The 71,316-nt window shown below is 37.3% G+C and overlaps 5 protein-coding genes across 6 annotated transcripts in view; 4 read left to right on the forward strand and 1 right to left on the reverse strand.

The window, feature by feature from the left end:
• The first annotated feature begins 1,918 nt into the window (after positions 1 to 1,918).
• On the forward strand, positions 1,919 to 13,868 carry LOC145775607 (tryptase-2-like). Its single transcript, XM_082586923.1, has 10 exons — positions 1,919 to 2,022; positions 3,536 to 3,634; positions 4,560 to 4,751; positions 6,018 to 6,152; positions 7,575 to 7,720; positions 9,112 to 9,206; positions 11,380 to 11,509; positions 12,268 to 12,370; positions 12,558 to 12,730; positions 13,192 to 13,868. The coding sequence occupies exons 1-10, from the start codon at positions 1,962 to 1,964 to the stop codon at positions 13,384 to 13,386; spliced, it is 1,329 nt and encodes a 442-aa protein (XP_082443049.1). The 5' UTR covers positions 1,919 to 1,961; the 3' UTR covers positions 13,387 to 13,868.
• Positions 13,869 to 20,584: 6,716 nt separating this feature from the next.
• LOC145775643 (tryptase-2-like) lies at positions 20,585 to 32,558 on the forward strand. The gene is made up of 10 exons (XM_082586969.1): positions 20,585 to 20,720; positions 21,154 to 21,285; positions 21,721 to 21,831; positions 23,156 to 23,314; positions 23,548 to 23,705; positions 26,587 to 26,684; positions 27,075 to 27,204; positions 28,231 to 28,336; positions 31,640 to 31,800; positions 32,059 to 32,558. Exons 1-10 carry the CDS (start codon positions 20,651 to 20,653, stop codon positions 32,251 to 32,253), a joined length of 1,320 nt encoding a protein of 439 aa, XP_082443095.1. The 5' UTR covers positions 20,585 to 20,650; the 3' UTR covers positions 32,254 to 32,558.
• A 221-nt stretch (positions 32,559 to 32,779) lies between these two features.
• On the reverse strand, positions 32,780 to 53,559 carry LOC145775644 (acyl-coenzyme A diphosphatase NUDT19-like). 2 transcript variants are annotated; one of them, XM_082586970.1, is made up of 9 exons: positions 53,271 to 53,559; positions 44,744 to 44,850; positions 37,729 to 37,976; positions 37,154 to 37,258; positions 36,457 to 36,622; positions 35,198 to 35,316; positions 34,827 to 34,918; positions 33,319 to 33,548; positions 32,780 to 33,145 (listed from the first exon to the last, which is right to left on the reverse strand). In XM_082586970.1, exons 1-8 carry the CDS (start codon positions 53,383 to 53,385, stop codon positions 33,319 to 33,321), a joined length of 1,182 nt encoding a protein of 393 aa, XP_082443096.1. In that variant the 5' UTR covers positions 53,386 to 53,559; the 3' UTR covers positions 32,780 to 33,145. The 2 variants fall into 2 exon arrangements, with proteins under 2 accessions (XP_082443096.1, XP_082443097.1); XM_082586971.1 differs by lacking the exons at positions 35,198 to 35,316; positions 36,457 to 36,622 and having other exon boundaries at positions 32,780 to 33,548.
• Positions 53,560 to 61,208: 7,649 nt separating this feature from the next.
• On the forward strand, positions 61,209 to 63,223 carry LOC145775923 (interleukin-17C-like). The gene is made up of 3 exons (XM_082587334.1): positions 61,209 to 61,343; positions 61,697 to 61,948; positions 62,204 to 63,223. The coding sequence occupies exons 1-3, from the start codon at positions 61,246 to 61,248 to the stop codon at positions 62,394 to 62,396; spliced, it is 543 nt and encodes a 180-aa protein (XP_082443460.1). The 5' UTR covers positions 61,209 to 61,245; the 3' UTR covers positions 62,397 to 63,223.
• A 5,389-nt stretch (positions 63,224 to 68,612) lies between these two features.
• Positions 68,613 to 71,316, forward strand: part of LOC145775887 (uncharacterized) — a 2,978-nt gene continuing 274 nt past the window's right edge. Inside the window, exons 1-2 of the mRNA XM_082587281.1 lie at positions 68,613 to 68,715; positions 70,603 to 71,316. The exon at positions 70,603 to 71,316 is cut by the window's right edge and continues 274 nt beyond it. Coding sequence (XP_082443407.1) covers positions 68,652 to 68,715; positions 70,603 to 71,102 — 564 coding nt within the window. The 5' untranslated portion in view covers positions 68,613 to 68,651 and the 3' untranslated portion in view covers positions 71,103 to 71,316. The remainder of the gene's footprint in view (positions 68,716 to 70,602) is intronic.

Genomic DNA, 71,316 nt, shown 5'->3' on the forward strand with positions numbered 1-71,316 from the left:
CATTGACCACTCGGCTATCAAGATAGTGGAAAAAAGTTTTGCAAAATAAATACAGTACATTTGGTATTGCTCAATTGATTAAATGTTTATCTTCGGACTTGGAAAGCTTCTTGCAGAGCTTAATCTTGGCAGTTAATGCAGAGGGTTTGAATCACTGACTCAGGTCCGGTTACCAAGATTGACAGAGTGAAGTTTCAATAAATATTATCAATAGGCTACGCTACATAATAAATGCAATAACCGCAGACAGTGCACACCGTTTCGGCCTTCCGCCTCCTCAGTGGTGTAGGTGCACTGGGTATGGCCACGGAGATATATTGTATACCTCCGTGGGATGTTTTCCCATTTGTGGAACTTGTAGGCTACTACCGCCAACCTTGCCAAAGTGCTCAAACTGCAAGCAGTGAGCTTTGCGCAATTCACAGCAAGGTGCCTCCAGTAAAGGGCTCAATCGGCATCAGACAAGAGCAATATATAAATGTTTATAAATTTTTGTACATGATAAAAGATCAAGACATAAATAACGAATTTTCTTGTCAGGGGACAGTTTTCAAACCATATAAACATTTCAAGGTGACTGCACCAACAATAATTTGCATCAAGTGGATTATTTTTACAAACTCGCCATCCAAAAACTTTCTTGGTGATAATTACTTTGTAAAACGTGTAGCAATCACTGTAAATTTTAAGATTCTGCTGAAAATTGAAAGCTTTAACAAGCCAATACAATCTGCAGGCGTTGCTTTGCAATTGCGCAGTCCTTGAATAATAATACAAGATAGCTTACTGAGAACTTATTTAAAATTTGTCGCTATTTTTTAAACAGTCAAAGAAACAGGCTGAAACTTATTTTTTGAAGCATTTAGGATAACTTAAAATTTACCAGCACGATTTTAAATTGCTAAACTAAAATAGACAGCCGGTAGGTCTAATTTCAGTTACGCTGTTCGCTTGTAAAACGTGTTGGCATAATTATGCAAATAAAAAAATGATTATATTCAAGCAACAATATTTTCATTTGACAACTAATAGGTGTTAGTCTTCATAATTACAAAATTACAATTCCAAAAGAATAATCTTTAAAATAACAAAAAAGATATCTTTCAATATTTTAAAAATTTCTACAAGCTTTATGTTAAGGCTGTATGTAATTCAATGGTTTTCTATAAAAAAACAATTTATATAAAAAGCAACTTTTTATATCATGTGCTATGTAGGCTACTGTACTGTACACTTTTTTTGAAATTGCTTTTTTCTAAAACGAAACCGGTTAAAAACGACATGAAAATTTTGAAATTTAATAATATTCATTTTTTCAAACCGTTTCAAGTATTTTGTTCTACCTCCAATACGAAGAGTATGTTTTGAATGGCAATAGCTTAATTGTAAGCAATATACTTACATTATTTTTATAAATTAAATCGGGTAATTACAACTATGCCGTGCCATCGTGAGCTATATTCGTTACTAAACCAGATCCACAACATGCTTCACGCATTTTTTTTTGTTTCCAACGTACAAACGTCAATTTTTTCGATTTATTTTGCTCATAAATTTACTCGCCTGTGGCAAATGGCGACATTACAAAGAGCACTGGAAGCTTGCACAATAGAAAAGTTATAGCTTCTGGGAAAAAAAAAACGATTTATGACTAAAAGACAATCTCATCGAGGCATTTTGCATGTTATTTTTTCAAATCACGTCAGCAATTAAGTCTAACGCAGCATGTAAGTGCTATTAATTAGCTGAAACAAAAAGTTAACGTATTTAAACTGCATGATCACTAAATCTGACTGCAATATCGTTTGAAAGCGATTAAACAAATGACATATAAAAAGGCAGCACCAGCAGGTTGTGACAGTCTTGACATAGTGACAGTTCTATTCAGACAACACGGATAATAAAGGCTTTGTTTTTCAGATTTTATAAATATTATTTGCTTTTGAAGTTTATGCAGAACAATGCGTTGGTTAGCACTAATAGGATTTTTTATCATATGCTTTTCATATACATCTGGTCAAAGTAAGTTTGAAACAGTTTTCTTGCGTAACCTAACTTTATATCATGTAACATAAGTTGTAGATTACTAAATTTTTAAACTTACAATGTAAGTAGGCCTATTCAGAAAAGTACTGTAGCCTATATAGAACTTATCTTGCAAAATGCAATATTGAGTTAGCACTTCTTCCTCTCAGAACATGAGAAATGTTAACTGCTCAAACCAAAAGCAACTTGGCAACCCTGTTGCCCAGAAACCTATTTGCTGTTGTGGTGTTTTCCCAAAATCTTCAAAGTTTGATTGCTTCTGCGCAATAGGCTATAGAATTGGCTCAAAGACGACAGAATGACGACAAAAATGTCAAAACAAAGTAGTTAGCCTGCAGCATTTTACACAAGATCATTCAACAACTATATTGCAAATATCATGAAGCGTTAACTGTCTTTCCAGCGGATATATTCATGCCATTAATTACAAAGTATTCGCAATATGACATATCGTGATGTGTACAAAAAAAATTGTTAGCTGAAAAATGTCATGAATATTTAGTTTGCTTCACTTAATCATTAACGTGTCAATGTATTTATTAAAATTAAGACTTATGCTAGATTTGCGATTGCCTTGGTGTGGTGCTTCGGGTCTTGGTATAATGTAGCAATTGGATTTTCAATAAAAAAATTATCAAACCTTCTTTTTTTCTTCTTCATGTTCTTGTTTTACGTAAAAATTCCTTTAAAATCATTTAGTGTCCAATAAGATGATCGCGTTGCCAATGACGTAACTGAAGGTTCATGCCAATGAAGAAAACATCAATAAAATAAGAAAATTTAGCCAGTTTTTTTGTGTAGGCTAAATGTTGTCTTGCCAAGTATACGCCAAGAGAAGGCTCAGTTTGTATTTTTAGCTTTAGTGTTTCATTATTCGGTCTCTTTATTATTTGCTCTCCTTTTGACGATGAGTTTATCCAAAAATTACAAAAATATTTAAACTGTAGTTGGATGAGTTGGCCAAAAATCACAGTAGGCTACTGATGGCGATTGATTGAGTATAGGCTACTCTATTGATTGGACACCACGAACATAGTACCGGTACGGGAAGTAGTGCAACATTTTGTAACTCCGCATCATCCATTACCAGAAGTTCGATGTTCTAGAAAAGTCGTTATCAAATACTGCAGGCACGCTCTTACGTTATACGCGCAAAAAATATTTTTATTTTGTTACCAGTATCCATTTAGTAGTGGTCTGCTTTCAAAAACTAGCTGTACACGGTACATTTCGCCATCTTAAAAAAGGCTTTTGCTGAAGTTTTCTGTAGCTTATTGAGCTCATAGTTCCTAAATGCCTTTGCATAGTTGCAGATCATTTCAATATGCTCAAACGTTTCGTTTGAAGGTCTTTGTCATATCTTTATCACAATTTTACCATTCCCTGATCTTGTTTACAAATATGCTTTTAACCGTTATGCTTTTTCCAACATTGTCCAACAACATTTTCCAACATTGCTTATTTATCAAACATTGTTTATTTTTATTAGGATGCCAGCGAATTCCAGGATGTTCAAGACTATTTTGCCGATTTTTCCCAAGTGTAAAATTAAAATGTAGGAACTCCTGTATTTCAGCTTGTCGAGGAGGTAACCATTTTTGTTCGGGACTCTAATATTTTGGGAAATTATCCTTTACTGTATATTTTCTATGTAGCCTTAGTTGTGGAAACTTTCTTTTTAACTATTTGTTGCATTTATGATATCTTTAACTGCTGTGAAAGCAGAACTTGAGTTTCAGCAAAATAGGCGCCGATGCAGTAAATTTTTGCATCAATACAGTATAAATTCATACCACGTTATCCCACTCGTTATCCCAAGTTTTTTTGTTTTTTTTCTGATTAGCAAAATAATGCACCTTTTATGAGATATATAGGAAAAGTTAAGTTGGTTTTAAAGTAATTTAAGGTTTTTAGTTGAAAACAAGCCAGTAGCTTGACGTAAAAAATGTCAAATTGGCAATTGAATTTTCTAATGTTGTCAGAATAGCGGAGTTGCGCATGCCGCAATGTACTGTTCCAATCAGGCCTTATGCCGTTTGTTGAGAATTTAGATGAAGTGGACGGGAAAGCAAGAATCCAATATTCGTGCCCACTTTCAGGCATGCCTTTAGGTGTCTTACACAGTCACATGCTGTTGGGCGGTGTCGAACCGGCACCCTTTGGAACGTCTAACCAGGGCTCTTGCCATTCGGCAATGCAGCCGACAACTCGATTGGCTAATGAATCATGTCTACTGATTTTAGAATGTACTGCACATCCTACGATAAGAATCGTTGACATGCATTTGAAAAATCACTGCTCTGAAAAAGAGTGTAGAAATATACATGTAAATGATAAAAAGATACAAACATTAGCATGTAGCATTCAAAAATTAATTATCTGCTTGTTTCAAGTATGCATATACTGAAAATCTTTTGAATAATAGAAAAAATAGCATTAGGTCTTGTGAATAACTACCACATGTCGCTTTAACTTAAGTTGCACAAAATTATTTCACAATTTTATTTTTGTAGGAACAGGAAGCACCCCCCCAGTCACAACGACTCCTACTACAACAACCCCAGCTCCTACACCTGGACCGTGGTCGGCTTGTACCAGAACATGCGGAGGAGGTACAAGAACACGCACCAGAGCATGTCGGTCCCGAAACCCTAACAATTGCGGCCGACAATCGCAACCTTGCAACGCTCAAGCTTGCCCTCCAGGTGAGTACCTTAGACCAAATATTTAAAGTGTATTACATTGGACCTTTTGTAGTTTGATGACTAAACACAAATTCCTCTATTGCATTCTACTATACTGTAAGATGGATACTCAACATTTTATCAGTTATCTCTTGACAGCTTTTAAAGATATCCTTTACCTTTTAATGTGCCGGTGTGGTATCAACTTTCGGCTTCAACTGGTTGTTGAAAAACACTGCTCACCTCTAGCCAGTGTATTATAAATTGGGTGGGCGTAGACGCTGAAAGAAAGGCGGCCGAGATGAGGAAACGGACCTCCCTACTCTCGGTAGTGCCAAAAGCTTAATTACAATGATAACCTTATCTTATCCTCGAATGCTTGGTATTCACCTTTAGTCGACCTGAAGAAAAGAAATTAGTAGAGACTGTTTTGGTTTTCATGACTACGAACAAAGAACTTTGATTGATTTCTAAAATCAAAATACAGTCAAGTGCTATGTTGTTCAGCACATGATCAGATCTTATACGCTGTAGATAACGTACATCAAACCTTGAAAATATCACCATTAGCCTGAACAAGAAATGAAATGACATTGATGATTTTTTAATCAATTGATCTTTAAATCAATTGATATTTTTAAACGAGGAGACTACCAGAAGGATGAATGATATAATCCAAAACGCAATTTTGCCAAAAAAAAAATGCATTTTCAATATTGGAATTGAAGCTACTGTATTTTTCACTCACCAAGCGTTGGTACATCTCTAATTCTGGAACAGGAAAATTTTTATGTTTTCATTCGTTAAATGCCGGAACGTTTGTTGGATTTCGACGTTTAACTCTTTTTCACGGAAAATTTACTTTTGCATTAAACTTTAATATTTTATCACGAGCATCAATAACGGTTACACATTTTCTTGGCATCTGCAACCTTACCGGCATCTGAATGAACACAAACGTCTCATAAATAAGCTATTCTATACCGATAAACTTATCATAACCAATGTTTTTGCTGAGTAAAGATAAGTGTTCGAGAAGGAATGTGTCTAGTCCTGACGTTTTCTTATAAATGTCTTGATTTAGCGACCAAGCATCTCATTGTTATCGGGCCTAAGATACCCTCTCAACGGTCCTGTTGATAACCCTTGCAATATACAAAAATCAGGCTACGCGCTTGGTGACCAGAAGCTGTTTACAGAGATGTTTGATAAAATTTTCCAACATTTTGTATAACAGAATCATTGAAAACAGGGCCATGCATTAAATTTTTTATCAATTCTTTTTAGTTTTCAACACTTGGACAACCTGCTCCAGGTCTTGTGATACAGGAACCAGATTTCGTGTCAGGCGGTGTCCAGGAAATAACATCAATACTTGCCCCAGGCAGTTTCAAGATTGCAACACAGGACCGTGTCCTAATGGTAAGTTCAATGTCTTCCTGTTCTAAATATAAGCACATCAAAAAGGACGCTGCAGCGTTATAAAACTATGAAAAAATTGAAGCAAAAATTGTTTGTTATAAGCAGGTGAAATCTTTTAGGACAAACCCAGCATTGAATATTGACCAAACAAAGGACATTATTGGGTGTGTGATAAAATTTTCTTCTTACATTTTCAGCTTTTTTATCTACACTTGGTGTGACAATAGAAAAAAAGGACAAAACTACTAGATCAGTTATAGCTTTTGCAAAGTATAACTGTTCAAGCGGCCACGTTTAAATTGCTTTATTGAATTTAAAGGATAATACTGCACCAAACTTTGAAAACATCAAGTAGGTGCGTTCAGTTTCACAAAACCACGTAAAGTCACGTTAATCATCTATACTGTATACAGTACAACATGGCCATGAGCACAATCGTATGTCTGCGTAAAATCTGTTTTCCAAGCCAACCGAGGATAAAATAAATTGTTGTTTCTGGCTGTTTCTACGTATATTAATTTTACTCATCCAAGTAATCAAAAAAGGAAATGTAAAATTAGTTGTATCTCCTTTTTCCGTTTGTATTTCTCGAAAAATAACCAAATTTGACCATTGACATTTTTCATTTTCAAACGCCTTGGCTTTTATGATGGTTATAGTATTTTACCATTGTTTTTTTTTAACTTTTAAATCGTTTTTGAAAAATAATTGTCTTAGATTATATTTCAAATTGCTTTATTAAGATCTGTCTAAATCTGTTATGTCATCGCATTTCTGAAAAAAAAGGATGAACTTTAGTCTAAAAAGCTTTTGCAAGTTCTTGATTCTTATGAACCGCTGTATTCAAATTTTTAAATAATATATTAAAGTGATATTTGATTAAAACTATTATTAACAGCTAATAATGTACTATCTTTATGTTCTGCATGTCGAGCAAGACATAGTATCTCGGAAAATGTAAATAAATTAATTATACCATAATTGCCATACAATGAGTTAGACGCGCCCATCCACTGTAAAGCGTAAAGGTTTTTGAGTGCAGAATACTTTGTTTCAAGTTGTTGTTTTTTTCGAAAATTGGTTTCATCGATTTTTTAATCATATTTATTACATAAATTCTTAATTGATCATAGTAACCGCTTTAAAGCATCCTAAATAAAACAAGTTTAGTTGGTTGTTCAATCACCGATTGATTAATTTTCTAGTGGTCAATGAATAGTCTGTTTATTCTTACAAACCGGATCAAAACATATCGAATCAAAGTACTGTAGTTTTATCAAAGAAGTGATTTCACACATTCAGAAAATTAGTGTATTTTCTGCATTTGTTTAATTTGTTTTTGATGAAGCATCAAAGATTTATTTGAAATCGGCTTCTCCATATTCTTTTATCATTGCCTAATTTTCAATCCTTTTGTTCTAGTCCAATGCCGACGACCGGACATGTTTCGCTACAATACCACCTCAGAATGCTGCAGAAGAGACAACCATCCATGTGGCACCAACGCTCGTCTCGCAAGCCGAATCATTGGAGGAACACCAACTACGCTCGATATGTGGCCTTGGATGGTAAAGTTTCAGAATCAGTCTTTTTTCAACAAAGAATTAATTGCAGCCTAAAATCTATGCCAAAGATATTGACATGTGTTTGTAAGTTTTTTTCAAGTAAAGTTTTTGGTGCATCCATGCGCTTCAGAGGGCATTTCAAGAAATAAAATTGCAAGAATTTAATCGTCTTGTTTTTATTGAAATTGTCTTGAACCCATTTCTAAACCATAATTTAAATAAAGAAATCGGTAATTTAAAAGTCTCTTATCTTTCTCCAAACTCGCGATTCACCCATCTTCTCAGATGACGAAATATCATTAGCTTCTTGGAACGACAAAGCGAATGTCGCTCCAAACGAAACAAACTGACGTAATTAAACTCTGACGTAACCATCAAATTCTGATCACTGTCCAAGGAAACTGAATGACTTAACGGATGCCAACTTTTGTAGAGGAAAATGGAACGTCATAGTGCTGATTCGTTCAAAAACTGCATTTGCAAAATAATGCGCTGCTGAGCATGTGCCACTGTTGAGTCATCTAACGTTAGCGTTATGGGTAACTGCTCGATGTATTTTCAAAACGAATTAATTTTTACAGTGGGAATTTTTTCACTCTGATAACTTCTGCTCTAAAGATGACCGAAAGTAATTTTTTAATTCAATGTATCACATTTCTTGCATGTTGTGTCTTTAGAAAAAATTGAAAAGCTCATCATCGTCTTACCTACGCATTTTCCATGCATTGGAAAACTGACTTTTTCGCTTGTAAATATTAAACTTCAATTTATACATATTTGTATTTAACCATAATTAGTTGCTGATGACTGATGATGATTCGCTTCAAAAGTGGTTCGGACATTGCACCTGCGCTTCTTTAAATAGCCTGTAATGTGGCAAAATCGACGTATTTTGAACAGATTTTCACTTTTTTAAACCTTCTCGATTTTCATTAATAACTTATTTGACTTTGACAACGTGATTTTAACGTAATTTTTATTATTATTGTATTAAAGAATTATTATAACTAAAAAAATAACTATAATAAATTGGTTCAAGGTTTAATTTCCTCTTTTACCAAAGTAGCCTGTAATATGGCCCCCTGTATCTTAATATTCACAAAATTTCAAAAAAATATTCACAAAAATTTTTTTCAATCTGATTTTTTACAAAATATGTTTTAAATTACAGTGACCCAGTTTGCAAGTCTTTTTTTTTACATTCGTCTTCAGACGTTGAATCAACGTAAAGAAAGTTAATTTACTGGCTAGGAAAAAATAACTCAAAACAAACTGTTGCATTCAATTTATTCAGGCAAAAAAATTGTTCAAATCCTAATTGTTAGAAATATTTTTCATTGATCTGTTTTCTTTCATGAACCATATAACCTATTATCAATTTTAAATTTCTGCAGGTTCGTTTAGAAATAGTACACGAAGGAGAAGGCAGTGTGTGTAGTGCCGTGCTGATCAATCTGGAATATGCAGTCACAGCTGGCCATTGTATTGAGTGAGTTTGCTTGACTTAACTTGGAGTATTAGACACTGAAGTGTTACGTGTAAGAAAATTGAAACTTATAGAAATACTTCTATAACAGTATAATGAAGGACTTCTTTATTTTATTTATTTATTTGCATCAGACTCAAAATGGTCCATATTACAATCGAACATAAAAAGTAGAAACAAAGCAGATACTCAACTCCAAAGAGCTGAGTCGTAATGTACCAAATACAAAGGTTGATAGTAACAGCCTGTTTATAACAGTGGGTCCAATTTGATTTCAACAACTTGAAAATATTTATTAGCAAACGCGTATTAAAATAAGCGATACTAAACGAAACGAAACTGTCCATCATGTGGACGAAATGTTTCAATACACCGCTTAAACGTGTCCATTTTCCATATTTACCTATAACCTTCTGTTTTTGAATGTTGGTGAACAATCCGACTTCATTTCAATAACATATCATAGCACTAGAAAAATTTAATATTTGCATGATGCAGCATTTGTGCCTGTGAACAACCTTTTCCAACTAAACATCTAAAGTTGTATCTTTAGATTCACTTAATCCCACCACTGTGTTACGGAATTGTGCTTGAATGTATTTTACATTTGGTATCTTGTTCTTTTATTTGGCGTCTTATATTTGTATGCGTTGCTTCCAAACCTCACCAATTTTGATTGTACTTGCTGCACAGTAAATAGAAATAGTCCGCCCCATTACCTCAGTGGTTACGTGCCGGACTCAAGATCACGCGACATTGGTTCGGTTCTCGGGGTGTGCGCTTGAGCAACGCATTTCCGGACTGCACTTCATTCTGCGACTTCTAGTGGATGGAATAATTCCCCGGCAACAACACTTCAACAATCAGAAAACTTCACTCTGTCAATCTCGGTAACCGGCTCTGCATCAAAAACCTCTACAAGTATGCGAAACTACTAGGAATAACCAATCAAGGCTTTGTCAGTCCGAGGATAAAAATTCAAAACTAAACCAACATTCATTCGAAAACCACCTTGAAAGTATTCCGCCCAATAAACTTGTTTTGTCATGAAGAATGCAACCAATTTAACGTTAAAAAAATAACTGATTTTTTGTATCATTGTTTGTAGGGGAAAGGTGTGTATTTTGAACCCCTTAAAGAAAAATAAGCACAACTCAGCCAACTTCCGGTCAATGTGTATTATTTTTCACCCAGATACAGTCTAGGTACTTGCAAACCAGTGTAGAAAATATAAATCACATACAATAAAAAAATACAGAGTAATTAAGCAATAAAAAATGTTCAAAAATGGTCCAAATTACACATATGGTGTGTATTTTGGACCATTGGGGTGTGTATTTTGGACCATTGGAGTATGTAATTTCAACTGAAGTTGCTTGAGGTCTTCGAAATAAAGTTTCTGGATGACGTTTCAAGAATCCCTTACGCCAATCTTTTTCAGCCAGACTCTTTTCACTGTTGAAGCGGGTATTGATATTATTGGCAGACGCAATGTCATATGCAAGCTTTCTTAAATCTATGGCCCCTAAACCATAAAATCTTGACTCCATTTCCAAAACATGTTTGACCAGTTGATCTTCAATATTTTCGGGAAGATCAAGTTGTCGACCAATGGTTTTTGACACTTGTGTAGCATTATTGGTAGCCTGTTATGGACATGTTTTAACACTACAGCTTTGGGAATTTTGAACTGACGCGATGCTGCATAGGTGAGATGACTGGTCCAAATTACACACTGTCATGCACTCTTAAAAATTACCAACTATGACTTCCATAGGTTAAAGATAATACCAACATCATATCAGACTCAAACGTCATGCCAAAAACGTCTCAGCGCTTAGCAATCAACTCCCCAAAATAATATCAGCATACCCAAAACCACAAATTCCAATCTTCCGTCCACGTTTCTAAACCTAATGAGCTGAGTTTTTCACATCCGGGCCATTGTTATTTTTTCTTTCAAGCTGTTCAAAAATAATGACAAATCGAATTTTATTTTTTGAGTTAGGGGACTGGTCCAAATTACACACTGGTCCACGTTACACCACTTTCCCCTATCTACATTTGTGAAATATAACGAAATTGATTAGCAAATATATTATTCTAATTTCTATATATGATGACGTGTTGACATTTAGCTGCAGAAAGACTCATTGTATGTGTTTTGTATTTGAAGGCCATTTGCTTTGTCCGAGATCACAGCTTTTGTAGCGTTTTCAACAACACGGCAGGCGGTAGTTCCGTTGCGTAGCGCTGTGGTCCATCCACAGTATAATTTCCCGGAAAACGACATAGCAGTTATAAGGGTAAGTCGAGTATTGAAGATTTGTCCTCCAAATTTGACGTATTTACTGGTTTGGCAGCTAAGTGTTTCATCAACCACTGATATCACACAAGAGGAGTTCTCAAAGATAGATTTCTGCATAATTTTCATTCCTACATTAAACATCTTATTAAACATTTGGCAAGCCGCACGAGATCGATCGATCAAAACTGGAACGTCGTTGTAGGCTACATTGAGAGTCTTGTTAGCTATGATACTCACAGAGACGAAAGAGGTGTAAACTTGGGCCTCATGCAATCTGGCGGTAGAATGGCGCAGCAGATTAAGCGCACGCTTTCCAATCATACAATCCTGGTTCGACTTTCGGCTCAAGCTGGTTGTTGAAAAATACTGCTCAACTCTACCCAGGGTGTAATAAATTGGGTGGCCGTTATTGCTGATGAAAAGGCGGCCAAAAGAAAAGAACTGACCATCCCACTCTCGTTAGTGCCTATGGCTTAGTACGAGAACTGTATCTATCTTCTCATTGCCCGATTCCCCTGATTTGACCAAGTATGGGACTTACCTTTACCGCTTTTTTTACAACCCAGTTTAATAAAAGCAATGTCTTTTGACCTGTAGGGTACTAAATATTCATCAATAATGGTTATAAAATAAACCGAAATGCTGGAACTTCAGTATTGTCTACATCAAGACTTTATTCTCTTATAGCAATGCTTCGCACCTCTTATCAATTTATTTGAAGTTACTTCAAAAAATAAATTTTATGTTTTATTCCAGTTTCAACGACCAGTCTCATCAGGCCAATTTGTTCGCCCGATTTGTCTGCCAAGAGGAGAAGAAACAGCTGAGGATAAAAAATGTTTCATCGCAGGGTGGGGAAGTAAGTTTCAAAAGCTTCTAGTTATTGATTTAATTTTGTATTTACCATCAACCCTTCCCATAACGACAAAGCAACATCAAAGGCAATATGTGACTGCATGCATACTTTGTATGGCTTATTAAAGCGTGGGTAAATTGCTGTTTAAGAGAAGCAATGTATCAGATAACAATCAAGTAAACACTTTCAGGCATAGATAGAACTTCAGGTGTGACAACACTTACACTGCAAGAAGCTCGTCTGAGAATTCTTCCGTTTCGATCCTGTACGGAGGCATACAGAAATGATCCTTTAGTCCAAAGACTCTCTCCGACAATTCAGCTGTGTGCAGGGACGTTAACCGGGGCAGTGGATAGTTGTAATGTAAGTCTTACAAAACAGTTCCACTCTCAAATGTAACTCTCAAAAGCTTCTAGTTGAACATAACCATCTAAAGACCATGGTTCAATCGCGAATTGTTAAAATGAATAGTTTACAAATAACAAGACTGAATGCCGTCAATTTCATTACCTGTGTTTGCAAAATTGATCGGCGACTGCTTCAAGCAGGTAGAAACTTTTTCAACTCAAAGATAATTTGGCTATTCTGGCTATCATACAATGGTTACGATAATATGAAGCTATAAGTATTTTAGATTAGGCTACCATTACAGATTAGAAAAGCAATTTCAATTATTTTGTTTGCCTGTAAAGGTCGAAAAGTGAATTGTTGTTGGTAGAGCTTGTCATGTCTTTGTTTCAAAAGTTTGCTGTTTGGAAAATAACAATTTTATATAAATATGGCAAGCAAACCAGCAGTAGGTATGAAGTAATTTATATCTTTAGGGAGACAGTGGCGGACCCCTCATGTGCCAAAGATGTAATTCATGCAGTTGGTACATGGCTGGCACTGTATCACTTGGACCTCAAGTTTGCGGAACTCCTAATGAGCCTGGCATATACACAAGGATGACAACATTTGAAGATTGGATCCAAGGGATAGCTGGAACTACCCAGACACAAACTTTTACTTGCAATTAAACTTGATACTATCATCATCCAATCTTAGCTTATATCGTGAACTTATAAATTAAACGTTTGCGCCAGTTGTTCTAAGCAGTGAATTCTTTGTTGTTTGATTACACCATAGATTTTGGAATGTGGCAAAAGTAAACCACTAAATTGTTTGCTTTTTCTTTTAGGTCAAGCTGTGCCAAACCTGTTGAAGTTTTTCAAAATTTTAATTAGGCAACACGTGGAGCCTTTTATACTGTGTGCAAGTGAATGCAATAAAAGGCTTGTGACTTGTAGCCTAAGAAGTAACCCTACTACTGGTGGCATAGTTTTACACAAAAAGTGTACTACAAATAGTGGCTGAACGAACTCATCAGTCTTTATTTTAAACAAATACCATTCGTTTAGATCAAATATATTTTTAAAAAGGGAATAAGCTTATTAGAACTACCTAGTTGAAAGCGTTAGTTTCCGCATTATCCACATTTGGTACCTTACCCATTAAATTACCCGCATTAGCTCACTTGCAGCAAAATACAATTTATTTTGACATGTTTTGCAGTAGGCTGTTACTTATTTTAGGACTCATCATCGTTATCATAAGTTATCTCTGAACGGAAGATTTACTGGCAACTGTTTCCACAGGTACCAATTGGATGCTGGTTTGGTTAGTTGGTTTTGAATCGTTATCCTCGAACTGACTAAGCCTTGATAGGTTATTCCTGATAGTTTCGCATACTTGTAGAGGCTCTTGACGCATGGCCGGTTACCGAGATTGGCAGAGTGACGTTTTCTGATTTTTGAATTGTTGTTGCCGGGGAATTATTCCGTTCACGATGTGCCGCTGAATGAAGAGCAGTCCTGAAATGCGTTGCTCAAGCGCACACCCTGAGAGCCGAACCAGCCGGAAGCGTAACCACTGAGCTAACGGGGCAGACAGTTGATGAGTCAGCTCACTGTTATACATCATCTCCTTAAGTTCTTCTCGTCTCTCCTTCCACCATACACTCAACAACCGATTTTTGTAGCTGGCCCATCGATCCCCTCAAAATATTTCCTGCGGATTTTATCTTTCGTTTTGGTAAATCATTGGCACATATATCATGCACTTCAATTATATTTTTAATTTTTTCGTGCGTAATGTTTTGTTTTTGTCTAACATTTTTAACTTTTTTTAGTGGCAACAGTTGCATTTTTTTTGTAAAAATGTTTGAAAAAAGTACAACTTTTGTTGTCATATGCCATAAATGATTTTACACAGCATGATAGTAACTTCAGCTTTAATTGCATACTTAGATATTTTTAATAACTCTTTATACTTTTAAAATGCAACGTTTAGCCTCATCAATTCTTCTTTTTATAGAATTACCCTACAAAAACTATTCTCATTTTTTTCAGAGATTATAACATTATATAGGATAAAGTATTCCTCAGCTTCAATACAGTGGCAAGGCGGACCTTCAGCCAGAGAAAACAAAAGCTCCAATGCTACAAGCTTCTTGTGTGATTGGCTACTCTGTTTTAAATTTGTAGATTGGGAAGTTTGGTTATTTACTTGTGCAAGTCTTAAAACTACAGTATACTGAAAAGTTTAGTTCAACAACGGCTTTTTCATATTTAAATCTGGAAAATTGTATAAACTTGGCATAAGAACTAGACCTGTAAACGCACCGGACAGTTGACTACTCTACTTGGCACTCTGGAAACAAAATTCTCACCATGTCATGGCATGAAGCCAATGCAATTGGCATCTAATTCTATCTATACGATTTAAAGTCTCTTGTTCCTCATAAATCTAGGGTTGGACGCACTAGGTGCGAAAACTATGTCGCTAAGACGGCAATGTCTTTGGTTTGGCTTGGTTTTGAATCTTTATCGTTGGACTGACTAAGCCTTGATAGGTTATTCCTGGTAGTTTCGCACACTTGTAGAGGCTCTTGACGCAGGGCCGGTTACCGAGATTTGCAGAGTGAAGTTTTTCCGATTGTTGAAGTGTTGTTGCCGGAGAATTATTCCATTCACTAGGTGCCGCTGAATGAAGAGCAGTCCTGAAATGCGTTGCTCAAGCGCACACCCCGAGAGTCTAACCAGCGCCGCGTGATCTTGAGCCGGGCGCGTAACCACTGAGCTGAGCAAATATGTCTGTATAGAAGTAACCTACCATACAGTAGGCCATATTACAAACTACACAGTCGATACCATTTTTACGTTTGAAGCACTAGAGCCCAAGGGTATGACCTGATCTAGAATCAACTCAAACTTATTTGCATAACAGCCAAGGAGAGACAAAACTTTCACATTTTTATATTTAGTTGTAACATAGAAAAAATACGATATTCAGTAACTTTTGATAATAATGATGATGATTTGCGGTATTGAAAGAACGATCAAATTTACCTTCTCTCTGCAAACAGCTGCTCTAGAACAAAAATGTAGCAACCGGGGGGGGGGGGGGGGAGCAATTTCCTTCTCTTACCCAATTTTATCTTTTTTTTCCAAAAAAAGTACATTTTAACACTACTACAACGTTTTAAATATATTGTTTTATATGCTGAATGACGTTTCATAAATCTTTGGCTGCATTCAGTAGCCTAGTTATTCTTTTAAACAAACTCTGTATTTCAAGCTTTAGAACACGCCCCAACCCAACAGTTATTTTTGCCCCTCTAAAATTTCCTTTCTAGCTCGAAAATTTTTTTGGTATGACAGCAACGTCTGCTCAGTTGGTACAAGTCTTTGGTCACGCAAACGAACTGAGGACCAACAGTATATCTCAAAGTATGTCAATTGTGGCGTGAGAAAAACTTTTGCCTTTAGGAATGAATCACATTACTTCGGTAGAAATTAAACTTGATTGAATTAAGTGCAATCCTAATCCACAGTTTTGTCTAATCCACAGTTTTGTCTAATCCACAGTTTATTTAGTTTCCACAAACTCGGTAATTCTAATTGGATTTCAAGGTGGAGTTACACTTATTTTGCTTCTAATCGATTTGAACCTAAAAAGCTCCAGCTGCTGCACAAGTTTGTGACTTTGTGAATTAATCACATGACTTAAGTAGGCCTATAGTTACTAAAATTTAAAATTCTTGTGAAAAAAAAACAACTTTTTGTTGTAACTTTTGTTTAACTAATGTTTATTTGTTTCAATTAATATTTCTCCACCTGGACAAAATTCTGCGTTCTGGGTTGATGTGGTTTCAGGGTTTGTTTGGTGTAAAGTATGATTACAATTTGAATTAAAGTTTTACGACAAAAAATCTAAGTTTGGCCACTAAGAAACAAAAACTTTGCAAAGTATAAAAATCTTACTAAACGTTCATCAAGTTTTGTAGTTCAGTTTTATAGTTTTTTTACGTTTTACATGAGTTTGAAAATACAAAACCACCAAGAAGCGAAGTAGTAGCTGTCTGACACAGCTCATGTTTGTCTGCACGTTTGACAATACTCTTCCTGTTTCCATGAAAATATTCAATGCGTCTTGGCACTATATTACGTAAATCCTATCATTACAACTAGAGAATCCAAAAACTTCGTTGAAGTAATTGAAGAATATTTTACGCGCTGTCTCTGTCGTCGTAATGCGTCATTTGGTTTCACAAACACTGGAATCGATTACAAAATGCTACTTAGCTTAGCTTAGACTGTCTAAGACTCTAAGTGTTTGTGTAACTTTCGTTGTACCCAATATGATCTACATATTTTTAGTCAATTTTATAAATGAATATTTTATCATACAAGTTACAACCAAAACCATCTCTCGAAAACCTTGTGGCCCACACTGCGAAGTCTGTATCCGAATAACTACCACCGAACGTTCGGTAGATTATCATGAACAAATTGGCAAAAGGTAAAGGTTCCAAGTAAACATTGGGGGATGAGAAGAAAAGCTTTTTATTATACTCGGTCTTTGGCACTCAGTGTAGGGTAGTCCCTTTTTCTTCAGAAACTACATCCATTCAATTTATTATACCCTGGGTAGAGGTTAGTGGGGGTTTCCCAACAACCAGCTTAAGCAGGTTATAGTCGAACCAGGATCATATCAATACAAAACAAGCGCCGAATCCGCAACGTCATGTACGCCACCCCACCGGGACACACAATCGTAAGATCACGTGACCACATAGATAGTCAAAACAGACCAATCAAAAAACTAAGTAAATGAAACAACGATAAAATGAAGCGTTCTAGTGGTGTGATACATACAAACCATCACAAGTAGAAATTTGTAATCCGCCTTTTTTCAAACGTTTTGCAAATCGGATAAAATTGACTTCTTTATTCTAGGGGTTAGTTTGAATTAAAATTTAAATCAGATGGTAGCAGTTTCAGTCAATAAATGCTCTTTCGTTACGCTTGTAAATATCAACAGTTTGTGATAAACAGTTTAAGTACAAGAGAAAATTTCACATTCACATTTTGTCACCCTAGATGACCAAGCTTGAGTCAGTGACCCAAAGCTCTTAATATACAATCCTAGGATTAGATTGCGACAAGTGACGTCGAATAAAACTCAAGAAGTCGAATCAGACACCAAATTGCAATGACAAATGGGTGTTTACGTGACTATTTTACTGACAAGTTTTTTATCATCATGTCATTTAACATAGGTGGATTTTTTCTGTAAAAATCCCACATTGCGTTGTGTCTTCGATTCTTTAGTATCAGGACAAGTCCTCTTTCTTCATCTATCAGCAGACGTAAATCAATGTAAAAGAAATCTATCTGATTTTTCGGCTGGAACAACGAAAAAATTGGGGAAAAAGTTTTGTTATCATAGGATCTCACATACCAGATCTACTTATATATCGTTAAAAATGTGACTCCATGCATTATTATTTGCTTTGAGACATAAGCCCTTCGATTGTGAATGCAACGTCAGTGTTGGATTGAATAATTTTAGCTTTTTTCTTTTGATTTTAATGTTTGAAAATTACTGGTGTTGAAAGTGTAAATAATGTTGATGAAAAAGTAATATTTTCCGGAAGAATAAAGTCATTTTCTTTGTACGATGAACAAGCTAAGCTTTTGTTTTGTGGTTGAAATCGCGATATGTGATTGTGACAGCTACTTAAAAACGTTTCATTGCTTTAGGCAAATAAATCTTATCTGACCGCAGCGACCACTAATTGCGCACGTTATGGTAGTTTTTCGGAAATCGGGCTGAGCTTTAAAAAACAAAAGTATTTGATTTCAAAGTAGTAGGCCTACTAACAACAAATTAAAGAGACTTGCTTGATCTCTAAGATTTGTGTCATAGTTTTCGATTGAGAGAAACCTACCAACAGAGACTTTTCAATAACGGAAAAATCACAGAACCAAGTTTTGTATTAACAGAAATTTCACAAACATAATCGAATGTTGCAGGATTTCACTTATAGACGTAGAAATCAGGAATTAGAAATTTTATAATTAGAAAGTTTGGGTTCCAAATGTTGATGGATCCATCAGCTATCAAAAGTGTTCAGGTAGTTCAAAAAATTTGATCCATACACAACTACTGTAGAACTATTATGACATTGTCAAAAAAATATTGCAAATGGAGCAAAAAATGGTTAAAGGCGTTGGCAAGGCAATTTACTTCAAGAAGGAAGTTATTCGTTTTGCAACTCAGCACTAATTGAAATACAGTATCTCCAGTTTTAGAACAAAAAATGTTTTTTTTTAAAGAAGAAGTGAAAGTTTATCTAAACTAGAAGGAAAATTCATGTGTCAAAACGTCCGATAAAAATTTCCAAACAAATTGGCAGGAGACCTGCATTTCAGCGGCCTGAGCTTTTGTTAATAGTACAATCTTAGATCAATCAATCAACGTTTAATATTTGTAAGAATACGCAAATTTTTGTAAGAATAAAACAAACTGTATACACAAAAAGGTGATTTGGTATAGCTACACAACCTTGAATTTAATTTACGTGAGCCTTGAACTTTTACCAATCCTGCAACTTTGTCAAATTTTGGAACAAGCTTACATGGTAGCTATTATTTTCCTTTCTTCAAGCTATAGTTTCCTGTCATGTTGTGATGTGAGTAAGTGCAGAAGGCCAGTTCCTCTACAGGCACGTACCCTTGTTGCAAATAGCAAAAAAGCTTTTACTGCATATCGGTCAGCACATGACCACGCTACAAGTTTCAATAACTGGACACGGCAAATAAAACTCTGTTTATTCTTGATATTTGTCCAACATTGAAGCAGAGTATGCTACTGGTCAGTCAACTGTCGCAATAAACTTTAATAAATTCCTCTTTCAAATTTACAAATACTGTGGTAGCTTTCAAGCAACGCATTAACACTAAGTATTTCCCACGGATTTTGCACCAGTTTTGATTCTTTTGCATTTCAGTAATAATAGCCTCGTGTTAGTGTTTTATCGGCAGCTGATTGTAGTAAGAATTGACAGCGATACCCAGACAACAAAATGACGGATTTGCCGTCTGGGTAGACACCGCGTTTCGCCCATGAGGCTGGGCTCATCAGTATCGCACCACTAATTCATGCCACATACTATCGATTGCTGCCTTTGCCAGTCTTTTACCAAGCCTAGTCTTTATTATTTCAGTTTGTGTACTCTTACCTTAAAAAACATTCGAATGTCATGGAAAGTGATATGCATAATATGACATTTTACGTCACTGCCGCTAATGATTATTGTTCGATGATAATGGCTACAGCCAAGTTGGTAACTTAAATAAATCAGACGATGATGCAGGTTGTCTGACGCAACCGAAGAGTTGAGAAGCTTTGAAATAGTCTATTAAAACACTTCAGTATAATTGCTAGTGAATGCTACGTGAAAAGGATTATTATTACCTATCAATTGAAGATGAAAAAGTTGATTATTTTATAAAATTGGATGTTGGTTCATCCGTCAAATTATTTATCAAAGAATTTTGACTCTGGTTGAAGCATAGGAATTGTGTCTACGACAAAGTACTAAAAAACGTCGCATTTTGCAGAACAGAAAAACTTTTTTGAACTCTGTCATCGTGACGCCGCAGTTGTATTTATAGATGGCCAAGTTAAAAAAAAATGAGAAAATTGATCATCATTGCAGTGGAATTTTAAACAACATTTGCATCAAAAATAGGCGGCAACTCAGTAACCAACAAATAACTAGAAACATTTTGAAGATAACAGAACCAAAATCTGAGGTTCTCATTGACAGTTTGATTGGTATTAAAAAATACTTGACAAGGAGTTGTGCAAATATTTAATCTTCTTCCAGTTATAATGTGTTTTTAAGTTTTCAGAAAAATTAAACATTGTGAAAAAAGCCAAGTTACCAATAGTATGATTTCAACAACTTCGTTTTGGAAAAGTTTGGTGATCCTTTGTATGGCAAAGTGTATGTTCACCCAAGGTAAGAAATGCGTAGTCATTTTGTAGTAAAATAAATACTGAAATTAAAACATCTGTAACTGATGTGATTTGACTTCAGCTGCAATTTCAGCTGCATTACTTTAAAAATAAAAAGTTATGAATTTACCTTGTAACAGTTTGATAACAGTTTGATAACAATAAACTTAGTTAAAATATACTTTTCATATAAGAAATAGCGAGTAATAACGATGACAGGTAGGCTACTAGCGGTCTCGTTCGTTGAAAATGTGTTGATTGTAGATTTTGGAAACTCCTGTCTAAATCGGTTGATTATGGTCGTAGACTCAGGTTAAAATAAAGCTTGCAGTTGGATCAATCCAGTTGGTCAAGCTTATCCTTGGCTAAGCATTGGCCTACTGTAAATTCGCAGCACTGGTGGTCAGGACCATGAACTAAACAATCATACTTTTCAGAATGCAAGGACAAAAGTGAAGGATGCATCATTTTTAAGCAACAATCCTTGTGCGAAATATTTAAACCAAACCTCATCAACGAATGTACGAAGACATGCGGATGGTGTGATGAGTTAAATCTTCGGCAAGAAGGTAATAAAACAATGTGCTTCTACTAATGTTTATTTTGACATGCAAGAAATTGTTTGTATAAGCCTTGTTTGTATACAACAAATAGGTTAATACATGAAAGTTTCGAATTAATGTAGTAGACTACTACCATGACGTTAAAATACATAACGCAGATAAGTACGAGAAACCAAATTTCCCCCTCATAGCATTACGTCAACCCAGAAGATCTGCCCGTAAGTTTAAACTCGGTAGACCTCAATTATAAGTCGTGGTTTACATCACAGACAACAAAAAGCTATGAGTAGCGTACATTATAACAATAAGCCCGACAAAAACTGTTACCTGACATGTAAGCCTACGCACAGCAGGAAGAAGGAAGTGAATTTATTAAATGAAAAGTCATGTTCTCTAATGAACTAGTCTTGCTTTTAACAAACTGTCACTTATGGTTTTCAGAGCCATGCAAAGACAACCATCCTGCGTGTGCAAATGTGGTGCCATTCTGTGTCCCTCGCTATCGTGAGTTCTTCGAGGAGTTATGTCCCAGAACCTGCAAGTGGTGCGAAGGTAAAGTTAGGCCTACTTTATGCAGTTTTGACATTATGGTTCTTTCAATAACATGATACGTTCGTCTGGTGTAAACTAAGCTCCTGGTCTACAAAAACTAGTTTTGTTGGTTGGTTTTTGAATCTTTATCCTCGGACTGACAAAGCTTTGATAGGTTATTCCTGGTAGTTTCGCATACTTGTAGAGGCTCTTGACACAGGGCCGGTTACCGAGATTGGCAAAGTAAAGTTTTTCTATTGTTGAAGTGTTCTTGCGGGGAATTATTCCATCCACTGGGTGCCGCTGAATGGAGAGCAGTCCTGAAATGCGTTGCTCAAGTGCACGCCCCGAGAGTCGAACCAGCGCCGCGTGATCTTGAGTCGGGAGCGGAACCACTGAGCTAACGGGGCGGACTTTAGCTTAGATTTTTTTAACGACATGCCTGAAATCGATTGCAGACTGTTTGTTCGCGTAGTTTCGGAAACTCAGATTTGAAAAATGCTTACACTACTTGGCTGCAAATGTTTTGTTTCTGCCCAAGCCGGTTTGATTATATTTAGCGAGATTCGTGTTTCTTAACCAGGGGTGCTGAAATCGACATTTAGTGGTGCTGAGAAGTGTAGGCTACATAGCAAAGCTAATGTAATTCAACATTAATTAAAGAAAATGCCATAAGATAGTCGAATGTTAACATTAGGCCTATTTAAAGGATACTAAATTGTTCAGGTGTATAAACAAGGCTATCGTAGGAAAAAGAGGTTAAAAAGCGATGAATTTCATATCCATATAAGATCGTTGTCTGCCAAGCTTATTCGAATATAATAAAAATATTTAAAGTTTTAAACGATAATCTCATTGGTAATTTAAGAAAAATATAATTAAACTGGCTTGCGTGAAAATAAATTGATTTTTATTGCAACATGTGTAGTTGTGTCTTTCCTATCGAGCATTTTTGTAGGCGTGACATCTAGAGTAAGCTGCATCATCTTTGATTGATTGAATCCTTATCCTCGGACTGGGACAGCTTCTTTAAAAACTTAATCCTGGCAGTTTCGCATAATTGTAGACTGTAGAGGCTTTGAACAATGGACGCAGGCCCGGTCACCGAGTTTGACAGAGTGAAGTTTCCGACTGTTGAAATCTTGTTGTCTTTGAATTATTCCACTCATTACGTGCCGCTGAATGGAGAACAGTTCTTAGAATGCATTGTTCAAGCGCACACCTCGAGAATCGAACCAGCGCCGATTGATCTTGAAGCTTCTTTGTTCACGAAGTCACCTTTCTTTTCAAATCGAGCATCGTCCTTTTGTCAGACCGGACACTAACAAGAATATTTTCAAATTAGGGCAACAAGCTCCTCCTGTACCTGAATGGAATGAACCAACAGAATGTTCAAAGTCCTGCGGCAACGGCACCAGATACAGAGTGCCAAGATGCTCATTAAATGACTTAAATACATGCCCTAAAGTGTACGAAGAATGCAACTTGGGACCTTGCGAAGAAGGTGGGGAAAACACTTGATCATATTATCTGACAAAAGTACATTCATATGTTTATCAATACAAACATTACCACGATTTTGTTAAAGATGTGGTGACTTTTTGAAATGTCTCTTTTATTATATTATTAATTAAAATGTTAATCCAATCTTGCAAATGTATCGTAAATAAACTCTCTCTTTTGTGTTTCGCCACTGAATCCACCACTACTTTAAATTATTTTGATACTTGCTCACAGCTATATGCAAAAAACGGCACGTGCACCGTTACAGAGACACATCATCGTGCTGCTTCAAAGCCACCCACAACAGATGCGGAATTCCGCAATCAGTTCGTTCGGCAACTGGAAGAGTGATTGGTGGAAGGTTGGCAAGCGTTCACATGTGGTCTTGGATGGTAAGCTAGGTAGCATTGTTGTTGTTGTTGTCGTATCCAGGCTTACGCTCGGTGGTTGAAGATTTCGATAACGAATGGGAAGGCAAGAAAGTTATTCTTCGTGTCTTCCTTTAGAAATGCCTTTGAGTGTCTTGCCAAAGATACACCTGAGCGGTGTCGAACCGGCGCACTTTCGAGTGCCGTACCAAAGCTCTCACCACTCGGCTGTGCAGCCGACAGCTAGCATTTGGTAGGCAGCTGTTTAATTTTTGGATTATCTTTGAAAGCTCCTTTTGCAACAATGGGTGAAGCCAAGTTTACAGTAGCCACTTTAACGTAACAACTTTGTAAGAGCTTGTAAGGCATGAACCAATAAGAACATGGTTTAAGTGGCATGCCTTCCCATTGCGACTCCTCTAGCGCTCAGCCAGAGAGGTGATTCTTGCTTTGTACGTTGTTTGATAATTAATTACAGAAGAAAAAAGAGTTATGACAGGGTCGAACCCCGTCATCCAAACAGGGGCGCCGGAACGGTTTTTGACAGGGGGGGGAAGGATTATGAAAAAAGGGCACTTTTGTTGCTGAGAGGCCAATTTTTTTTAAGTTTTATGATATAGCGATAATGCTCATCCATCAGTTCATTATCGAGTAATGATACAAGTGCCCGGTATACAAAGAACAATGGCACGGAAGGGCGTCATGCTATGTTATAAATAATGATGTAGGCTAACGGCTAACCTACTGTGATACAGAATTTTGTGTCGTGAATATTATTTTGAGGCAGAAATGAAAGATTATAATTATGTTAAAAGCGAATAGCTGAAATTGTTATATCGCATTGCAAAATGTGCAGTAGCTTATACGACCTTAAAAGGAAAGCATTGCCCCTCTTGCCCCCCATCCACAGAAAAATTGAGGGCAGGGGGGCATTTGCATTTTATCATCCAAGACACGCAGACCTTCCACTCCATTAGGCGGTTTGACGATGTTGAAGTCGTTGATTGTGTGGTCTGCGGTCTGTTCTTCCTCACCACTTTCACAAGAGGAGAAAGAAGCCATTTCCCATTGGTGTATGCTTGAGCGTAAAAGCCCCACGCCCGTATGGAGACGATTGAGGCGCACCCACACCTGTCTTGGTAGTATCAAGCCGATGGGACATGTTTCGGCATCGGGGATGACTAAGTGGAGTCTGGTGGTACTTCACTTCTACTCAGAATTCCATTTATTGTCCGCCCAATTAGCCGCAGAGATATATTTTTCATCAGTTTAGTTAAGCAAAAGTTGAGCGGCTGGCACGAATAGGTGTCTTGATTTCAGTCGACAGGAGTGCTTGTTTAAGGGAGCAGGGACCTTGGAGTGAAGAAGATGGTTGGGGTCCAATGCCTGTCAATCGAGAAACAAAGTGGCTTCTTCGCGACGAAGAAGCCATGTTAGCAGGTTGGATGCTAACAAGAATAGAGAGATTGTCCAATGGTGTAAGACACAGGTATCAGGTCACTGTGCGCAGAGCGCTATTGATGGCAATGTCGATATTGTAGCAATGCGGCACCAGACAGGTTTACAGTAATCTGCTGAAGAGGACTAGGGCTGCTATACGCAAAGTGTCAGCTATCGCTCTCCAGTTGAAACCTGCCTAGCGCTTGAGTAGCGCAGCGCGTGATGACAGTTTCTTGCGCAGTGAAGCCAAATGGTGGCGATACATGAGCGATCTGTGTAATGTTACCCTGAGATTTTTTGGTTCGGGGCACACCGACAGAGGTTTTCCATTATTATGGACATTCAGCTAACGATCAGCTTCCCGATTGTGTAGATAAAAAGCTACTGGTTTCGCTTTGGTTTCGCTGAGTTTTGGTAGCTATTTCTCGAGATAAGCTGAGAAGACTTTTTGTGTCCTGGCTCAGGGTGTTTCTTGGTTTTCCCACGAATTTGTGGAGTGGAGAATTGCCAGGTCATCCACATAAGCATATTTTGCGAAGACCGTGCCTGGCAGGTCGTGGGTGTAGATGTTGATAAGAAGTGGAGCCAGGACCGACCCCCGTAGCTGTGGGACACCATTTTTTAGGCATCTCAGTCTGCTTCGCCTGAGTTTCCAGTGGTGAGGGTGAAGCTTCGATTTCTGACAAGTGCCATGATCATATGGATCATATGTCGGTCTGGAAGGAGGCGAATCAGCTTGCAAGTAAGGCCGAGTTGACATACGGTGTCGTAGGTAGCTCTAAGATCTATAAAAACAGCGCCGGCCTTGACGATTTGTAGAAGCTCAATCAGCCAGCAATTCTTCGACACTGCTTGTGTTGTTGTAGCCTCAGTCGGTGTACTGGTAGTTGAAGGCGCCAGTGAAAAAAACTGGGAGAGGGAAACATTGGGAGGGATGGTGGCAACATTCACGAGGATAGGGGCTTGTAGAAATTGATGGTGTTGTAGTCTAAGATACAAATGCACACACACTCAATCTCGGCATCGATCGGAAATTGATCGACAATAGTCCACTTCAGGCTTTCATGCACAAACGTGACAACGCCATGCGTCCTACTTAGGATAGACCCGGCTAGTATGTGGTTGGGAATAGCTAGCCTATCTGCAAAGCTGCAGCGGCTCTCCTGAAGGAGACCGACGAGTGCTTGGTTGGTATGGGCAAGCTACTCCACAACTTGAATCTTGCTCGTTGTGAAGTTGTGTTGTGCTGCAGCCTTCTGTGTTGAGCTGCAAGATGGTAGGGCGCCTGTAGCTTACTTGTTCATGGCCCCCTGCAGCTGTGCCATTCGGGGTGGAGGATCTTAGTTGACAAGTTTCGTTAGGCGTCTGCTTGGTGCAATGTTACTCACAGAATGGGGCACGGGGAGCCACTTGTCGTCGAATCCTTGTTTTTAACCACTGAGCTAACAGGTCGGATCCATTGCAGGTACGAATTGACATTGATGTTGAAGGTGGAGATACGACGTTGTGTGGAGGGTCTTTGGTTGGTCCCGACTGGGTAGTGACAGCAGCGCATTGCGTGCAGTGAGTATTTAAAAGTAAACGGGTCAATTAAAAAATTTGTGCCATTGCAAGGGCTAGTTTGTTTATTTTGCACAGCAGTAAAACTCAACACATTTAATCACCTGACTACGAGAAACATAAAAACTCTTGAAAGTTTTGGAACTTTCGTTTAGCCAACAGCATTAGAGGACTTGAATTTAAATACTAATAAATAATAATTGGTTAGATTAATCTTTTTTGTGAGTAAATTATTTGAAAAACTAAGCATCTAAATAAAAGCATCAAAATGGTAACGACGATCAGTATTATAAATGCGTCGTCCACGAGACAATCGCAGACTATCTGCAGATGTTAACTGCAACTGCAATGCGGAGGTTGCTTTTCAAGCAAATTTTTCTTGTGTTACAATAGGCCTTTTCAAAAGCATCAGTTCCGAGTCACGGTGGCTTACGAGACCCGCGAACAACGTCAGCTGAGTGTTATGGTTATGCACGTTCATCCAGAATACGTATTTCCCAAAGCAGACATAGCTTTGTTAAAGGTTTGTTATTTGCTATTTGAACTGTTTAAAAAAAAAAAATATCACAAAACGGAAATTTGGTGATTTCGTGTCGAAAATTTGTAATGTAGAAGAATTCTGTTTCGAATTAAATAATCTACTTTCTTTTACGTATTCTTGGGCTTACTATTTTTGAACTCTCAGTTGACTTTATAAGTAGGTTATAAATAGCCGATTAACAGCTCATACTCGACAGTGCTTCAATAAAAAGTAGTTCAGTTTGCATTTTGCAACATTTTCAAACGAATTTTATAGAGTTCAAGCTATATAATTTTTCATTGTAGGCTATAACGAATAAAGGGTTGTAGGCTACAAACCTTAACTATAGGCAAAAAAGGCCGGATATACAGGGTGGGCCAAAAGTAGGCTTACAGTTATAAAAAGTAGGGTTTGGGTATAAAAGTAAATTTATTGTTTTCATGTGGGTACTTTTAAATTTAAAGAATGTTTGTTATATTTTACACAGAAATTGTTTAACAGAAAAGAAACAGCAAAGAAACAGAAAACAGCATACAAAAAGTTTATTAACTTTAAGCCCCGGCTTTAAGCCTACTTTTGGCCCACCGTGTATGAAGAAACCACCGCGTATTCTTCGGATATTGTGCGTTTTTCTTAGAAGTGTCTTAACTTTGGTCCCAAAGATCTCATTGGTACCGGGCCAAAATTATTTTCTAAACGGTCCTGATTGTAAGTTTGGTAATTACTGGTCTGAAAACTTTTGAAACTTTTCATTCCGGTAAGATGCAATAGTTGTTGATTTCTGAATTGTCCAGTTGGACATCGATTGAGTTTTTGTCAGCAACAAGAGCCCTGCATTCTATGATATAACAAAGACGTTTAATTTTGTGCAATTTTTTTTTTCCAAAAACAAGAACTGATATACAGTAGGCTACGTTATGTCTCTAAAATGTCTTATTTCAGAAAAAAAAACTATTTTGTGATGTTTTCAATTTTTCATTAATATACGTAAAAATAATGTTCAAAAACCAATAAAAAATTCAACTTTAGCTGTCATCTAAAGTGAGCTACAGCGACTACATTCAACCACTTTGCTTACCTCGAGGAGAAGCGGCGTCACCTGAAACCACTTGTTATGCAGCAGGATGGGGCACAAGTAAGTTCAACGAGAAGAATAGGCTACGACAGCTTAATATAGGGGAAAGGTGTGTATTTTGAACCCCTTAAAGAAAAATAAGCACAACTCAGCCAACTTCCGGTTAATGTGTATTATTTTTCACCCAGATACAGTCTAGGTACTTGCAAATCAGTGTAGAAAATATAAATCACACACAATAAAAATGTACAGAATAATTAAGCAATAAAAAATGTTTAAAAATGGTCCAAATTAGGGGAAGACGGGGCAAAGCGGGACACTTTTCGTAAAAACGTAATTTCAGCAACAGTGATGGTTGGATTTCGTTAATTTCTTTTTCAATCGAAAGCCTTAGTTGGTCAGCATATTTGGTTCGAATATCAAGCGGAATCTTTCTACTGTTATAGTACAAATCAAAAAACTTTTTTTTTTTTAATGTCCCGCTTTGCCCCAGCCGTGGGGCAAAGCGGGACACTTCATTTTTGCATGATTTGGTACTGTTTAGCCGCTTCTCTCAAAAACAACTTCTTGCTTTTCACATCTTCTATTGCATTCTTAATATTGATACCCTATCCGTCCATTTACCTTTTTCAGTGTTTTTCTCTTATAGCGACGAACCATTGTCAGAATTAAATTGTGTATGCCTACCGATACAATATAAATGAATGCTGATAAATATTTTACAATCTTGAAGGTTAAAAGAGTCATAAACAAAAATTCAATCAACAGAAGAACCACAGATACAATCTAGACTTCTAGAGTCTCATGTTGCCCTAATGCACTGTCCCACTTTGCCCTAATACAGCTGTCCCACTTTGCCCCAAAGTATAGCCTTTAGAAAATAACATCTCTGCTGAAACCTGTAAAGTTTTAGGTGAAAGTTGCTTTTGTTACCAACAAATACTGTCTCAATGTCTAAGATAAAAACAAAGCTACCAACAAAGTCGCTTATGCTAACGAATGTGGTAGCTACTTTTCAATCTCTTTCTTATAACAAACCATGCCAAAACACATTTTACTTCCTCACGACACGCGTTGTGCTTTGCCAGTCGCCATTTCTTCACAGCCAATACAATTTGTAGTTGCCTAACTAGTGCTTCAGGTTAGAGGGAGCCAAAGAATACAAAACGTGAAAAATCGCGATGTCCCGCTTTGCCCCGCGTCCCGCTTTGCCCCGTCTTCCCCTACACATAGGGTGTGTATTTTGGACCATTGGGGTGTGTATTTTGGACCATTGGAGTATGTAATTTGAACCGAAGTTGCTTGAGGTCTTCGCAATGAAATTTCTGGATGACGGTTCAAGAATCCCTTCAGCCAATATTTTCCAGCCAGACCCTTTTCACTGTTGAAGCGGGTATTGATATTATTGGCAGACGCAATGTCATATGCAAGCTTTCTTAAGTCTATGGCCCTTAAAACAATAAAATCTTGACTCCATTTCCTAAACATGTTTGGCCAGTTGATCTTCAATATTATCGGGAAGATCAAATTGTCGACTAATGGTTTTTGACCCTTGTGTAGCATATTTATTGGTAGCCTATTATTGACATGACTTAACAATGTAGCTTTGGGAATTTTGAACTGACGCGATGCTGCATAGGTGAGATGACTGGTCCAAATTACACACTGTCATGCACTGTTAAAAATTACCAACTATGACCTCCATACTTGGTTATAAGCCTTGTAATTGATCACAATTCACAACAGCTCTTTATAGGTTAAAGATAATACCAACATCATATCAGACTCAAACGTCATGCCAATAACGTCTGAGCGCTTAGCAACCAACTCCCCAAAGTAACTTCAACATACCCAAAACCACAAATTCCAATCTCCCGTCCACGTTTCTAAACCAAATGAGCTGTGTTTTTCACATCCGGGCGATTATTATTTTTTCTTTCAAACTGTTCAAAAATGTTGACAAAACGATTTTTATTTTTTGAGTTAGGGGACTGGTCCAAATTACACACAGGTCCAAGTTACACCACTTTCCCCTATTGTTACCTTACTAAAATTAAGTTTTGTTAACCTTAGATGTACAGTGATAATAAATTATTTGCTCGTTCAGAAGCTTGTTAACAATCTTTCTATTGTTTCGGAAGACTGTCTGACTTTCAGTTAATATGAAAACAAATTTATGAAAGACATTAAAAACCTACCTATTGCAGCTGAGTATGTTTATTTCTTCGTGGCCAAGTTGTGACAGCGCTGTCTGCGGTTCGACACCGCTCCAAATCACGCAGGCTTGCAAACATAGTAGCTACTGACTCGATAATTGCAGCCAATAGCATTGACAAAAGGTCCAGAGGTAGGCTACTTTGGGATCCGGAATAATTTAGGGGTCTGAAATCTTTCCAAGGGGCTTGAGAAGAAATCACCTCGAGTTCTTTCGATATAGTGCACTTTTCTTAAGTAGTAGCCTAGTGTCTTGATTTGGGTCCTGAAAATCTTGTTAGTACCGAGCCGAAATTATCCTTTCAACAGTTCGTCTGTCTACAGCTTATTCTTCCCGACTGTCTGTTATGTTATATTTCTATCTATGTTGTGGCCTGTTGCCATGGAAGACTAAATTGCTATAATAAATGCAAAATGAAACTATGGCCAATGTGACAAGAGAGAAACCTTTTATTTGACAAGCATGAGAGGTAGCCTAAGTCCGACTAACGATGAGTAGCGAACGCTAAATAACCCTACCATGGATCTGGCTTCTTTACTGTGAGACAGGATTATTCAGATTTGTGGACAGGTGATGGAAAGCCAGGTGGGTTCTGGGCTGCTATTCCATTTGGTGCCTTGTAAATGGACTTCCAAGAACGACATAGGCCTATAGTCAACAGTTTGTTCTTCTGCGCCGCATTCGCTGATCGATGAAGGAGCCGAACCCCACTTGTGCAAAATGTCATGTGCATATTGGAATAGAACCGGTCGACTGTTTGCATTCTATTGAGTTCAACCCAACTCTGCCGTGGCAGGTTCATATCGCAGGGCACGTCATTGGATGAGGTATAAAGCCATGGAGTCTGTAGGCTAGGCTATCGGTTGCACACAATGCTGTATTTCAAGTTTCTTCCAGCTAATGGATGGTGTTTGGCTTGGAATTACTTATGTGGAAGAGCAAAAATCGATTTGCTGTTGTTATCGAGAGAAAACTCTTCTTCGAAAGGCCTAAAATCTTACTGGCTATATCATAACATGCTTGCTATAAAAAGTTTGGTAGAATAGATAGGCTATGCTCTCGGTCTATTGCCAGGCTGTTTTGTTTTTTCTGGCCACTGCAATCAGCAGTAGACAAAGCGCCTAACTGAAACGTATTTTCTTGTGCAGCTGAAACAGGAAATCTGGCCGAAAACCTTTTGGAAGTAGGCCTGAGCAAACTTCCCTTGGGAGTGTGCCAGGAAGCATACAGAGGTTCAATCTATGCTGAACATATCAATAGCAAAACAATCTGTGCTGGACGTATTGGCGGTGGAGCAGATACATGTTTGGTAAGCGTTTTGGCTAAACTAATCTATACTGTAGCGGTAGCCTACCTGGTGCAATGTAGCCTATCACCATTTCAAATCTAGCATATTTTTTCGCAAAAGTGAAGTGGTAAGTTCCACATGTTGCACTATAGGTTGTAGGCAAAGCTGGGGGCATAAAAATATAGCTAATTCTTTGTGATTCAAGCTTATCACCTAGTAGGCTACACCAATTTGCCAGTAGTCTGAATGAAACCAACTCAAATGATGATTTATCAACAGGGCGATAGTGGAGGACCACTCATGTGCCAGCGGTGTTCATCTTGCGAGTGGTTCTTGGCTGGAATAACTTCACTTGGACCAGAACAATGCGGTCAGGCTGGGCAACCAGGAATCTATGTAAATGTGGTCAGTTATGAGGGATGGATCAACCGCTACGTTAACCCAACCCAAAGAAGAACGTATTCCTGTCGATAAGACTTTTTTCGATCCTGGTCACTGATTTGAAAATGTTTCGTCTGAGACTAACTTGTGTGATGTTTACAATGAAATTTCGGGACTGTTTGAACACTGACATCCTGTGAAAACGTTTGCTGATGTACGAGGAGAGGATTCAATAGACTAAGTGGCGTCACATGAAATTTAAACAGAGCGTCTGCAGGACCTTGGACTTTTTCTTGTAAATTATACGACATACGTGGTCATGATTATTGCTAGTTTTAGTAAATAGATTTTCTTTTGACTTTTTTTTGCTTTTTCCATGTAGCCAAAACCGTTTTAACCTTTTATTTTCTAGTAAGCTAATGCAATGTCACGCGAGTGCCATGATATTAGCTTTGTTAGTCAAAAATACAAGTGAGCTGTACGATTCGCTTGCATTAGTCAACTGACAACAGTTAATTGTGTGTTCCATGGTAAGTAGGATATGGTTCAATGAGTAGCCCACCTTACTGCAATCAGAGCTGCCATAAAGACCAAAGTTTTATCGAGAGCACTCAAGCAAATGTTCGCTGTTTCATTCTTTCGGGAATGCAAGCAGCGCTGAAAGTGAAAGCATCTTATGTTTTTGCATGTAAAACAATATGATCTACGCTTACATACGTCAAGATTCATTCTGTGCAAAAGGAGGTTGACACGTTTAATATAAAATCGACGGCGCGATTGATTCAGTTGATCAGAGATTAATAAACCATCTTTTTTCTAAAACAATTAGTTAAGAAAAAGTAAAAGCTTACGAAGGTGTAAACACACGACGCCTCAGTGTTCGGACTGCAGTATTGATTCATACAGTTTGGCGATATATGTCACGTTTGAGTCACATGGAAGAGAGAATGGAAACGAAGAGTACAGGGTGAGTTCATCTTCGGTTCTGCATTAATTATTAAACAGAATCAACGATGAAATTTCGAAAAAACAAACAGTTCTGGGTGAATTTGGAAGCTGTTAAGCTTAATATTAGACAACTTAATAAAAAATATAATATTTTCCTCTCTTCATTTCGCTTCATCCCGAAACCTCAGGGTCGACACGAAGCTAAATTACCTACAAATTAGGCTTCAATTTCCTAAGCTGAACGTCAACGGAGATAGGTTTGCGATGCCCGTAACGTGGAGTCCAGGAAGCTTTGTTGGAGCAAAAATTTTCTTTCAAACTGAAGACCATGTGATTATGAATCTGTGGCTCAACTTCAAGCATTTCCTCATATGTCATAGGGATGTTTATCTTGCCATGGTTACCAGCAGCCACTGCTGCTTCGGGATACCATTGGTCGCCTGCAAAAAAAGAAACCATAAGTAAAATATCAAACTGTTGTTATCTCGTGCAGATGATTGAGGAGATATTCAAACATGTCCGGTTGTCCGCTTAACCCTTTGACTGCCACAGGTTTTTTTAATTGGGTTTACCTCTGTGCCAAGGGTATTTTACCAAAATTGACACTTTTATGAAAAACGAATTTAGGCGCGTTTTTGAAAGGCTGATTTAGGTTGTTTTATCAAAATAGATTTGGAACTGTCAAGGATATGTTTTGCGTCATCGATGGTTTCTATGACGTCATAAAAATGATCATTGATGACGTCATTATTTTTTTGCCTTTTCCCCTAAAAACTCTCTTTTTCTAACTATTCAGCACACTATGATTGTGAAAGCATTTATTTAGTGGAATTTTACAATTTACTTCCAATATTTCACTTTCGTGTGGCACAGTATTTCGTAAAGCATTCTCCAACATGCAAAGTAATTTTTCAAAATTTTTTGGGGGAGGCCTCCCACACACACGCCACTAGGTGTCGCCTTAGTGGAACACGCCATCAGGCTTTGCCCGCCGGCCGTCAAAACCCCCCTCCCCTTTCAAAATACTTACCTACGCTACTAAATTGGATCATTGTCATTGGGGCCCACAAAGCATATTCCGCACAGAGCCCAAAATACCCTAAGAGAGGCACTGCTATGACTGATGACTATAGGCTTGGGAGGCAAAATTCAACCTTATCAAGTATCTTGTGAGTGAATATTTGTCTTCAGAATGTATTTCGCATTTGCTTTGGACGTACCAGAAACGTCCAACCATCTTAAAAAAACAAAAAGCCTGGCATACAACTAACTACATATTTTGACGTATCACATACGTCCTTGGCATACAAATAATGCATTCTTATGACGTATGAGAAACGTCAAGGGCACTCAAAGGGTTTTAAGCAACGTATTTCACGAATGCTCTCCATTCAGTGCACCTAGTGGATGGAGTAATTTAGAGACAATACTTCAACAAACCCATTGAACTTTCTGGGGTAGATGGAGTTGACCTGACATAGCTGAAAAGCTACTTTCATGTTGTGCTGCCAACCTCATAAATCTAGACGTCGATGGAAGAGTAAACTCTCCTCATTAATGCAAAAAAATACCGGAGACAACACAATCCGTCATTTTAACATTGATTCAACGTCTACAGACGTTGAACCTATGTAAAAATGATGGATTATGCTGTTTAGGAGTAAAAACAATACAAAATATAAAATTTGAAACAAAATTCTAAATTGATAATTCCTAACCGGGATAAAGCGACAAAATGAAGCCATCAGTGGTCACTCCGCTGACTGGAAGACAACGTTCCATTCCTTTCAATCCACGCTCAGACGCAAACCTGCAACGGAATCAATGTGTTTCTTCGGGTTAGTCCAATCCCAGTCAGAAAATCAATGTAAATTGCTGGCTGGGATGTCCAACAAAATTAGTTTTTGAATAAAGAATATAAGGTTTGCCTCTCTGCCAAAGTTCTAAGCCAAGTCCTTTGTTGTTGAAATTAATGAAACTACAAATTCAACTTTCTTGATAGCGTAACAGGCTTCATTTCTGAATCCATATGTTAACAGATTCTGCAACAAAAGCTAAGCCTGAAACATAATCGTTAAAAGTATCGCACTTTTCAAACTCTTCAAGCTTTGTGAAATGCAGCATCCGACATAACTCGTACACTTGCGGGGGGCCTAGTAAGATCCTGCCGTCAGAAGCAGCTTTTAAAATTTCGCTGGCCGAGTTCAACTAAAAAATAAAACAATCAAATCAAACAAATTTGCGTTTCGATGTTCAGTTAAAAAACTGAGCGCGATTATTGAATTTGTTTTACTGAGTGTAGATACTGATGAGGCCTAACCGCCCAAATACAATTTATGGCTTCTCGCACCAGCTGACAAGAATCTGGTGGTCTTTCAAAAGCGTTGTTTCGAAAACAGCTGTTACACAGCTTTTTCAGAAATTAATCGACTTTTAAAGCTGTTTCGAAAAAAACATGAGCCAGCATAAATTTACGGATAATTAACTTGGTTGCACCCAAAAATGCATAATTACAAATTATTTTAAAATTTACCATTACTTTTACAATCATCGATTAAGTACATTCATCCAAAAATTTTACGAGGATTTTTAAAGTTCAAACAACATTAAAATAATAATTTTAGTATTCGCTATCTTTACAAATGTACTTTAAAAACTCATGTTCCATGATAACTATTTTTCCATTTAAAGCAGGGGTGCTCAAAGTTTTTGAGCCACAGGCCGCATTACATTTTTCACTCATTTTTATCCTTAAAACTCGACCTAAGCTTATATTGTAAAGAAGGCAACCTCGAAACGTTTTCAGTAATACAATCAACCTACGTTTAATCGGATTATCCGTTTAATCGGACCATTTTTCGCCGGTCCAAAATCTAAACTGATTTTTTGTGCAATTTTTCTCACTTAATCGGACCACCCTTCCACCAAAATAGGCTTTGCAGTTAACGTTTTTTTCCATATGTGTAAGGCGAGATTACATTTCTTTGAAAAAATATTCATTTTTCCACCGTGTTTGAAACTTTCTACACCCACTTGCTAATTTTCGTTTCTTGGGTGCTGCCATTTCTGGTGACTCGGGGTAAAAGTTTTTCTTTGCTTAATTTTGTTTAGAATCGGTAACAGCTGCGAAGCAGTATTTCAATGGCTGGCTCCATGTAATGTCGAAACTGGGAAGTGCAACAGAGTTGAGCTCAAGCTCCCTGTGGGGGCCATGTTCAATTATATTTTCAAAATTTGCCGCGAGCCTATAAAAACTGGACCGCGGGCCGTAGTTTGGACACCACTGATTTAAAGGGTTAATGGAAAAAAATAACTTCCACAATTCAACAGAAAACCTTGTTCTCATACAATCAGGTGTGTGGTTTCTTCATCGTCTTGTTTGCAGTGACGTGGAATTCGAGAAAGTGACGCAGTATAAAAGACAGTGTCGTATCTTTTTGATATTTTCGTAAATGTCTCTGCCGGAGTAAGCCAATTGGTCCATTCATGCAACGCCCATATGTCGGGAACACATCTAATACGGACATTGGAAACATCTAAAATATGACCACCTCAGACAACAAAATGCGCCATTTTTACATTGATTCAACGTCTGCAAACATTGAATCAATGTAAAAGTGGGGAATTTAACCGTTTGGGACATAGCTCGCCCTGTCATTTTGTAACATGGTTGGATTTAAACCATTTTGATTCATGGCCAGTGGTCACCAATAGTGTTGCGTTTGAGTGACATCACAATTGTCATTTCATTGTGACAACAAATCGTGACATCTTTTGAAATATTGCTGTTGGTACAATAAACATACATTTTAACAAGAATGAATGAATTTCAAATAATAGATTGCAGTGTAAAAGACAAAAATTAGCAGCAGATTATTCAAAACTATAAATCTATTGATAGTGGTAGGATAGGCTACTGAAAATGCAGAAAATCGAAACTCAAACAGCAAATGCATGGGTCGTTGGTGACAAGGTTGTAAAATATAAAAGTAATTGTCAATAAAAATTTAGGAAACTCTGACCCAAACGACACCATTTAACTTACTTCAGTTCTGTGTAAAGATTAAAGAATTGTGAAGCATCGTCGTGCACTCGTTTTCGCCACAACTTGGCTTCATCGATGTCTTTGAATTCGTGTACATTATCAGCACTGGAAACAGAAAAATAAATGCACTAACAACAAGTTGCTATAACGTACGTATCATGAATACACGGCAAACGGCATTCGAAATCCATGCTTTTTTTACTGTCTGTATGGTTGGGCAAACATTACTTTTGTGAGCTTGCTAATATGCTTGGAATTATTTTATACAAAAGAATGTGAGCATTTCAACAACATTCTCTTAAAAAGTATACATAACTTCAAAAACGCAAAACATATTATATAAAGCAATGTTGCATACATAAATTCTGCATCTTAGGGACAGCACTTAGAACTTCTTCTCTTCGGTTGCCTAAAAAGTTCAGATACATTTTAAAATCAACGCAAAGTGTTAAACAACTCTCGCGAGATGGCGCTGCACGACTTCAGCTTGTATGTCGTGAGTTTGCATGCGAACGTTTAAAAAAAATGATCTGCTCCTTAACTGTAATAAAAAAATTTTGCATCGTTAATGTTACCTTCTGACTTCTGAAAGACCAAGTTTGCTTGAATCATTCCTTAATATCAAGATACCGGTTTCTTCAAAGGTTTCACGAATCGCACAAATTCTGTATGCAACTTCTTTCAGCAAGGAGTTATTAGAAGTCTCCAAAAACATAGGAGCCCTGCGCCCGTCCGTTTGATTTATTTTCAACTTATCAAAAAAGCTGATAAATCTGTCATCGACCGAACTGAATAAATCAACCCAACGCTTGGAACAATCGGCCTGAAACAAAAATATGTTTTTTAAAACCCTGATAAAAGCTGCAACTAAAATGCAAACAAATATTTTTTTCTGTGAATAAAAACTAATCACTTTCGTTGACAAAAGCAAAATGTTCAAAAATCAAACTATTTACTCTGTCAGTTCAGGGTATGAAAAAGTAGAAAAAATCGAGCAAAGAAGGTTTAAATCTGGCAATTTTTTTTAGTAGCTTGCTTTAAACACAGCAGAATTCAGCGGCATATAGTGGATAAAATAATTTAAAAGACCTCACTTCAAAGGAAAGGAACTTCATTACGTCAATCTCATGATTGAAATGCTGTGTAAAACTGACTAGATTTAAGATGGATGGAAAGGTGTGCAAAACTGCCAAGAATAACATCACAACAGAGATTTGTCAGTGTGAGGATAAGTTCAATTGTATGGTCAAAATATGCATAAAAATATCTCATCAAGCAAATTATCAAATAACGTTATAAAGTTGACTTTTCAAATTGATGATATGCTTTATAATGACTAGTGGTGCACTGGAGGCAACATTTTGACCGGATATTTTTGAACCCAGAATGATTTTAGGGACCGAGAATTTGAAGAAACCACTTCGTCAGATATGGTGCATTTTTTAGAAGTATTTGAATTTGGAAGGGAAGAGCCTCATTGGTAACAGTTTCAAATTATCCTCTCAACGCCCCTGGCTGTCGGTACACAACTCTTATCAAGCAGTGAAGCAACAACCAGGCCTCTTATAGAGAGTGCTTGATGGAAATGCTTACGGTCCTTTAAAAGGGTTATTTAGAAGTAAACATTTGGTGGCTATGTCTTCTACCCATCTGATGTAGTATTGTTTTTAAAATATTGAATATTTTTGATTGACTTTTTTAAACCCATTTTTAACCTTACATTTAAGACCAATGTTACGGCCAACATGTGTATATAATTGTGTATTCTTGTATCACTGCAATACCACAATGATACATAAATTTAGATTTATCCAAGGTCATGAACTTGGCCACAGCCACACACACTTCCGGCTCCAGCCCGGATCCACTATCGCCTCTGGCTCGGAGTTGTAAAAAATGGCCAAACTTTTACCAAAACCGGAGGTTGTTCCATCATTAATAATCACACAACTTGCTTTTGCTGTAGCTTAATGACAGGCAGCACCTAGAAACAACTGCAACGTTATGCAGTGCTGCAAGTCCTCTTTTTTGTAATCACTTTGGTCTCATGCTTGAAAGGCAAATAAAACATCCCTTTCTCATTCAACGTGTGGCGCTCGAGAGCTAATTTTCTCTGACGCAACGCGCTTCACTTCAATGACGTCAAGTCGAATTCTAGAACCTTCCTTTCCAATTAACAAATACCGCGTGCTCTCGGAATGCAGTCTTGTAATCAACTTTTGCATTGTGCCTGAATCGCATTCCTACTGTACTTCATCGACACGTAAATCTATCGTTATATTGCGTTAGATGGTCGCATGTAGAATTGGCGATGCCTGTGGATGCGCCTTTCCAAGTACAACTAGAGTTCTTTTTAAGAAACTGCAACTATGATCCCTAACTCAGACTCAAAAACTCAGACTCACTCAATACAGAATCTTTGATCAATCGGTTAGCTAGTTGGTTGGTTTCTGCGGCTTCTAGAATGTCATTTTTAAAAGGTAATATGTAAAATTCTATTTGAATAAAAGCATGCTAGTGTTTTGGTAGTGGAATTATCAGTAGTTCGGTGTTCTCATTTTGATGTGTTCGGATTCTGTTCTTTGGAAACTAGAAGCCAAGCTAATAAACAACGCAGCCTTAAAGAACTCTATTTTGTGATCAAGTATTATTCTGTCAAACCAGTCGATAGATAAGGCAGTAAAGAAGACTATCGTGTCCTGGTCATTCCTCGCCAGTTCTGCCCAGAAATGTCGCCGTCAGCCTTGACGGCTGTATATGAGCGCGCGTGTTAACTGCCGCGTCCGCTACAAACGCTTTGCCTGCATGTGGCATTTACACCTAAAAAACTTAAAGTGCTAAGAATCACTTTTCAAAAACCTTGAGAAATGTACAAATAATTGACACAAAAATTACATACTGTAGTTCACTTCATAAAACCTAAAAATATTTTTGAAAATTTAAAATCTAAATTTTTAAAAGATCTAAAGTAATTTACAAATTAGTAATTATAAAACCTGATTTTTTAGATAATATATACAGTAAAAACAAGAAATAGTCTGGGAGCCTACGACAGAAGATTTCACCCCATAAGGTACAAAAGGTTTGACCCCTTGAAGTTACCTGGGTCAACCATGTCACTCACAAAAAGTATGGAAGATTGACCGCACCGGGTGGATCTGGTCCCTAGAGCCCCCTAAAAAGCCCAAAAAAGGGGGTTAATTTCACCCCATAAGGTACATGGACCAAACTTGGTGAAAACGAAGTTCTATGTCAGGACATCACAAAAATATCAAATCTAACAATATTTTCGAGTGGAAAGGTGATGTAAGACCCCCCCGAAAGTGACCCCCCGGGGGGTTAATTTCACCCCATAAGGTACATGGACCAAAGTTGGTCAAAACGAAGTCTTATGTCAGGACATCACAAAAATATCAAATCTAACAATATTTTCGGGTGGAAAGGTGATGTAAGATGCCTTCAAAGTGATTTCCCTTAATGTGACCCCCTCGGAAGGTTTATTTCACCCCATAAAGTACATGGACCAAACTTGGTCAAAATGAAGTCTTATGTCTGGACATCACAAAAATATCAAATCTTACAATATTTTCGGGTGGAAAGGTGATGTAAGATGACTTCAAAGTGACTTCCCATAATGTGACCCCCTCGGAAGGTGTATTTCACCCCATAAAGTACATGGACCAAACTTGGTCAAAACGAAGTCTTATGTCAGGACATTACAAAAATATCAAATCTAACAATAGTTTTGGGAGGAAAAATGATGTAAGACTCCCCCAAAGTGACCCCCCAGGGGATTAATTGCACCCCATAAGGTAGGCTACATGGACTAAAGTAGGTTAAATCGAAGTCTTATTTCACAGCATAACAAAAATATCAAATCTAACAATATTTTCGGGTGAAAAGGTGATGTAAGATGTCATCAAAGTAACCCTAAGAGGGTTTATTTCACCATAGAGTACATGGACCAAACGTGGTCAAAACGAATTCTTATAGGACACCACAAAATATCAAATCTAACAATACTCTCAGTTGGGAAGATGATGAAAGACCTACCCAAAACTGAATCTCCTCCTGTAATTTAATTTACTTCATCCCTTACTCGAACCAACCTTAGTGTAACGGAAGTGCTATGCCAGGACAGTACCAATGGATTAAATCTAAAAATATTTTTATTTAGGTTTTGGTGAAATACATACGTACACAAGCTGTCCCATGATGCATGAAATGGAACTATAGCCTACTTTACAAAAAGTTTTTGTATAAATCATGTTCAATCAATCGAAAAAAGGCAACAGGACATGACAATACATGGCTTTGTAACACCAAAAACAGAAAGTACATGAGAAGCATATAGGCTACAGTAGCCAGAAAATTGATCGAAGATCTTGATACGACCACTAAATGTTGACTTAATCGAACAACTGACTATCCAAATCAAAACGTTTCGAAATGAATCATTTGGAACGTTAATTCAGGCAGTAATAAACATTTTCCAGCTGCTACAATAAATAACCCAATAAACCCAATGTAGTAAATTTTTGTTTAATGCCATTTGCTTCATGTCTCCAATCAGTTATTGTAACTGTTCATTCATAAACAGAGATTGTTTGTGTAAATGTAAACGGTCGTTTCTTTATTCTTCATTGTCACTGCTGTCGCTTTCACTTTCTTCGTCTTATTCTTCGTCTTATTTGGATAGTCAGTTGTTCAATTAAGTCAACATTTAGTAGTCGTATCAAGATCTTGGATCAATTTTCTGGCTACTGTAGCCACGGGCGCCGATCCCTATAGGACAGTGGGGACATGTCCCCACCATCTTTTTACATGTCCCCACCATCTTTTTACATGTCCCCATCATCTTTTTACATTATTTTTGTAACGTAAAAGGGAAAATATTACCCGAATGTCACAATTTTACCAGTCAAACGTTTAAAATATATTGAAAGGAGGGGACAACATTTTTGTTTTATGCGAGGAAGCTCCAACCGTAGTAGAAATGTTTTATTAGGCAGAGAAACCCTGGTGTAACTCGCAAATTGTATTTAATTTGGTTACGCCAGGGCCACACAGTGCAGAGTTTTAGAATTACTTTGAAAGAGTCGTACAAGCATGTAGTGCAGTAAATGTAGCTTGTGTTACTTTTGTATAAGAAAAAAGCTATTTTTTCAGTTATTATTACATTGAGGTTACATTGAAGAGCTGCTGAAATGTCTTTACCGGTTTGGCAAAAAATTGTATATAGGAAAATCAGCAGTTGGAAGGCTGGCAGGCAGCTTTTTTTCAATTGAAAAAACTCTTACCCTACCCAATTTTTAAAAGACTTGTCACGTTTCAAATCGTCTTCAGTATGGACATGGCCATGGTCAACCTCCTAAACTTCAAGATCGATCGGTCAGAGTATTTTGCAGTCATTGACAGCTCGCAGCAAAACCTTACTGACTATTTCAAGTCGACCGATCTTGAGTACTACAAAATTCTACAAGAATCACTCTTCAGTGGAAAGCTACAATCACATTTGGTAGACGATTATCTTCAGTTCTTTGACACAGAGTCCCTTGCACAAGATTTTCGAATGATATTCAAGAAGATACCATCCGCTGTTCGGCAAATGTTTCCCCAAGTGGAACTTTTGCTCATATCACCAGCCCGCTCGTGTTCAGCTGAACGCTCATTATCAACTTTGCGACGTATCAAAACTTTGTTACGATCTACCATGACACAGAAACGGCCAAATCATGCAATGGTCTGCTATGTGCACAATAAAGTTTTGAATTCGATCAACCTTCATTACAAGCCAAGGATCAACCAAGGACTTCGTTTTTAATTCGCCGGAGACTCGTTGCCGAGTTGCAGTGTTTGGACTTCTGCTGTCCAATGCTGACACTGACAATTAAAATACATCACATTAGACTTGTAGCCTATCTACTGTAGGCCTATTTGTTTGTTCGTTGAACAGACCCCAATCTTTCAGCTCGCTTCGCTCGTCTGCCCTTTCTTTCCTAGTAAATGTCCCCACCAATCTTAGAGAGCGATCGGCGCCCATGACTGTAGCCTATGTGCTTCTTAAGTACTTTCTGTTTTTGGTGTTACAAAGCCATGTATTGTCATGTCCTGTTGCCTTTTTTCGATTGACTGAATATGATTTATACAAAAACTTTTTGTAAAGTAGGCTATAGTTCCATTTCATGCATCATGGGACAGCTTGTGAATGTATTTCACCAAAACCTATATAAATATATTTTTAGATTTAATCCATTGGTACTGTCCTGGCATAGCACTTCCGTTACACCAAGGTTGGTTCGAGTAAGGAATGAAGTAAATTAAATTACAGGAGGAGATTCACTTTTGGGTAGGTCTTTCATCATCTTCCCAACTGAGAGTATTGTTAGATTTGATATTTTGTGGTGTCCTAGGACCTATAGGACTTCGTTTTGACCACGTTTGGTCCATGTACTCTATGATAAAATAAACCCTCTGGGGGTTACTTTGATGACATCTTACATCACCTTTCCACCCGAAAATATTGTGAGATTTGATATTTTTGTTATGCTGTGAAATCTGACTTCGATTTAACCTACTTTAGTCCATGTAGCCTACCTTATGGGGTGCAATTAATCCCCTGGGGGGTCACTTTGGGGGAGTCTTACATCATCTTTCTTCCCAAAACTATTGTTAGATTTGATAGTTTTGTGATGTCCTGACATAAGACTTCGTTTTGACCAAGTTTGGTCCATGTACTTTATGGGGTGAAATACACCTTCCGAGGGGGTCACATTATGGGAAGTCACTTTGAAGTCATCTTACATCACCTTTCCACCCGAAAATATTGTTAGATTTGATATTTTTGTGATGTCCAGACATAAGACTTCATTTTGACCAAGTTTGGTCCATGTACTTTATGAGGTGAAATACACCTTCCGAGGGGGTCACATTATGGGAAGTCACTTTGAAGTCATCTTACATCACCTTTCCACCCGAAAATATTGTTAGATTTGATATTTTTGTGATGTCCAGACATAAGACTTCATTTTGACCAAGTTTGGTCCATGTACTTTATGAGGTGAAATAAACCTTCCGAGGGGGTCACATTATGGGAAGTCACTTTGAAGGCATCTTACATCACCTTTCCACCCGAAAATATTGTTAGATTTGATATTTTTGTGATGTCCCGACATAAGACTTCGTTTTGACCAACTTTGGTCCATGTACCTTATGGGGTGAAATTAACCCCCCGGGGGGTCACTTTCGGGGGGGTCTTACATCACCTTTCCACTCGAAAATATTGTTAGATTTGATATTTTTGTGATGTCCTGACATAAAACTTCGTATTCACCAAGTTTGGTCCATGTACCTTATGGGGTGAAATTAACCCCCTTTTTGGGCTTTTTAGGGGGCTCTAGGGTCCAGATCCACCCGGTGCGGTCAATCTTCCATACTTTTTGTGAGTGACATGGTTGACCCCAGTAACTTCAAGGGGTCAAACCTTTTGTACCTTATGGGGTGAAATCTTCTGTCGTAGGCTCTCGATCTAAAATATAAGTAAGATCAAAGTTTTGAGAAAAGTGGGATGTGCAATATGCATTTACCAACCTCATCAATTGCTCCTCCTGGAAAAACATATGTACTTGGATAAAAGGAACTCTTCGCACTTCTCTTCAACATCAAGATATCAAAATCAGAAGGTGGTGACACATTTTCTGAAGCAGTTGAAGAACATGTCATAAATGTCTACGTTGTCGATTTTGTATGCTGCAGTTGACCAGCATGTTTTATAAAATGGTGTTAGAAAACATACATAAACAACAAACTTAATTCAATTTCATATTATAATAGATCCCAGTGGAGAGTTACATGCAACTAAAAAAGTGTTTGCATATAATTTTGTATAAAAACAAATTGGAAAGCTAAAACAATATGAACTGATTGATGAGCCTAATCTATACAGTTGCTTTTAGTGTCAAGTTGAAATGCATGAAAATCAAATGTGCAATGCTCTCTTAACAGCCATGAAGCAATTGGAAATTTTGGCCATCAAATTGAACTGTTTAAATAATCCCACCTGAGAGTGAGTACTTGACTGCAGAAATGTTAGCCAATATGATAGCTGATGTGTGAATTTGGTTGTAAAACTAAAACCATATGTAGGCGCTGCTACACTCGAGATCATATTGAGCATTTAAGCAAGAACTTCATATTTGGGCAACTGTGGTATGGGGCCATTGCCAGAAAGGCTGCGATTAGATTTCACATGAGAAATGGTCACTAAGGTGCCTTTAAAATGTGTCGCTTTGTTTTGGTCATTTGTTATAAGATTGCTAATGTCATTGTATAGTATACGGTACAGTATTTAAATTTTTGATGAACGCTAGCCAGCCATGACGCTAGCCAATCACAAGAGCAAAATATTGGATTTATGTTTTTAAATGCAAGAAATGTTTAAGCTTAATAGGTTGTTATAAGGTGAAAGCTGGTTTTAAATTATGAAATAATATAGAGTAGATATATAACTCAAATATATATATAATCAGAAAAAATTAATTTGCATGTCATTGGTCAAAAATGACTAAATTATGATGTCATGCTTTTGTGAGATCAAATATATGTTATCTCTGAAATCTTTCAATCATAATATTGCACGCTAGTATACAGAAAAACCACGATGCTTTAGATCAGGGGTCTCAAACTCAAATTGCTCTGAAGACCAAATAAATAACACATGCGCCTTGTGGGCCACATGTTTGACAGTTTGACACCCTTGCTTTAGATCAAACTACTGCTTCTGGTATTATGTGCAATTTCTTTTAATTTTTTTCCCAATTTATCTAATATCTATATAGGCTAGTCTAGTCTATGTGCGTATATAGTTAAGGCTAGTTTAGTCTATGTGCTATATAGTATAGGCTAGTCTATGTGCGTATTTGCAACAAGTTTGCTTTAAAGGACCTTTGAAAATCGTATTAAACAGCTACACTTTTTTTTAGAAAGATATTTTCATACTCTTAAGTATGTAGTAATTTGGTGGTATTGTTGTGTGCAATAAAATTACAATAGTACATATTGCAACTTTTGTTTTAATTTTAAAATGCGTCTAAACACCACAGTCATTCCATGGTGGAATTCTGCGCGATCCGCCGAATACAATGATCCGTAAAAAAAAAAGTGCGATACATAATGGGATGACAGCAATGACATGCGGACCGTGGTAAAAGCACTTCTCATTGACATCTTATTTTTATGCTGCTTTAAAGTCAGGATGCCATTTTTTAATTTTTTTTTTTATGACAACAGAGTTTTTTTAAAGGAAGTGACTATTTTTCCACACTTTATGCCATGGTTACAATCAGGTGTTGCCAGAGTTAGGATTAAAGTTAGGAAAGGTTAAGGGTTAGAGTTAGGAATAAGGTTAGGTTTTGATCTTTGCCCAGGACTAAAACAAATCTCCAAAATACAAGTTTTTGCTTTCAACAGCTTTAAACTTTTCTCAAATTAGGACAGAATTCCCTATCTGGCAACACTATTGAGGCTATTATTACACTATATAGTGTAAATATAGCCACAGCCTTTTTTTAAATGTTATTTGAAAACCAAAAAACAAGTCAGTAAAAAGATGAAACGGAGCTGGTATACAAGTCCCCCCCACCTCCCTTGGCAGCTCATGATAAAGAGGAATTGACCAAAACATGTGGATTGAAGTGTGTGAACAGTAAAGCAAAGGTACGGTAAAGTATGGTAGTTTCACCCTATATGTTTGGTCCACATTGGAAAGTTTGGCCTGCGCGGGGGATAAATCCCCCGCGCACTTCAAATTCCAGCCGCGGCTTCAGCCGCGCAATTCACGAAAAATCACAAGCGCAGCCGCGCAATTTACTAAAAATCACAGCCTCAGCCGCGCAAAATCGCTCCGGCCAGCCGCGAGACTGCAACTAAATAATGGCAACAATGGTGCTCCATTGCTCGTATAAAATCCGCTTCTTATGTCAATATGACGTCACAAAACGGATGCAACTATTATTGGGAGGGTGAAAAAAAGGAAAGTAAAAAGCGGCGGAATGGGAGTGATAAGGCGGAATGAATATGGATTTTTTGACAATTTTTTCACAATAAAAACATTACACCACGTCGAGTGACTATTTTTTTACAATTAAAACATTACACCAACGTCGAGTGTTCGATATAAGGCCCTAGGATAACTTAAAGCTTATCAATTTACATCAACTCAACTAAAAATTTATCTAATTAAAGTTTAACATCAAAAATATGAAACCTTTGCCACTATGTGCTGTAGCTTTCTCATAGGCTACTGCTCGGATTTTAGCAATTTTGCCATCGTTGGAAAGCACGATCGTAGGCCTACATCGACCTGAATCAATTGGCTTCAAACCCAAAACAAGTAGGCTACTATCTTTATTTTGTGATAACTTAAACTTCACCAACTTGTACCAATTCTCCGCAATTTAATTTTTGCAATAAAACTATTATTTCTTTCCAAGCTAAAACAATATGTCTTGCTTTATGCACCTGAAAACTTTCAAGTTTATTTCTCATCTACAAAACGGGCAGTCGTCGTTCAAACTTAATCGCCTGGAGAAGCTTTTTTACAATGCATTGTAAAGGCGAATCGATCATTCATCAGTAGCCTCTAAGCCACTCCTGTTTGATTCAGTAACAAGACTTTACATTGCCTGGTTTTGATCGGAAAGAAGAGAAAGGTTACTCAGCCTGCTAAACTCTAAGTTATGACAACAGTTTTGGGTCGAATTCTTTCAGGTAAAAATCCTCCTTGGTAATTGCTTAGCGGTTAAGTCCAGCGAACGCAGTTAGTAGCTATGACAATTGGTCAATATCTTGTTGTCCATATTAGGCTACTTGTTATTTGTAGACACAATGGACTATGATATGTCAATAAACACCCTGTTTAAAAGGAGTTTTAATTCCAGTGTTTTGTTGTTTCATCACACTAGTGCCGCGCCGGGACCGAGCTACTCTCGTGGCTGAAATTATACTCCACATTGCTCCCGGCACCGAAATCCATTCCGATGAATGGGGCGCATACTCGAATTTATCCAGTGAGTGTTTGTTTATCTTTCAGTTTTATCGCAAACATGCAATAAAGCAACGAATAAAGTCAGTAGCCTTGTGTTAGCCTACTGTCCCTGATAAATAGCCTAACAAGTGACTGCATTTAGTCATCTGATTGCAGCTCTCGACACGTAGGCTACCCACAACTTTGTTAGTGTGCCGTATCTGATGGAAAGTATCTGATTTTGAAGAAGATTTTATGACAGCAACCAACAACCAATCAGTAACCCAGCGATTGATACGGGTTTATGGGTATAAACGAATTATGCCAACACAATCATTTACTAGGCTATGCCAGTTTGCCGGTGAATGAAACGTTTTGTGGCCAACCAAAGGTTAGCCTACTGGTCATTGACCGAAAATAACATACCGCTCAAGAATTCCATAATTAAAACAGCGCGTTCGGTCAAGATACAAAGCAACCCATCGCGAGACATTGCACATTGATTGTGACATACGCCTCCCCTTAGAATATTGTTGGAAACAATATAACAACACAATCAATACAAAACACATTACAAAACAAATAATTACTCGATAAAACAATTCTCATAAGTTATCTTCAACGACTCATTAGTCCATCGTTGCATGAATTACCAAGGACGGCGTTTTTCAAAACAATAATGCCGTTTTCTGCGAAAGTTTCCAACGTCCTCAATGTCTTCAGTGCACCGGCGAGCGAGATGACCCATCTTCTTAAATCGGAAACACTTCCTCTCCGGACAGTCCTTGGCGAGATGACCTTCTTTGTGACAATTGTAGCAAGCCTTTTCATCAAAAGGGCAGCTCCAAGCTATGTGTCCAATCTCCCCACATCGGTAGCAATGGTTGTCACGGCAACGTCTGTTTTCCGAATGTTCGCCGTCAGCAACGCATTTCCTGGCGAAGTGTCCGTGTCTACCGCATCTGTAGCAAACTCCAAATGGCCGTCGCCTGCCTCCTCTTTTAATTGAGTCTTTCATATTAACAAATTTCTTCAGTGTCACGCAGTGACGCCGGCGGGGGGGGGGGGCAGGCGGGGCAGCTGCCCCCCCAATGTTTTGGGCATTATCTTTCTAATTTTTTTTTTATTAATACATATTAATATTATTTTTTTAATATTTGGATCCCAACTTCAAGTTGCAAGGGGGGGGGGGGAGGGGGTAAAAGCTCTCTCTTTAAAAAAAAGTATGGAAAACCTTGATGACTAAATTGTACAGTTACAGTAGATAAAAAGATTTTCTACAGAAGCAAAGATATAGGCTAGACTTTTTAAAGTTTTAACTAACGTCACATATTGATGTAGAAAAATAACAACCTGTTAAATTTTTGATACCTCACACTCCCATGACTTCTTCCGCGCGCATTTTGGCATTGGTTGCTTGCAGTGATTCTTTCACTTAAACAAAACGTTTTGTTTCAGCAGTTTTGAGTTGTTCGATTCTTAAGTTGTAAAGGAGACTCAATTTCTCCAATATTTATCATTTATGTTTCTTCTTTAATCTCAGCAGAGTATAAAACTTGTAAAAGTTTTTCATCCATACGACGTCATGAATGAAATTACAAATCGTCGTAATGACGTGACATCATCTAAACATTTTACCGAATAATAAATTAACAAATTCGATCGTCAAAAGTGGTTTGGTGGTGGTAAATATTACGTAATGAAAAAAATGTGATAAGGTTGGAAGACATTACGTCATATATTTTCAATACAAATATGAAGTTTAAAATTTATTCTTTTGTTCATAGTCGTAATCCACCTTCAAAGCGGTACTACAACGAACAATTTTCGATAAGAGGGGCATCAAGAATAAGTCGACATGACTTTTAACCCTTAGAAGTTTGGGCTCCTGGAGTCTTGCTCAGTTTGGGGGGGAGCTGTCAATTCTTTTTATGCTTTAGGAGTGATATCTCTGTTATTTTGGCACGGTTTCAAAATTTGGGATTCACTTTGTAAAATTATTCACGCTGAGCATATCCGAAAATTAAAACTACCGGTATGTGAATTTTAGAACTGGTCATAGGCCTATACGTTGAAGTGTTGAGGTCACTTATGAGTGTAATTTGTAGCGTGAGTTTACACATTATTTTTTGGTAGAGTAATGAAGAACGTGCATAGTAATGTTGTGATTAATTATTTTTACATTATTTTACATACAGCCAATGCCCTTCACGTTGTGAAACAGTTAGGATTAACGAGACATGGGCCAAATTAGTTACTTTCATCCAGCTGGTGGGAAAATATTTCAGAGGATGTGCTGAGAAATGCCTTATATCTTTCAATTTATAATCTTTATTCGCTCAAAATTTAAGCTCAATAAAAGTGAATAAAAGTTAGGAAAAGTCAAGAAATCTCGTAGTCGCGGCCTCAGTGGTTTTAGAGATACAACTGTTGATACAAAAAAGTTGAATTGACAGCCCCCCCAACTTTCAAAGGGTTTGAATTGAGTTAACAGATCTATGCCTTAAGGTTTACGTCAGCTCTGGAGATCAGTAAAATATAAGGTTGTCATCTTCAGTGCAACAAGACCATTGATTGATTGGTTTAGTGAGGATTCGTATAGTCCCATTACTTTCATTTTGAGTGATTATACTGATTTTCAATTTATTCCTACAAGACGTTACATAATGAAAAAATATATAACTAAGGTTGGAAGACATTACGTCATGTCTTTTCAATTCAAAATGAAGTTTAAAATTTATTCTTTTGTTCATAGTCGTAATCCTCCTTCAAAGCGGTATTAGGCCTACAAAGAACAATTTTCGATAAGGAGGGCATCAAGAATATGTCGACATGACTTTTAAGGTTTACGTCAGCTCCGGAGATCAGTAAAATATAAGGTTCTCATTATCGTGATTGTAAGCCGCGGGAAATTTTTTCTCTAAAAAACAGATTCCCGGGAAGCTAAACATTTTTTCCAGCCCTGGTAGAAAACAAGAGAAATTAAATAATATACCACTGTCTTACACCAGTGGCGTAGCCAAGGGAGGGGGGGTTCGGGGTTTCAACCTTTCAAATTGAATTTACGGATGTTCTACATTGTTTAGGCTACAAGAAAAGTTTTAGCCTATGATGTACTTTCTCGTCAAACTGTGCAAGGATGCAAGCCATCTGCAACTGCTGAGATCGCTTGTTCGATCTAGATTAACATCTAAACAGCTATTCGTTATACAAAACTTGAATATATCAGAAATAGCCTAAAGTAACTTCATTGTCTCAAAGCTTTTTGTTTGACACTCATCAAGATGTATGACCTCTATGACGTTACATTTTCTAAACTTTTGGTTGACTTTAGAGCATAAAAGTTAGTGACTTACCGGAATAAGATCGTTTTTTGAATCAACCAAGGAGAAAATTGATAAATAATAAAACTGTAATAATCTCGCAAAAAAAGCAATCAACCTATGTCTCTAAAACAAAGTTTGCCTAATTTTAAACCAAACTGCATTAAAAGAGCGAGTTTTGCCAATACCAAACATTCAAATATCTCAGTCTGGAATTAGCAACAAGAAAACATAGAGACTTAGCTTTGTATCCGAAAAATGCCGAAGAAAACATGATCTTATCCTTTTGCTGTGCCACCGGACAGCACCATTTTACAGAAATATTCATACCCACAATTTTGTTGAAAATGCTCTTAGAATGCACCAAACTGAAAGTAATTTTTCAAATTTTCTGGCGGAAGCCCCCCAGACCCCCCCGCCGCTCAATGTCGCCTTCGGCGAACACGCCATCGGGTTTCGCCCGCCGGCTGTCAACAACCCCCCTTTCAAAATTTTTGATTATGCTACTGTCTTGCACTGTCAATATTTTGCCCCCCCAATGTTGAAGGTCTGGCGACGCCACTGGACTGTCAGGTCGTTTTCTTGAATCTCAGCCAATTTATTCCTCGTAACGGTTAATTTAGACTGTACCTCAGCTATTCTTAGAGGCTTTACATTATCTTCCATCTTCTTTGCCTGTGCCCTCGTAACAGCGGCAGCACATATACCCCACTCCGGATCAGGTTCACTAGGTGGCCTTGCTTCATCCACATTACCAATTACTAAATCAATGTCAAACAAACACCTTTCCAAATACAAGGCTTCCACCATTCCGGTAAGGTAAGGAGTATCGATATGCACTCTGGCTAAAGGTTCTTGAATTAAAGTGCTATCAATTGCCCTGGTACGACCCGTTTTACCAGTCAACTGATCTTTACTGACTATAGTGGCAAAGGTTTTATATCTTTGATGTTAAACTTTAATTAGACAATTTTTTAGTTGAATTGATGCAAATTGATAAGTTTTAAGTCATCCTAGGGCCTTATATCGAACACTCGACGTTGGTGTAATGTTTTTATTGTAAAAACATACCGGTAGTAAAATTGTAAAAAAATCCATATCCATTCCGCCTTATCATCTCCATTCCGCCGCTTTTTACCTTCCTTTTTTTTACCCTCCCAATAATAGCTGCGTCCGTTTTGTGACGTCATATTAACCAGGGAGGCGGATTATATACAAGACGATCCCTATAAGACGATAGAGATCGCCTTGATTCTATAGGAGCACGCTTAGCGCAGTTATTAAGCTGCTGCTGTTATGCTATTTCCAAAAGAAGCTCAACGAGGCAGGACAGCATTGCAATTGCAAAGTTAAGGTTTCAGTAAGCATTTTCCTTACGCTTTTGTAAATAATTTTCAAACGCGCAATTTCCAGCGTTTGATATTGACAACCGCGCAATTTCCAGCGTTTGATGTTGACAGCCGCGCAAATGCAACACCTGAAACTCTTCTCCCCCGCGCAATGTTCAAACTTTCCAATCTGGTGTTTGGTTGAGTCCTGTCTTTGTCATGAGTTACCAAGGGGGGTGGGGGGGACTTGTATACCAGCTCCGATGAAACTTACACAAATTGTGATAACATTGTTAATAAACAAACTGTTAAATTATTTTTCTGTCAGATTAAATTTCAATTGTAAAATATTTACAAATTTGTTAAGTGGACGCAATTATCGACCCAATATTGCTCACACACAACCATGCACTACTACTGTAGGCTAAAGTAAAGAATAGTACCTCTGAGATTGGAGCTGCCTCTAATTAGTGGATCAGAATGAGGAGCAGTGATGATAACAGTACAAGCATCCTTCCATTTCATCATTGCAGCTTTGTAAAGTCGAACTTTTGACATACCGTACTCTGTCAATTCCAGACTGTTTTATGCTTGTTTGAGTTTTAAAGTCTAGAGATCATGATTAATGTTTAACCAATACATGCTCTTTTGTAAACACCACAACGCTAAACCGACACTGCAGGAAGAAATTGCAATAGACCACAAACAAACTGTAATGACTGGATTGTTGCAATCTCCACTCTCCAGTGAAGAACTGAAGAATAAACAATGAAGCATAAAATTCATGCAAAACAGCGTTGCCGAAGGTTTTCAATAGATTTTTATCACACCAGCTTCAAAAACTACTACTCAATCTCGATTCAGTTTTACCAATACTTTTTGACACAGAGGCAGTAGCGCACCCAGAAAAAAGTTTAGGGGGGGGGCTATTTCAGAAATGTCGGCTGAGTGATTTGTGACAATACTGACAGCAGTGGCGTATACTGGTGAGTTGAGCAAGGAAAGCAATGAAAGTCGTTGGGGTAAAAGCGTGCCGAAGACACGCATATCCTGGGGAGGTCCGGGGGCATGCCCCCCCGGAAAAATTTTTGCAAAATTACATTTGAATAATGGATTATAGTGCTTTCTGGAAACACTTTTAGGGTAATATTTGTATGAAATTTATTAGCAGATAAACAGCTATTAACTTAAAATGAAAGGTAGGGCAAGGGCAGGTTAGTTGATACAGAAGGTTAGTTGATACACCACTACAAACGGATTCCAGAAAACAGATTTTGTAGAAATACCGCCACCAACTAGTGAAGAATGATGATTGAGTGGTGACATGATGATTTCGCGGTTATCGAGTTTCAAGTTTGTAAAATAATGCAAAATGTTCAAAAATTTAGGTTTTTTGCAAATTTTTTCAAATTTACAATTCAGTTAATTCTTGAGTGTTTGAAAAACGCTAAGAGATTAACTTGTTGGCGACAGGCAGTGTATAGATGTAAAGTATCATTGCATAAGTCAAATCATTTTTAACTAACTTTGTTAGATTGATGGCAGACACATTTTTGATAAAAGTAAGAAAAAGGTTAGTTGATACATTAAAGCCCAGGCTAGTTGATACACTCATACGACGAAGTTGATACACTGTATCAACTATAGCCTGCATTCGTACATTCAGTAACCTGCAATATTTTAACGATATTTTCAGGTAAAATACATGTGAAACTCGGTAAATCTGTTTGGAAATAGTTGTTGAACATTTAAAGTGTGTGTAATGGAAGCTGCAGAACCTGTGAACTTGACAATATCACACGATTAATAAGGCCTCTTTGATAACATGTCCCAGTTTTATAAAAGAAAAACTGATCGATGCTACAGATCAACTGAAGACTCTCTACGTAAACCCTGGCTGTTATAAGAATTGACAATTACGCCAATTTCCAAATCTGTATAACAGGTTGGCGTTAGGAAGAACATCCGGATGTAAAATATCTTTTTCACATTTTACACTATATAAAACTATAAGACTGTAGCACTGTCATTGCTTTTGGTTAACCCTGACCTGGCAATATGGTTCTACTATCTACACTACAGTAGTTTGAGTATAAATTTCAAAAGTATAATGTATAATCTCAGTATAATTGAGGCGTAGGCTATAGTGATCGTTTCAACTAGGAGTTCCATGTATCAACTAACCTCATCTGCGTATCAACTAACCTTCTCTGAAGGTTAGTTGATACAAACCGGAGATGTATGTTTGAATGAGTCTGAACAGATAACCAGTGACATCAAACAGACTAAACTTGGGGCAAAGTTAGCCCAACAAACGAACTTTCTTTAGCACCATAAAAGGTGTTTCTATATCCAACAGTTTTACTAACATCTCACTAAACGTGAAAATTGTATCAACTAACCTGCCTTTGCCCTATAGCTCTTACACAAACGGGCAAAAACTGTGGCTCAAATTAAAGAACACCAAAAATTCAGCTTAACTGCTCAGTTACAGCTACCTACTGCTGTAGGCTAGTAGCCAGGATAACAGTGTAAATCTAACATTAAGCTCAAACTTTTCCTTGCAAGGCAAATATAACCCCAAAGCCTTAGATTTTCTCATTACGCACCGGAATGATACCCAGCAGGAAGCAACTCTGAGATTGCTTCCACAGATTAGTTGCAAGAAACGTAAATCGCGTAAACTTTCCTCTGCTTTTTTCCTTTGTTTCTCACCTTGTTTCTTCGTATAGCAAAAACGAGAGCAATGGATGCGGTACGAATCTCTGCTTCCGTAAGCTTCCAACTTTTTTAAAATTAAAACCTAGAAGGGAGATGAGTTAGAAACTGTTCTAATTCGTATTCAGATAAAGAAATTACGAAATCGTTTTACTGAAAAATATTATCTTTTTTTTCAATTTTGGTAGGGGAAGCAATGCTTCCCTTGCTTCCATTAAGGATACGCCCCTGAGTGACAGTGACAATAGGCCAATACCCATCCCTTTGATTAATATTTAAGGCACCCACGGCCCACAACCCACCGGTTGCCGATACATCAGGATTTGTTCTCTCAATCAGATTACATGTTAGCCTAGTGAACCCCATGCTACTAGCATAATCAGCTTCCTCATTCTTACGTCTACTCTCGCAATCTTCTATAGATCTTGACTTTTTCCTCATGTATGACAAAATAGAATTAGATTCCTGTTTGCCAATACAAATAAGTGCGAAAACAACAACTAGCACGAAAACAGTTTGAAACAAAACACTAATTTTGTAAACATTAAATTTGATGTGAACATTTTTCCTACTTACAAAACATTCAAAAGTAGTTCGTATTTTCAACTGAAGTCCTAGACGCCTTCGTCTTTCTGCTCAAATTTGGTATAGCCTACAGTTTTACAAGTCCGATGTCCGTGTGCTTCAGCATTGGCATACGGTAGGCTACATCGGTATGTCCACCAGACATTTGACGACAAGAGCATCTGAACTTTAAAAGTGCCATCAAAGACCATATCATGGAGTGTTCTTTTTGTACCGATCAAAAATTCTCTGCTGACTCCTTTAAAATTTTACGCAAAGGCAAATCCCAATTTGACATCAAAATTCTGGAAGCAGTGTTAATCAAAAGCTACAACCCAAATTTAAACAAAAAATTAACTTATTTGCTGGAGGTGCGTTTATTTTCCTCAACATTTATTTGGGGAACATAGGCTACAAAAACTTGATTTTTGGTGGCGGGTTTGGGGGGGGCTTGAGCCCCCTTAGCCTCATGCTGGGTGCGCTACAGCACAGAGGTGAAGCCTTTCTAAAAAAATCTTTATAAGATTTGAAGTTTTTCCTACGAGTTTAAAAGCAGCTTTCTAAATTTTACCATCATTATCAACGCTGGTGTTGCTAGATTTCCAGCCCAGGCCAATTTTATGGCGTAGGTCTGCATATCGCAAAGATTTTGCTAAACAAAACATTGTTAACGAGATTTTTTTGATAGTTCATCGTCAAAAAGTTCTGTTTGGATCATTTTCATTTCTTACCATCACTGCCAAATATAACAAAGGTTTTCAAAAATTTAACACAATAAAACGCAGAGGTTTGATTGATTCTCGGAATTTATATCCTATAGGACTGAGAAAGCCTCTTTAAGAGCATCATCCTGGCAGTTTGACTGATTGAATCTTTATCCTCAGACCGGGAAAGATTCTTGCAGAGCTTAATCTTGGCAGTTCCGCATACTTGTAGAGGCTTTGAATCACTGACGCAGGCTCGGTCACTGAGATTGACAAAGTGAAGTTTCCTATGGTTGAAGTCTTGTGTCCAGGAGAATTATTCCATCCATTAGATGCCGCTGAATGGAGAGCAGTCCCAGCTCAATTAAGCGCACACCACGAGAGTTGAACCAGCGCCGCTTGATCTTGAAGCTTCTTTGTTTCAGAAGTTATGGGCTAATCAAGTGAGTAGCCTCATCGTGGCAGTTTCGCTTTTGTTGAGTCTGTGAACCACTGACGCGCCGGCATACCGAGTTTGACAGAGTGACGTTTCCGATTGTTGTACTGTTAATTGTTGTCTGTGAATTATCCTTTCGACACCTTTCAAGAGCTAACGGCTGTGTCTTTGGCAGGACACTTAAATGCATGCCTGAAGGTGGACACCAAAATTGGCTTCCTTGACTTCCAGGCGTAGGCTAAGCCTGGTTACGACAACAATTATCCCTCTCATTAGATGCCCATAAATGGATAACTGTCTCTAAAATGCGTTGCCCAAGCTCATGTCATCCGGAGAATCGTACCAGCCCCTCTTGATCTTGTAGTTTTTTGTTCATAAAACCCTCGACGAGAGGAGGAACTTAATGATGATGATGACCTGGGCTAGAGAAGCAAAGACAAAATCTTATTCAGTTTAATTTTTTATTTCTGACCATCACACCGAAAATCACAGCAATTCTCAATTAGGCTACCCCTGCCATGGTGAGCTGAAACTGTTGACAGGTAGTTGTGAGAGAAAAACATTAACGCTTTTAAAAAGGGCGGAAAACCAAATAAACTTAGGCTACTATTGAAAGTGTAGCTAAGATACGAAACTAGCCTACCTGCTCTGAGTACATCAAGTGGATGAAGGAGTTGCCTCACGGCTTTCAAATATTTAGCGGAAATGCTATTTTTGGTTAGCTCAGAAATAAACTAACACTAGACCGTCAAACCTATTCTAAAACTTACAATACACACCAAATCATGTGACTCATTTAGCCTGTTAGACGCAAATTAACGAATTTGTTTTTTCCTACAAAAATAACATTTTGGGTCACTTCAACTTGAATATGGCTAGACAATTTTTTCCATTACCAGACAACGCGAAAGGTTTAAATTTCAAATGGAGGTCAATTTAATTAATTCCCTTTAAAGACCTTTAAATTTCAGGCAAAGGTCAATGAAGCTATTTAAGTTTAAATTTTTTAGAAATAAAAGACAAATTTCTTCTAGTTTTGAAGCAAAATTGATTTGTCAATGTCGTTGAAGCCTAAAACTTTATACAAGTTCTTTTTTCTGAGAAAATCCGCACAATCTTATCCATAAATAAACTATTGTCTCATATAGAACAAAAAAACTTGTTTCTAACAACCGAAAAATTTGCATTTCCAGTAGTCATTACAAGAGCATAGCACTGTTTTCACGACAAAGAATGTGTTTTGTATATTGGAACATTTAATTTTTATTGTTATAGTAGGCCTAGGCCTTATTGCAATACGATACTGTATAACGTTCTATGTTGCCGTTTGTCTTTTTTTAATGACATTGGTTTGACAAAAGCTCTGATGTAGGCTATTCTGTTTTGTGACGTAGGCTACAAATCAAAAATACAATAATTACTCATAATTGAGCGTCATAATATCTTAGTTTGATGTCACATTGCTGTTGCGAAATCAAATGTCTTGCATGGGAAGCACCCAATTGCTTTCCCGTTCTACAAATAGGGTTTTCTGTTGCCCTGCATCAGCCATCTGGTGTTTTACCAAGTAAAAAATTTTAAAAATCATTGTTTACCCGAGAAGGATATGTCTAAAGGTGTCAGTTGACATAATGAAAGCATTTGTTTTTAAAAACTGACATTCTTTTTGCTGAGCATGCTGAGATAAATTTTTCAATTGACGTATTTGGACTGCTTGCCTGGTTGGTACAGGCGCTTTCTTAAATAACACTTTCGAAATGCTTATCAAAGACATTATAAACTCCCTTATTAGGTAAAGCATTTGGGAAGCGGTCTTACCTCAAAAGACTGAGGTCATATTTGTGTTGTAAATATTTTCAGCTGGCTGAATATTTAAAAGCATTCTATGCCATTTTCAAACATGCTCAATGCTGTCACTGCACGATTTTTCAACAAGTCGCTGCCTTTTCATATCCGAGTGACTATTTCCTCTAGTTTTGTTTACCAGTAGTAGGCATAGTAGCGTAACTTTTGACGTGCTTGGCGTAAAGTGAAACTGAGAACGAAGCTCACAATTCAAACAAGATGTGGCCGACTTCTGTTTACGAGAGACACACGCAATTCAAAATCTTTGAAACGGGGAAACTTCAAGACCCGCAATGGTTTGCGTGAGAAGTTATTTGAGCAACGTAGTTCCATGGGGTTGCAATAAGATGTGAGAACGAAGGATGAAAGGGTTTGATGTAGGGATTTTAGATCATGGGAATGCGAAATTACATCCGCTTTAAGCATACCTAAAATCTCTATTAAAAAGCTACGTTTTCATATCAGCTACTGGTTCCGTCTTGACCCAAAACGAAAATCAGTCCATCTTCTATGCATTGATGGGCCCATAATTCACACAAGGAGCATTTTATCCACTTTTCCCCAGGTTTTGAGTTTCCGTATGCAGATGACTCTTTTAATGAAATAATTTAACGTTGTGTTACACTTACATTACAAGTATATACCAGATCCTATCTGTCATCTTGAGCTAAGCCTAACACCTACACAGGGGCGCCGGAAGCGGGGGCAGGGGGGCGGATGTATATCATTACTCGATAATAAGCTGATAGATGAACATTATAGCTATATATTATCTTAAAACTTTTTTAAAAAAATTGGCCTTACCGCCACAAAAGTGCCCTTTTTTCAAAATCCTGCCCCCCCCCCCAGTAAAAATTCGTTTCGAACCCCTGCACCTACATGGCTTGGAGTTAGAACTACACATCAATGATAAATTACTTTATTGGTATTAAAGAAAAACCAGAATGGCTGAAGCAGAATATTAACTAAGCAAAATCATCAGAACATCAAATCAGAAAATAAACTTAATCTTTTTGCCACTTTGTCGATTCTGTCTTTTTTGTACCTTCACTGTGTTTGCTATATGTTATTTTTGTTGTAATGGTCAGAAACAAAAAGAAATTGAGTTGAAATAAATTGTTGCAAAAATCGATGGAGTTGCTCGACAATCAACATCAAAGCTTTGTTATTAAAATAGAATGTTTTTGTTTATTGTCACTGGACTCATTTTTAGTTTTATATCAGGTTTACGATGTCATCACATTATTACACGACTTAGTCTCACTACGTTGCGCAAGAAAGAATACAATCGGTTTTAAAGTTTTCAGTTTGACCCGACCTGGAATCGATCTCAGACCTACCAACACCAGAACCAAAGGCGAAACCCCTCGACCACTGAACTGGCGCCAACACAGAAAGCAAGGATCCGACTCCGGCATACATAAAGTTTGCGCAATAAAATGTAGTTAAAGAAAACGCTGATTCGTAGGGAACGCTGGATAACACAATAATGAGTCACAATGAGAATCGCCCAGATAGCAAAAACAACGTCAGCACTCAGCACACAATAACTTTTTGTCATTTAATTTTCCTTGTGAGAATGCTTTTAGGAAGCAGTTGTAATAAACGAATTTGAAAAACTTCCTATGTCTTGATTTTTCATTTATAGTTTAGTTTTTGCTAGATTTCCCTACGAAGAATGTTTTTAAACAAAGAAACTAACTGAAACTGAACCAACTATATAGAAAAGTTACAATAGTTACGTATAAATAGACGCCTTTGATTCACATGGTGTCGAATGTGCAGTTGCCATGCCGCTGGCGTCAGACGTTTAAAAAAATCCCCAAACGTTTCAGAATAGCTCAAAATCTTTTTACGTCCGCCCAACTTGTGACTCTGGTAGGGAAAAGAATTGGAAAAGCAACGTTACTCACGTTACGTAAGGGGAATTCCCAATAACTTTCTATGTATGGCTCAGGCGTGTATGGTGTTGTAGTGCTTTTTGAGCAATTATGCTTTCTTCTAAAATTGTAAGATAAAAATATTACCATTTAGGTTTCTGTTTCGAGAATGTCGACCAGTATATATGTGCTGCAGAACACAGCAAGATGTATCAGTTTGAAAATACAATTCAAAGAAATCGTTTGCAAGAAACAGTTTACAAGTTAAAAAATGACAAGCATAATCAGCTTATTGTCAATTTTTTTGAATACCCTTGCCAAGCAGCAAGGAATCGCTCCTGTAGAGGCCACCACCATCGGATTTTCAAAGTAAGTAAGAAAGTATCTGACAAGATGGAATTTTGTGGTTTAACTGGATCTGAAGTTTCGCATTTTTTTTTTAAATCAAACCTTATTGAGACCTGGAATGGTTCGTAAACTTACCAGTATTTATATTCATTGTAAATATTCCCAAAGACGCAAAACGTTCTTGCATTAAATGTGTATTTAAAACGCCTTGATCGCGAACGTTTTCTCGTTGGCGAGAGGTCAAAATAATGCAAGGTTATTATCACTAAATTGTAACATCCTTTGACCATTTATTTAGCCTATTTATGCCATAAAAACGCAATCAACTGTGCTTTGCAATTTTTATATTAACTTTGTTATTTATTTATTTTTAGTGACATGTGCGATGAGAATGCCGTTTGCCAAGAATGGTATGAGGAATTGGCAAGTAATCCAAGATTTCCAGATTCCCTAGAAGTTCGAGATGTTACAAATGGTGGTGTGGCTGAAGAGCTTCGAAGGACAAGATCATCTGACAATTCTCTTTTATGCCCAATATTCACTGAAGAATACGTTAGGAATGCAAGCAAGAAAAAGGATCGAAGCCTGTCCCCATGGAGATGGGTGATCAACTATGACCAAAACAGGTACTTTAACTAACTGACTTGGTTGTTTTAGGCCTAAGTATAACTGAATAAGGACAATACTTTCGTACGCTGTAGAAAATTTAACGTATTAGCCTAATAAATACTTAGGAGTAGGCACAATATAAAGAGGGTAGCTACAATCGCAAAAACATTGGTTGCTGAAGAAGAAAATAAACTAACCCTAAACTAACATTTTACTTGGTCATGTGCTTTTATAGTAATCATTGCTTTACTAAAATTAATTTATATATTTAGACGACCAATGAAAATACCAGAAACGCAATGTCTGTGCACAGGATGCATTGATCCAAGGACTAATAGAGAAAATAAAAATTTGGTCAGCATTCCCATCAAAATCACCCACCGCGTCAACTACACAACCACCGGCAAAGAAGGATTGGTGACCACTCAGCTTGGGTGTCGTTGTGATTTCCCCATAGAAGGATGAATTGATGCAATCAGAATCTGAAAGGCGACTTCTTCAAAACAATGGCTTAAAAAGTCTGTATTAAAGTATTGGACGCTGTGTGTAGTAGCCTACTCGAAACATGTTGATTAAACATAATTATAATTGTTTTATTTTTACAATGATCAACTTACCGTATAAAAATGTTTTAGGTTTATTAATTCTTAATGATATTGCTGTACATGATCGTGGGCTTAGAAATATAGACTGATAACCGCATCTTCATACACACCAACTGACAGCTAAAAACATTTGCCGTAGGTCACAGAACAGGCCTATACTTTTCGAAATAATAAAAGCTTCATTTATTTAAGAAGGTGTAATACTTTGTAGCTTAAGTTTTCTATCAACGTTTTGGTTATAACCTATTTAATTTTATACAAATTAGGCAATCAATATTTCTGTGCTATTTTTATGCAACTTGTATTAAGTTTTTGTACCAGATTTTTCCACTGTTATAATGCCTAAATCGTTATGTGTTCTTTTTTATGTGCATCTTTATGTTGCTATGCATTATATTTAGCCTGCTTCAACCAATATCCTCTTATTTTTACGTACAAATCTCATTGTGTAGTTTACTGGCGATTATCTGAACGTTATAGCCATTTTTTGCTGATTTTCAGGTAGAAAACTTTCCAGTTTTTGTTTTGTTGTAAAACTGACAACTTTTGTTGTCTGGGCATGTTGCAAAGATATGAAATCCCAAAGAGAAGTCCCCTTTGACTTGCTTTTTCGCAATTTGTCAATGCACTTGCTTTGTAAATATGTTTTATATGGGATAGCCTGTTTTATCACAAATTATTGTTATACTTTCGTCCAACTTTTATTTGGGACGTAAAGAAAAGTTTGTTCTTCATCCACTGTTTTTACAATATTCTTGTTCAGAGTTGATTGTACGCAGTCAAATGAGTTCAAAAATATATATTGCCAAATGAAACAGACTTAAGTATAGTTACGTCACAGTACGAATATACAAATTGCCAAAGATCTGATATATTACAGAATACGGGATGAACCACGGCCATAGGCGTAGGAGAAAGTTAGTTTTTGGAGGTTGGGAAAAAATTCTTGCCCAAATATAATTAAATGCGCCCAAATATTTTTTACGACAAAGCATAGACCACCTGATTAAAAATTCTACACTGCTCCAAATATCTGGTATATATTATTGTAGATGTAATTTGTCAACTAGCAGTATCGCTCAAATAATGTGAAAGCACTATAACAATACAGATAACTTAATATAAAAAAAAAAACATTTCACATCAATAAGATAATAATAGGCGTAGATGTACTTCAAAATACAAATTGTCATAATGATCTAAAGTTTAAACAAGTTAAAAGTTATTTCTAAAGTTTTTAAAACTTGTAGACTACATTTTCAGCTGAGCATTTTGCTGTTGTACTTTATGTATTTAAAGCATCAATTTCAAAGTCAATATTGGCACATCTCGATTAGGATATATTTTTCATAAACAAGCAAAACAAAGTAACCTTAGCGTGTTTAACATAATGTATTACGCACATAAAAAAATATACAGTATAACATAATTACTCAAACATTTTCGACACGTACGTGTGTCCTTATCAGGAATTACTTAAACCTGCAATATACATAAAAAAAAAGTTGTAAGATAAAGTTGATTTTGCACTGTAACTGTAACGACACTCCGGACTGAGAAGCACAAACTGAACAAATGATACAAGAATGATTTACGAGTAAATTACATACGGTGGAAAACAGATCACATAAGGTGTAAACTATAGGCATTTGACAAACAATTAGAACACACACAAAAGGAACGATGAGCCACAGACGAATAACTACCGGTTGAGAGATGGATTGCTACGTTTGATTCTCAAGGCTTCCATGATCTTAGTCTGAAAATCATAGCTGCCTTGAGAGATGGAGATAGGCCTATTGTCAGTACACGTTTCACAAGAGACGATGTGCTCTTTAATTGCACTTTTGGTTGTTAAGTTTGGGTAAGTGCTCCCCGGCACCTACGTGTCGAAAACGTTTGAGTTATTATGTTACATATTTTCTTTGTGTGTGTAATACATTATGTTAAACCCGCTAAGGTGACTTTGTTTTGCTTGACTATGGTTTAAAAAAGCAAACTCTCTACCAAAGCTTCATCATTTTTCATAAAATTTGCGAGCATCTGAATATTTTCAGATGTTAAAAGTATGTTGAAAAGATATTTCAAATCTTATGAACTAAACTTGCAGGCTACTATTTCAGCTGAGCATGTTAATATTGTTAGTTATACGTTTGAAGCATTGCATTACTTTCAACATTTGAGCACATTGATTTGGGATATACTTTTCATACAATTTGTAAACATCTGGATATTTTCTGCCCAAATTTTTCAAACTCTCAACAAATTGCACATTTATTTTTTCACTCCCACAACTTAATTCATGCTCAATTTCAGTGAATTTTTTAAATTTTACATGCATAAAATTCAACAAAAAAATATAATTTTCATTATTTGAGCAAACAATCAAAAATAAGTTCAATTTTCATAAAATTATGGAAACATGCTGAAAGTTTTTGCCCATTTTTTGTCAAATTTTCAATTAAGTGCTGTGTTACTTTATTTGACATTTGCAAAACCGTTGTTTGAGCAAAAAGATTAAAAATAAATTCAATCTTAATGAAAGCACAGCTTCAACGAAGTTTTCCGTCAACTCAACGAAAGCAAACATGATATGAAAGCGATCACAAGCGGAAAGCCTTTAATTCCACAATAATCCTATAATCTTGCTTTGCTTTCCTGTGGTGTCTTGTGGTGACAACCTAACGTGTCTCGCTAGCACTGACACCTTGTGCAAAACATCCCCAATCTAGCCCATTTGAGTGCCATGCATCAGGCCGGCGTAGTGCCTTGCACCCACTTCAATTGTAAAATGTCCTACTGCCCTTAAGAAAATTCTTTATACGCCACTAGACGTGTTATTTAACAGATAACATTTACTAAAGGCCAAATAGGTTTCAACTTTATACATGCAAAGCCACGTTACCATGTTGTTGTTTCATGTCAGATAAAATTGCAGTTGATCGACGTTGAATAAATATTTTGATCTGACCTTAGGCTATTCGTGAACATACAACAGAGAAAGGTTTTGAGATGGGATATCATTTTTAATTTTGGGGTGCCCGAATACTGATCAAAAGCAACGTTTGCTTTTGTTTGTAACTAATATGATGTGGCTGCAGACATACCAGTCACAAAGTCGTAAGTATTATCTAACGAAATTGTCAGAGTTAGATTGGAGAGCCAACGTTCCTTCACTCGGTAACCGATGTCGTTATTTCAGACAAATGTTCTTGAAAATAATAGTTAATTTTTGCTTCTCTCAGTGTTTTATCAAGAATAGGCTACGGTCAGTAGCGTAGCCAGAAATTTTGAAAGGGGGGAGGTTGACAACCCAGCGACGGGGGGTCTGGGGGGCCTTCCCCAGGAATTTTTGAAAAATTACTTTGAATTTGGTGCATTCTGAGAGCATTTTCAACAAAAATGTGGGCATGAATATTTTTGTAAAATAGTGCAGTCCGGTGGCATAGCAAAAGGGTAAGATCATGTTTTCTTCGGCATTTTTTGAAAATAAAGCTAAATCTCTATGTTTTCTTGTTGCTTAATTCCTGGCTGAGATGTTTGAATGTTTGGTATTGGCAAAACTCGCTCTTTTAATGCAATTTTGTTTAAAATTAGGCAATTTTTTTTTGACTGAAAGCATCACTCTCACTATCGTGACGTCAAAAGCGTGCCAAAAAAGGGGTCGTGACCCCCAAAACCTCCCCCCCCCCCTGGCTACGCCACTGGCTACGGTGCCAAGCAGCTGTGTAGAGGTGCAGACGAGTGTATCATTCCAACCAGCAAATCAGTTCTTTTTGAAATTGTCATGTAAAAACGTTGAATCAATGTAAAGACGTTGAATCAATGTAAAAACGGTAGCATAACGTAGTAAAACGGTTGCGATTGTATTCTTTCTTGCGTAACGCAGTGAGAATAATTCGGGTAATAATTTAATAATATTGTAAACCTGATATAAAATTTAAAATGAGCCCTATCGCTAAAAGACCTTATAGCTGTTGTAGACCGACAATAAATAAAGCCATAACATTATTGCGCTTTTTTATGAGCAGCTGGATAAAACAAATTCCAGAAATGTGAAGGTTGGGCGAAGAAAACGTTAAGTTTGTTGGGCTTGGAGTTCTCGGTTGTGAACACAAGAACCGCGTGAGATCAAAATTGAACCACTCTTGCATACGTGATGTTTTATGCTTGTCTACCACTAACTTCAAATGTGTGTCTGTCTACCACTAACTTCAAACCAAATTTGACTTGGGTATTGAAATCAAGACGTCAGTTTCATCCTTCGCATCAACACAGCTGTATTTTAGAGCATAACTTAACTTATCGCTTCCTGTTCCTGAGATATGTACAGTGAGTTATATTAAACCTGCATATTGTTTTGTTATGTGAAAACAAATTTAACTAACACTAAATATTATTGTATAATGCACCATTTTTTGAGCAAAACAAGATTATTTTTACAAGATTATCAGAGATTGTTGGCTTGCGAACACTTCCAGATTGTCAAATTTGGTCGCCTGGGGAAAAGTTTGGACACCCCTGGGCCACAAGATGATAAATACAAGAGCAAAAGAACAGAAAGTGTAAACAAAAACTGCATGTTTTATTCTTAACTAAAGTAATGGAAGCCTATTTTTTTTTCTTGAGCAGAGTATTTTGTTTTCGTTTCCACGTTATTTGGAAGAATGACGTCAATATCAAGTAAAACAGGTTTTACAACATACGTGTGAGACAACAAACGGCCAATTGAAATTAGGCATTGACGATGTTAATTTCCAAATCCGTATGCAGCTAACGCGAGGTTCTCTGCACCTGCAAATCAGGTTTTTAATAAAAAATACCGAATACATTCAAAATCTTACTGAAATTTAGTTTGTTAATTGAAGCTTTGATGGAGTTGTCGATCTTGCATCAGAGGATTTAAAGTTTTTGAATCAATCATAAAAAGTAATAACATAGACGTTTTATCATGGAATTGAAAGCTCAAATAAGATTTTGTAAAACTGTAATTTTTTTCTGCCCAAGAGCAAGGTTTTTCTCGCCACTTTTGACGGTGCAATACTCTGTCTGTTGAGCACCAAAATGCTATTAGCCAGTTCTAAGTGCAAAGAGTGGTTCTGTTTGAAGATTATTCGTTTTGTCATGACAGTTTAAAACGCACGGGGCTTTCAATAGCTGTTAATGGAAGATACAAAGGTCCCGTAGCCTACTCAGTTATAAAAAATAGGAATTAACTATAAGAGAAACAAGAAAATAAGGTTCTCATTATACTAAGACTTAGGCACAGATGGGAGTAGGTTTAATTGATTGCGGGAACCTTTATTCTCGGACCGAAGAAACTTCTGAGCTTAATCCTGGCAGTTTCACACATTGACGCAGCACTTAAAGCACTGGCTTTCCAATAATGCCAACCTGGTTTGACAGGTGGCTTAGCTGGTTGTTAAAAAAAATACCTTGGATGTAATCCAGTAAATTAGTTGAGAGCTGTTTCTGAAAAAAATAGGCTAAGAGAAGTTGGTCAGCTAAGTTCTCGATTTTGTGCATGAAGCAGCCACAAGGTCAAGCAGCGTTTATCCAGCTCTTGCTCTAGCAACGCATTTCAGAGACAGCTCTCCATTAACACGCAGCTTGCAATGTGGATGGAATAATTTATAGACAGCAACACTCTAACAACAATGGGAAACTACACTCTGTCAATTTGACCGGTCCTGCATCAGTGGTTTAAATTCTCTATAAATATGTGAAACTAGGGCTGTTGAGAAAATAATTTGGTCCCTGTACCAACGTGGTCTTTTGGGCCCTAAGTTAGGACACTTCTAAGAAAAACGCACTGTATCCAAAGAATACGCGGTGGTTTCTGCAAACTCCCGGGCCCCTTTGAAAGATTACGAGCCCCTAAACCCATCCCTGGCCCGGATCCAATAGTACGTCCTGGACCCTCCTGTCAACGCTACTGTGTGAGTGCGTTATACCATCGATGTTTTTTAATTTTTGATTTTTAACACAATAGAAAATTATGCAGAGCAATGCTCCAACCAATTATTCAATAAAACTGTGATACCTTTGAACCAGTGACATTGAGCTTTATACACAGTTTATTTTTCAGTTTAGTTTGTAAAACCAATTTGGTAAAATGTCGTATCTAAAAATAGCACTTCTAGCTTTCTTGGCCGTGTCGTGCTGCAATGGATTACCAAGTAAGTGGAACAGCGCTATTATGATTGCTTTTAATTGTAGGTTATTTCATGTCAAATTAGCTTAGCCATGTTCACTCTTGTTTTTGACAATAAATCCATTTACATTAACTTGCAAGGCCTACATGGGCCGAACTTGGCCTAAGAAAGTATTTATAAACTATTCTGCAAAGTTACAGCAAAAAAAGAAGATATTTAGTGCATTTCCTATTTTTGTAATTAAAAACAAAAACTAGAGATTGTTTTTTGTTTATGTTTATGTTTATCCTGCATTGCGGGAAAGCGGACTTGAGCGCTATGCATCGGTGTACGCCTTCCGACATACACCTGACCCACGCTGCAGCCGACGGCAATGTCTGTTTCCGGTTGTCTACTCTACTTATGACTTAAATTTGGTACTACCCATTACTCCAAATCGATCACTAGGTAGAGGCAATTATCGTAAAGTTTCTTGCCCAGAGAAACAACAGCAAGTGCGGGTGGCTGGAGTCGAACATGCAGACTCTCGACTGCGAGCCCAACGCGCTAACCACTCAGCCACAGCATACTTGCATGAGCTGCAGTAGCCTATGTTTGGAAAAGATATCATAAATTCCAAATATTGGTTAGCCTGTATACCGTAGCCTACTGTAAATAAACTAAAAATGTAAAGGATAGGGGTGGAACTGCAGTTTAGCCGTTTAGGGGTAGGGGTAAGTCTGCTCAAAGCAAAATATTTGGAAGTTTGTTTTCGAGGCAAAATTTCACGGTTCTTCCTTCAATTATATAGTCTATTAAAATATTCTTTGTGAAATCAAACCGTATGAGAAGGGTAGTTGAGAGGATATTTTGGGCCCTGTGACAATGAGATTCTTGGGCCCCAAATCAGGTGATTCAGAAGAAAACACACAGTATCCAAAGAATACGCTGTTTTCCTCATGTTTCCAGGCTCTTAAAATTATCTTTGGCCCGGTCCAAAAAGTAAGCTACCACCTGTCAACGCTACTGTGTTTGAGTCTCGTGAATAAGCCGGCAAACATTACAGCTTTTCATTACAGTAGCCTATGATTTGTCATGTCCGAAAGATTAAACATAACGCATCGGTACTAGGCTGTGCCAAAAAATGGCGAGGTTCATGGATTTTTCCTTAACGTTCTCAAAATTTGTAGTGAACTTTTACAAACACAAACGTGAAAACAAAATTGAAAATAATGACGTCACACGGTCGCGCTGGGCGTTTCTATGGCCAATTTTCATAAAAATTGTCATATTTCGAAAACCACTGGAGATAAAAAAAAAGAACGTTACATCAAAAGTTGCAAAAGTGGCATGTTTATATCTGCTCTAAGAACTCTTTTTATTCTAGGACTACTTGAAAAATAGTTTAAGCAAAAAATTAAATTTTACTATTTTATTGTATTGGGGGAGATGCAGGACCTATTAGACATTTTTTTCTTTTTTGCTCTCATTTGTTCAGTTTATATCAAAATAAGACAACATTTTCAGAGAATACGGCCAAGGTCAATGTTTATTGACTGTGTAAATATCTTGACAATCGAATTTATTTTTGTGAGGTATAAGCTGTATATAATATAGCCTACACTCTTCAAAAAAGTTTGTATAAACTTTAACCTCACAAAAATAAATTCGATTGTCAAGATATGATGACGCGACCGTGTGACGTCATTATTTTCAATTTTTTTTTTCACGTTTGTGTTTGTACAAGTCCACTACAAATTTTGAGAAAGTTAAGGAAAAATCCCTGAACCTCGCCATTTTTTGGCACAGCCTAATCGGTACGTTAACTGAATTTAGTAAGGCAAATTTTTTATCAAACCTGTTCTATACAAGCCAGTTTTGTAATCTTTTTTGATGGTAGGTAACTAATGTTATCCTATACATTTTTCTCAGCATTTTCTGGACAGAGCCTTCGAGGACAAGACATGAACGGAGCAGACAGAAGTGGTACACGTTTCAGTGGATCTGATCTTAGAGGAATCAATATGTACGGAACTAACTGTACTAAGTGCGATTTCACTGGTGCCGATAGCCGTGGTGGGAATTTTTATGGAAGCCTTGGCTCTTTCTCTGACTTCAGTAAATCTGATTTCTCCGGCTGTCAATTTTATGGTACAGCGTTTTCAAATTCTCGGTTTGTGGGTGCGGATTTTAGTGGCTCAGCATTTTACGGAGTAGACTTCAGCAAATCTGATTACACGAGTGCGGATTTTTCAGGGAGTATTTTTGTCGGTTCCACCTTTCGTGAGTCTCAGTTTTTTCTCGCTGATTTTAGCGGCACTGAATATCAAAGCTGTGATTTTGGAGATTCTAACTTTACCAGCGCGGACTTCTCAGGTTCGAAAAGAGTGACTTCCGTTTTTCAAGGTGTGGGATTAGAATTTGATGAATAACCAACAAGCGTTCTATGTCACAAATAGCTCATGTAAAAACAAAACTAAAGGGTGGCTTTCTTGCATAAACAAATTTCTTTGAGTTTCATCAGTTCGCCGACTGTTTTTCTTCTCTTAAAAGCAAGTAGGCTATATTTGTCTTACAAGAGTCAGTGCGCTTTTTCATGCTGTGTTATAATACGCAGGAACTTATTTAAAAATCAATAAAACTGCT

This window comes from Aplidium turbinatum, chromosome 8 (genome assembly GCF_918807975.1).
Source record: "Aplidium turbinatum chromosome 8, kaAplTurb1.1, whole genome shotgun sequence".
Classification (NCBI taxonomy): Eukaryota; Metazoa; Chordata; class Ascidiacea; order Aplousobranchia; family Polyclinidae; genus Aplidium; species Aplidium turbinatum.

Excerpts from the sequence above, each read along its gene's own strand:
- LOC145775607 (XM_082586923.1), top strand. The coding sequence starts at position 1,962 with ATGCGTTGGTTAGCACTAATAGGATTTTTTATCATATGCTTTTCATAT. Across the intron at positions 7,721-9,111 it reads TCGATATGTGGCCTTGGATG|GTTCGTTTAGAAATAGTACA; the intron begins GTAAAGTTTCAG and ends AAATTTCTGCAG. Across the intron at positions 12,371-12,557 it reads TTTCATCGCAGGGTGGGGAA|GCATAGATAGAACTTCAGGT; the intron begins GTAAGTTTCAAA and ends AAACACTTTCAG.
- LOC145775643 (XM_082586969.1), top strand. The coding sequence starts at position 20,651 with ATGATTTCAACAACTTCGTTTTGGAAAAGTTTGGTGATCCTTTGTATG. Across the intron at positions 21,832-23,155 it reads AACCTGCAAGTGGTGCGAAG|GGCAACAAGCTCCTCCTGTA; the intron begins GTAAAGTTAGGC and ends TTTTCAAATTAG. Across the intron at positions 27,205-28,230 it reads CAGACATAGCTTTGTTAAAG|CTGTCATCTAAAGTGAGCTA; the intron begins GTTTGTTATTTG and ends ATTCAACTTTAG.
- LOC145775644 (XM_082586970.1), bottom strand. The coding sequence starts at position 53,385 with ATGTCAAAAGTTCGACTTTACAAAGCTGCAATGATGAAATGGAAGGAT. Across the intron at positions 34,919-35,197 it reads AAGCTTGAAGAGTTTGAAAA|GTTTGCGTCTGAGCGTGGAT; the intron begins GTGCGATACTTT and ends ATTCCGTTGCAG. Across the intron at positions 33,549-34,826 it reads CATTTTGTCGCTTTATCCCG|GCGACCAATGGTATCCCGAA; the intron begins GTTAGGAATTAT and ends CTTTTTTTGCAG.
- LOC145775923 (XM_082587334.1), top strand. The coding sequence starts at position 61,246 with ATGACAAGCATAATCAGCTTATTGTCAATTTTTTTGAATACCCTTGCC. Across the intron at positions 61,344-61,696 it reads ACCACCATCGGATTTTCAAA|TGACATGTGCGATGAGAATG; the intron begins GTAAGTAAGAAA and ends ATTTATTTTTAG. Across the intron at positions 61,949-62,203 it reads ATCAACTATGACCAAAACAG|ACGACCAATGAAAATACCAG; the intron begins GTACTTTAACTA and ends TTATATATTTAG.